This window comes from Oncorhynchus mykiss, chromosome 30 (genome assembly GCF_057628025.1).
Source record: "Oncorhynchus mykiss isolate SJ-2025 chromosome 30, ASM5762802v1, whole genome shotgun sequence".
NCBI classification, from domain to species: Eukaryota; Metazoa; Chordata; class Actinopteri; order Salmoniformes; family Salmonidae; genus Oncorhynchus; species Oncorhynchus mykiss.
The window spans coordinates 9,058,450-9,124,781 of NC_143051.1; the positions used below are offsets into that span (position 1 = coordinate 9,058,450).

General features: G+C 44.8%; 3 protein-coding genes and 5 non-coding genes across 9 annotated transcripts; 2 read left to right on the forward strand and 6 right to left on the reverse strand.

Moving 5' to 3' along the window:
- Positions 1-14,763: 14,763 nt before the first annotated feature.
- Positions 14,764-31,982, reverse strand: LOC110487880 (transmembrane protein 200A-like). Its single transcript, XM_021559797.3, has 2 exons — positions 31,575-31,982; positions 14,764-17,087 (listed from the first exon to the last, which is right to left on the reverse strand). Exon 2 carries the CDS (start codon positions 17,053-17,055, stop codon positions 15,706-15,708), a length of 1,350 nt encoding a protein of 449 aa, XP_021415472.2. The 5' UTR covers positions 17,056-17,087; positions 31,575-31,982; the 3' UTR covers positions 14,764-15,705.
- A 2,213-nt stretch (positions 31,983-34,195) lies between these two features.
- On the reverse strand, positions 34,196-42,522 carry LOC110487881 (serine/arginine-rich splicing factor 1). Of its 2 annotated transcripts, none has more exons than XM_036970761.2 (6): positions 42,294-42,522; positions 41,041-41,222; positions 39,091-39,203; positions 36,404-36,621; positions 35,933-35,998; positions 34,196-35,167 (listed from the first exon to the last, which is right to left on the reverse strand). In XM_036970761.2, the coding sequence occupies exons 1-6, from the start codon at positions 42,398-42,400 to the stop codon at positions 34,675-34,677; spliced, it is 1,179 nt and encodes a 392-aa protein (XP_036826656.1). In that variant the 5' UTR covers positions 42,401-42,522; the 3' UTR covers positions 34,196-34,674. The 2 variants fall into 2 exon arrangements, with proteins under 2 accessions (XP_036826656.1, XP_090083592.1); XM_090227466.1 differs by having other exon boundaries at positions 39,685-41,222; positions 42,294-42,452.
- Positions 42,523-46,776: 4,254 nt separating this feature from the next.
- Positions 46,777-46,848, reverse strand: trnap-agg (transfer RNA proline (anticodon AGG)). The gene has a single exon. It is a non-coding gene; the product is annotated as a tRNA-Pro (tRNA).
- A 2,584-nt stretch (positions 46,849-49,432) lies between these two features.
- trnap-agg (transfer RNA proline (anticodon AGG)) lies at positions 49,433-49,504 on the reverse strand. Its single transcript has one exon. It is a non-coding gene; the product is annotated as a tRNA-Pro (tRNA).
- A 2,584-nt stretch (positions 49,505-52,088) lies between these two features.
- Positions 52,089-52,160, reverse strand: trnap-agg (transfer RNA proline (anticodon AGG)). Its single transcript has one exon. It is a non-coding gene; the product is annotated as a tRNA-Pro (tRNA).
- A 2,742-nt stretch (positions 52,161-54,902) lies between these two features.
- trnap-agg (transfer RNA proline (anticodon AGG)) lies at positions 54,903-54,974 on the reverse strand. The gene has a single exon. It is a non-coding gene; the product is annotated as a tRNA-Pro (tRNA).
- A 482-nt stretch (positions 54,975-55,456) lies between these two features.
- Positions 55,457-55,528, forward strand: trnap-agg (transfer RNA proline (anticodon AGG)). The gene has a single exon. It is a non-coding gene; the product is annotated as a tRNA-Pro (tRNA).
- Positions 55,529-59,334: 3,806 nt separating this feature from the next.
- Positions 59,335-63,029, forward strand: LOC110487882 (large ribosomal subunit protein eL14). Its single transcript, XM_021559799.3, has 6 exons — positions 59,335-59,442; positions 61,114-61,215; positions 61,638-61,732; positions 62,127-62,226; positions 62,644-62,697; positions 62,934-63,029. Exons 1-6 carry the CDS (start codon positions 59,440-59,442, stop codon positions 62,994-62,996), a joined length of 417 nt encoding a protein of 138 aa, XP_021415474.2. The 5' UTR covers positions 59,335-59,439; the 3' UTR covers positions 62,997-63,029.
- Positions 63,030-66,332: the final 3,303 nt, after the last annotated feature.

The window sequence follows — 66,332 nt, forward strand, 5'->3', positions numbered from 1 at the left end:
AAATGAGACAAGCTGTAGAGAGAAGAAAGAGGAGCGAGAGAGACAGAAAGCGAGGGGGAGGGAGAGAGACAGAAAGCGAGGGGGAGGGAGAGAGACAGAAAGTGCGGGGGAGGGAGAGAGACAGAAAGCGCGGGGGGGAGGGAAAAAGAGACGAAAATAGAGGGGGACGGAGTAGAGAGAAAGAGAGAGGGGAGTATACCAGCATTTCCCAAACTCAGTTCTCGGGATCCCAAGGGGTGCGCGTTTTGTTCTTTGCCCTAACACTACACAGCTGAATCAAATGATCAAAGCTGGATGATTAGTTGATCATTTGAATCAGCTGTGTAGTGCTAGGGCAAAGAACAACACGTGCATACATTGGGATTGCGTGAACTGAGTTTGGGAAACCCTGGAGTGTACTGTAAGTTATTTCTGCCAGGAAAATCCATCTGTGTAGTCAGAGAGAGAAGTACAACAAGTAAAAGAGGGATAATACTATGATACAGCTGCACAATCCCATCTCATGGAACAGGAAAAACTGCCCCTGCCAGGGGAATGTCTTACTATTGATCTGTAACACTAATCTCAAGCTTCCTTCAAGTGAAGGGCTTGACTGTTGGCATAACCAAAGTTGTAGTCACAATGATGCTGTACTTTTACTAGGATTTATTTTTTTTTCTTCTGTTTTTCATCATGCTATTATCTAAGGAGTCAGGAGTGACTCTCCTCTTTCTGTGAGCCAAGTCATCAGCTTGCAAGGCTCCCTGCATCCCTGTGCGTGGGCATGCATCATCAAAGAGCGCCAGCTGGCTGTCATACAAGCAATGACCTGCATCCCTGTGCGTGGGCACGCATCATCAAAGAGCGCCAGCTGGCTGTCATACAAGCAATGACTTGTATGACAGTTGTGGATTCGCAGACCACCACGGACAAAAGGTAGGGGTGAAAAGATCTCCATTATAGTAAAAGCACTGGATCTATTATTTGCGGTCAGAGGGGAAAAAAAGAAGGCTTTTATAAACCCGTTTCATGCAGTTCTACATCATTTTACACGACTGGAGACGAGCAGAATCTTTTTTTTTATTTTTTTTTTATTTATTTTTTTATTTTACCCCTTTTTCTCCCCAATTTCGTGGTATCCAATTGTCCAATTGTTGTAGTAGCTACTATCTTGTCTCATTGCTACAACTCCCAACTCCCGTACGGGCTCATGCGTCCTCCGATACACAACCCAACCAGCCGTACTGCTTCTTAACACGGCGCGTATCCAACCCGGAAGCCAGCCGCACCAATGTGTCGGAGGCTACACCGTGCACCTGGCAACCTTGGCTGGCGCGCACTGCGCCCGGCCCGCCACAGGAGTCGCTGGTGCGCGACCAATCCCTCCCTAACCCGGACGACGCTAGGCCAATTGTGCGTCGCCCCACGGACCTCCCGGTCGCGGCCGGGCGCGAACCCAGGGACTCTGCAGTACAGCGCCCTTAACCACTGCGCCACCCGGGAGGCCTAGAATCTTTTTTAATAGCACAACAGAGCATGACAACAAATGAGCGCATGCTGCAGCACCGGATACATTTAGATTTCTATACAGGCTGTTGTTAAAAAATAAGATAAGTCTTAAGTTTGAAACACTGCTACGGTTTGGAACACTGCTAAGGTTTGGAACACTGCTAAGGTTTGGAACACTGCTACAGTTTGGAACACTGCTACGGTTTGGAACACTGCTACAGTTTGGAACACTGCTAAGGTTTGGAACACTGCTACAGTTTGGAACACTGCTACGGTTTGGAACACTGCTACAGTTTGGAACACTGCTACAGTTTGGAACACTGCTAAGGTTTGGAACACTGCTAAGGTTTGGAACACTGCTAAGGTTTGGAACACTGCTAAGGTTTGGAACACTGCTAAGGTTTGGAACACTGCTACGGTTTGGAACACTGCTACGGTTTGGAACACTGCTACGGTTTGGAACACTGCTACGGTTTGGAACACTGCTACGGTTTGGAACACTGCTACGGTTTGGAACACTGCTACGGTTTGGAACACTGCTAAGGTTTGGAACACTGCTACAGTTTGGAACACTGCTACGGTTTGGAACACTGCTACGGTTTGGAACACTGCTACGGTTTGGAACACTGCTAAGGTTTGGAACACTGCTACAGTTTGGAACACTGCAAGGTTTTCTATTAACTGTAAAAAAAAAATAAACAAATAAAAAAAGAGGAGGAAAAAAAACACAACAGAACGAGTCACAAATGAAGTATCTGATCATCAATGAATTCAATAAAAATAAATGTGTTGTTTAACACAGCAGCCGTATATCATTAGGGATGTCTATATGCACTTTTCTTTTTTTCCCTTGGGGAAACTATCATTGTCTAATGTATTCTATTTCATTCCATGATATTGTTGTTACAAAATAGATTTGTTTTTACTGTGATCAGGGCATGGGGATATAAGAGCATCTGCTAGGCTAAATTAATGAACTAGGCATGCATAGCTCACCACATGATCCTCAAACCAAAGACTGGCCAAACTCCTGTTTCTAAAAGGGAATTCAAAGGCACAGCAGAATGACTGTCTAGCCTAATAAGACACTGTTGAATGACTGTCTAACCTAATAAGACACTGAAGAATGACTGTCTAGCCTAATAAGACACTGAAGAATGACTGTCTAGCCTAATAAGACACTGTAGAATGACTGTCTAGCATAATAAGACACTGTTGAATGACTGTCTAGCCTAATAAGACACTGAAGAATGACTGTCTAGCCTAATAAGACACTGTTGAATGACTGTCTAGCCTAATAAGACACTGCAGAATGACTGTCTAGCCTAATAAGACACTGCAGAATGACTGTCTAGCCTAATAAGTTTATTATTATTTAACTCTAAGTCATTATTTTTTACATTTAATTTTATACAGCCTAAATGCGATGTATATATGGGCTAAATATTATACAGTCTAATTGTATAGGCATGCTATTGAAGTGCTGTTGTTGATGAAATGCTAGTTGATGTGTTGTTCAAATGCTGAGCGCCCCGTTGCCAACCTGTAGCGTGTCACAATGCCTCACAATTTATTTCTTAAATGGCAGGCTATAGCTTTGAAATAACACTAATAATACAGTCTAGGTAAGGCTACCTGGCCAGCTCCTGATTCATTTAGACTTAGTATGTTGTTTAATAGCCTGTTATGCATGTGGCATTAAAACTTCAGACTTGTAGCGCAGCCTCTGAATGTCATAGAGGCAGACCAAAGATATCCCATATGCATCCGAGTCACGTCTTTCCTCGGAATTGTTTACAGCTTTTTGTTGTCGCATAAATCATTGCAGACTTAAGCGTCGCCATAGACTGTTTTATATAATCAAGTCCATTATATCTTTCCTAAATCTTAAGATAACAAGGGGGTAGGGCTATGCTTTAAGCATCCATACCCTCACATACCCCTTCAATTCGAGCCACGGTTTTAACATAACACACAAAGCCCACTGACATTGAGATATTTAAGGAGTGCATGTTGGAATTGGTTGAGAAAAATCTTTGGATTGTGGACTACAATTTTTCTGTCAAACAGGTAGGCGTACCTCTTTTATTTCTTGAATAGGAAGAAATAGGCACCGACACAAAGCCCTCCTGTTGTTAGAAGCCTCAAATCAAAATGAAGACTGTTAAAATGAATTAGGCTTCTCAAATTAGCCTACTTTCAGCACCCATGTCCACCTCCACAGCAGCCGTGTCATAGTAAGTTATGTAAATGACTAGAATAATGGCTTATGAGGTCAATAACTCTGATACATATCTTCATTTTGGGCAACAAAATATATTGTTTTTATTCAAATCAATTATAGGAGTAGCAAGCTTACCTCTGGTCCTCTTTCTCATCTTCAAGCTCTCCCTCTCAAACTGAACAGGACACCAGTAGCCTAGTCCTCCCTCAAACTGAACAGCCCAGTCCTCCCTCAAACTGAACAGCCCAGTCCTCCCTCAAACTGAACAGGACACCAGTAGCCTAGTCCTCCCTCAAACTGAACAGGACACCAGTAGCCTAGTCCTCCCTCAAACTGAACAGGACACCAGTAGCCTAGTCCTCCCTCAAACTGAACAGGACACCAGTAGCCTAGTCCTCCCTCAAACTGAACAGCCTAGTCCTCCCTCAAACTGAACAGAACACCAGTAGCCTAGTCTGTGCACACAGATATTGCATATTTTTGACACAAAAATAATCATTGTTTTGGATCGCCTGCTGGGATCCCATCCATTGTCCTGGGTGGTGGACCAAACAGAGGATCCGCTTCAGAAAAGTCTTATTCCTGGTCGTAATGTTGGTAAGTTGACGTTGCTCTTATATCCAATAGTTCCTCCCGGCTGTATGTAATAAGACTTCATATTTCCTGGGTTAACCGTGTAAGAAATAATACATAAAAAACAAAATACTGCATAGTTTCCTAAGAACGCGAAGCGAGGCGGCCATCTCTGTCGGCGCCGGAAGTTGTCATCCCAGCAGCGCAAAAAACTTGAAGTACATCTTCTTAGAAATATAACTTTTCCCTGTGCTTCTCCGACTATGCTCTTCACATAGCCATAGGCCTATAACCTATAATATACAGTGCCTTGCGAAAGTATTCGGCCCCCTTGAACTTTGCGACCTTTTGCCACATTACAGGCTTCAAACATAAAGATATAAAACTGTATTTTTTTGTGAAGAATCAACAACAAGTGGGACACAATCATGAAGTAGAACGACATTTATTGGATATTTAAAACTTTTTTAACAAATCAAAAACGGAAAAATTGGGCATGCAAAATTATTCAGCCCCCTTAAGTTAATACTTTGTAGCGCCACCTTTTGCTGCGATTACAGCTGTAAGTCGCTTGGGGTACGTCTCTATCAGTTTTGCACATCGAGAGACTGACATTTTTTCCCATTCCTCCTTGCAAAACAGCTCGAGCTCAGTGAGGTTGGATGGAGAGCATTTGTGAACAGCAGTTTTCAGTTCTTTCCACAGATTCTCGATTGGATTCAAGTCTGGACTTTGACTTGGCCATTCTAACACCTGGATATGTTTATTTTTGAACCATTCCATTGTAGATTTTGCTTTATGTTTTGGATCATTGTCTTGTTGGAAGACAAATCTCCGTCCCAGTCTCAGGTCTTTTGCAGACTCCATCAGGTTTTCTTCCAGAATGGTCCTGTATTTGGCTCCATCCATCTTTCCATCAATTTTAACCATCTTCCCTGTCCCTGCTGAAGAAAAGCAGGCCCAAACCATGATGCTGCCACCACCATGTTTGACAGTTAGGATGGTGTGTTCAGCTGTGTTGCTTTTACGCCAAACATAACGTTTTGCATTGTTGCCAAAAAGTTAAATTTTGGTTTCATCTGACCAGAGCACCTTCTTCCACATGTTTGGTGTGTCTCCCAGGTGGCTTGTGGCAAACTTTAAACAACACTTTTTATGGATATCTTTAAGAAATGTCTTTCTTCTTGCCACTCTTCCATAAAGGCCAGATTTGTGCAATATACGACTGATTGTTGTCCTATGGACAGAGTCTCCCACCTCAGCTGTAGATCTCTGCAGTTCATCCAGAGTGATCATGGGCCTCTTGGCTGCATCTCTGATCAGTCTTCTCCTTGTATGAGCTGAAAGTTTAGAGGGACGGCCAGGTCTTGGTAGATTTGCAGTGGTCTGATACTCCTTCCATTTCAATATTATCGCTTGCACAGTGCTACTTGGTATGTTTAAAGCTTGGAAAACCTTTTTGTATCCAAATCCGGCTTTAAACTTCTTCACAACAGTATCTCGGACCTGCCTGGTGTGTTCCTTGTTCTTCATGATGCTCTCTGCGCTTTTAACGGACCTCTGAGACTATCACAGTGCAGGTGCATTTATACGGATACTTGATTACACACAGGTGGATTGTATTTATCATCATTAGTCATTTAGGTCAACATTGGATCATTCAGAGATCCTCACTGAACTTCTGGAGAGAGTTTGCTGCACTCAAAGTAAAGGGGCTGAATAATTTTGCACGCCCAATTTTTCAGTTTTTGATTTGTTAAAAAAGTTTGAAATATCCAATAAATGTCGTTCCACTTCATGATTTTGTCCCACTTGTTGTTGATACTTCACAAAAAAATACAGTTTTATATCTTTATGTTTGAAGCCTGAAATGTGGCAAAAGGTCGCAAAGTTCAAAGGGGCCGAATACTTTCGCAAGGCTCTGTATGTTATGGATGATTTGATTGAGACCAAACTATGCTTACTTGATATCGAACGCCCAGCAGAGAATCAGGGATGAGGGGCATCATCGGGACATAATAAGTAACTCCTTCTCAAACCCTGAGCAATATGACATTTAATCAATTATAAACCCTTCCTCTAACTGAAATTGAAAAAAACATGACCCTCCCCATTTTCCTCCGGAGTGACAAATGTGTAAATTTCGACCGCTCCCTAATGTCACTGGGAGTGGTTCTTCCATGAACCGAGTGATCCACTGCTACGAATAACAAGGGAAGGTGGAATACTTTGTGTACTGTCATCCATACTAAAACCTTTATTTATCTGACTCATTATTACCAGTAAACCATGATCCATTTGTGAGTGTAAAGAATTGCTCTGGAATCTACAACTCAACCATATATTAACATATAAGTCCTTTACCTCCGTTGCTTCACTGTATGCTGTTGTATAATTGGAAAAAAATCATATTAAAAACACATAACAGAGAATGAACTGCAGCATAAGCTACTGGGATAATGGACCTACTGGGCTACCGTAGAGACTGGGATAATGGACCTACTGGGCTACCGTAGAGACTAGGGATAATGGACCCACTAGGCTACCGTAGAGACTGGGATAATGGACCTACTGGGCTACAGTAGAGACTGGGATAATGGACCTACTGGGCTACAGTAGACACTGGGATAATGGCCCCATTGGGCTACCGTAGAGACTGGGATAATGGACCCACTGGGCTACCGTAGAGACTGGGATAATGGACCTACTGGGCTACTGTAGAGACTGGGATAATGGCCCCACTGGGCTACAGTAGAGACTGGGATAATGGTCCTACTGGGCTACCGTAGAGACTGGGATAATGGCCCCACAGGGCTACCGTAGAGACTGGGATAATGGACCTACTGGGCTACCGTAGAGACTGGGATAATGGCCCCACTGGGCTACCGTAGAGACTGGGATAATGGCCCCACTGGGCTACTGTAAAGACTGGGATAATGGCCCCACAGGGCTACCGTAGAGACTGGGATAATGGCCCCACAGGGCTACCGTAGAGACTGGGATAATGGCCCCCCTGGGCTACCGTAGAGACTGGGATAATGGACCCACTGGGCTACTGTAGAGACTGGGATAATGGACCTACTGAGCTACCGTAGAGACTGGGATAATGGCCCCACTGGGCTACTGTAGAGACTGGGATAATGGCCCCCCTGGGCTACTGTAGAGACTGGGATAATGGCCCCACTGGGCTACAGTAGAGACTGGGATAATGGACCCACAGGGCTACCGTAGAGACTGGGATAATGGACCTACTGAGCTACCGTAGAGACTGGGATAATGGCCCCACTGGGCTACCGTAGAGACTGGGATAATGGCCCTAATAGGCTACCGTAGAGACTGGGATAATTGCCCCCCTGGGCTACTGTAGAGACTGGGATAATGGACCCACTGGGCTACTGTAGAGACTGGGATAATGGACCTACTGAGCTACCGTAGAGACTGGGATAATGGACCTACTGAGCTACCGTAGAGACTGGGATAATGGCCCCACTGGGCTACTGTAGAGACTGGGATAATGGCCCCCCTGGGCTACCGTAGAGACTGGGATAATGGTCCCCCTGGGCTACTGTAGAGACTGGGATAATGGCCCCACTGGGCTACTGTAGAGACTGGGATAATGGCCCCACTGGGCTACCGTAGAGACTGGGATAATGGCCCCACTGGGCTACCGTAGAGACTGGGATAATGGCCCCACTGGGCTACCGTAGAGACTGGGATAATGGCCCCACTGGGCTACCGTAGAGACTGGGATAATGGCCCCACTGGGCTACCGTAGAGACTGGGATAATGGCACCACTGGGCTACCGTAGAGACTGGGATAATGGCCCCACTGGGCTACCGTAGAGACTGGGATAATGGCCCCACTGGGCTACTGTAGAGACTGAGATAATGGCCCCACAGAACATATTGTAATTGAGCATGTTAATCACATGCAGATAATCTCCCACCATGTCTGAATAATGCTGTAATGCCTTTTAGATACTCTGTCTACATCCCAAATTAAACCCTATTCCCTATTTAGTGCACTACTTTTAAAGTAGTGCACTATATAGGGAATAGGGTGCTATTTTGGACATCCACTGAGTCTCTGCAGAGTTTACCTCTATTGCTGGAAGCAAACATTCTCCATAAATCACCACATTGTCGTTAATCCGTCTCTACCTCATTGGAAAGCCTGTAAAATCTCCTGGGTTTCAGTTCAGATTCACTAGAAGTAGCCGGGTGACTTGATGTGCCTGCTGGAGAGGAATAAAGATTTATTTTTTTACAGCAGGAACAGAAACCCCATCAGCTCTCCACTGAAACCCTCAAGCCTGATCTGACGGGCAGATAACCCCATCAGCTCTCCACTGAAACCCTCAAGCCTGATCTGACGGGCAGATAACCCCATCAGTTCTCCACTGAAACCCTCAAGCCTGATCTGACGGGCAGATAACCCCATCAGCTTTCCACTGAAACCCTCAAGCCTGATCTGACGGACAGATAACCCCATCAGCTCTCCACTGAAACCCTCAAGCCTGATCTGACGGGCAGATAACCCCATCAGCTCTCCACTGAAACCCTCAAGCCTGATCTGACGGGCAGATAACCCCATCAGCTCTCCACTGAAACCCTCAAGCCTGATCTGACATGCAGATAACCCCCTCAGCTCTCCACTGAAACCCTCAAGCCTGATCTGACGGGCAGATAACCCCATCAGCTCTCCACTGAAACCCTCAAGCCTGATCTGACGGGCAGATAACCCCATCAGCTCTCCACTGAAACCCTCAAGCCTGATCTGACGGGCAGATAACCCCATCAGCTCTCCACTGAAACCCTCAAGCCTGATCTGACGGGCAGATAACCCCATCAGCTCTCCACTGAAACCCTCAAGCCTGATCTGACGGGCAGAAAACCCCATCAGCTCTCCACTGAAACCCTCAAGCCTGATCTGACGGGCAGATAACCCCATCAGCTCTCCACTGAAACCCTCAAGCCTGATCTGACGGGCAGATAACCCCATCAGCTCTCCACTGAAACCCTCAAGCCTGATCTGACGGGCAGATAACCCCATCAGCTCTCCACTGAAACCCTCAAGCCTGATCTGACGGGCAGATAACCCCATCAGCTCTCCACTGAAACCCTCAAGCCTGATCTGACGGGCAGATAACCCCATCAGCTCTCCACTGAAACCCTCAAGCCTGATCTGACGGGCAGATAACCCCATCAGCTCTCCACTGAAACCCTCAAGCCTGATCTGACGGGCAGATAACCCCATCAGCTCTCCACTGAAACCCTCAAGCCTGATCTGACGGGCAGATAACCCCATCAGCTCTCCACTGAAACCCTCAAGCCTGATCTGACGGGCAGATAACCCCATCAGCTCTCCACTGAAACCCTCAAGCCTGATCTGACGGGCAGATAACCCCATCAGCTCTCCACTGAAACCCTCAAGCCTGATCTGACGGGCAGATAACCCCATCAGCTCTCCACTGAAACCCTCAAGCCTGATCTGACGGGCAGATAACCCCATCAGCTCTCCACTGAAACCCTCAAGCCTGATCTGACGGGCAGATTTGTGTACTTTCGGATAGGTGGAATGGCATGGGCTGAGTCCCAAATGGTACCATATTCCCTATATAGTGCACCAGTTGGTCAAAAGTAGTGCACTACAGTATGTAGGGAACAAGGTGGTTTTTGGGACACACAGCAATGCTCACTGAAAGGTTATTTTTAAATGAATTAGTTCAGGGACACAATGCAATCTGTGTCAAACTTTCCCCCCCCTAAACTCTTCCATTTTCACATTCATTCTCATCCCTTTCTGTTGGTCTCTCCAGTCCTTTGGTAAATTAGTATCGGGGAGGCAGGGTAGCCTAGTGGTTAGAGCGGTGGACTAGTAACCGGAAGGTTGCAAGTTCAAATCCCCGAGCTGACAAGGTACAAATCTGTCGTTCTGTCCCTGAACAGGCAGTTAACCCACTGTTCCTAGGCCGTCATTGAAAATAAGAATTTGTTCTTAACTGAAAAAAAAAAATCCCTTGAAAGCATTGTGTTGCATCCACACCTGGATCCCATTGACTCCTGCATACAGGCCAACAAGTCTGTGCCTCTGGGAGTGACTGCAGTAAAACACAATTAAAACCGTCTTGAAGTCGTTTACTCAACTCCCTCACACACATTACACTAATTGCAAAGTTGTGTTGGGTTGAGTTGGGCGACATGTCCTCCCCACCCACCAGCATTTAATGTCTTAAAGTTAATACCGAGTTATAGCTAAGTTAATACCGAGTTATAGCTAAGTTAATACCGAGTTGACTAAGTTAATACCGAGTTGACTAAGTCTGTACTCGAGTGACTGATTATTCCAACAGAATACAACTCTACAACATTTCAGCCATCTTTCTAAGTACTCCTCCACACATTTCAGCTTTCTTTCTAAATCACAAAACCCTGATCACCCACATAAGTTGCTGTAGTTTGGTCTAACAGGATAACTAGATAATACTAAAGAGAGAAAGACTTTGGAGAGCATTGTAAGTAGCATCGTCTAATCAGCTGAAAAGGTGACCTTTAACCCCTGACATCATGTTGACTGCAGATGGCCAGAGACTTGGGTGTACGTCCCAAATGGCACCCTAATTCCTACATAGTGCACTACTTTTGACCAGAGCCATATGGGCCCTTGTCAAAACAAGTGCACTCTAGCACTATATAGGGAATAGGGCTCTGGTCTAAAGTAGTGTACTATATAGGGCTCTGGTCTAAAGTAGTGCACTATATAGGGAACAGGGCTTTGGTCTAAAGTAGTGCACTATATAGGGAACAGGGCTCTGGTCTAAAGTAGTGTGCTATATAGGGAATAGGGCTCTGGTCTAAAGTAGTGTGCTATATAGGGAATGGGGCTCTGGTATAAAGTAGTGTGCTATATAGGGAATAGGGCTCTGGTCTATAGTAGTGCGCTATATAGGGAATAGGGCTCTGGTCTAAAGTAGTGCGCTATATAGGGAATAGGGTGCCATGTTGGACGCAACATCTCTGCTTGCCAGATGCTAATGCATCAGAGGTAGTAATGGGGCAGCACCTTCTGCCAATGGAAGACAATTTACAGCATCTTCACCGGACAAATCATCTTATGGACGGTTCACAATATTCTCGCTGGCATCGCACCGAACATAAATCCTTCCAACTGGAGTGACAGATAGCTTAGCAGATAAACAGAACGTGGAAAGTGGGCCAACACAATTGCCATTGGCTTTTTGGTGATGTAACTCTCACCCCCATGCCCCCCTACCCCCTCCCACATATGTAATCCTCCACCTCCTTGTGATTTTGGCAGGAGAGGGCCCTGGGTCTTGCCTGCTAGCTTTACGAGCTGATAGAATCTCAGAAGCCATCTTGTAAACAACCAATTAAATGAGAAAAGATCACGAGAGACTGCATACCTGCCCGGAAGGAACCATAAAATCTAATAAATGGGGGGGGGGGGGGGGGGGAGTTGGCCTGGTAGAGGAGTGCTGCTTAGAATAATTACGGCTTGGGAATTTCTCCTTCCTCCCCCCCTCAGGAGGACTGCTCCAACAGGAAGCCATGATGTGAGAGCCGATCTACACAGAGGAGGAACTTGTGGTTTTGTAAATGTAGGTGACTGTTATCTAACTCCGAGGATGTCCTCAGTCAAAGTCTTTAGCATAGATTAAAGTAATAGTAGTGGAGAAAGTCGATTGTGAGACGAGAGATCCCAAAATGTTGTTCGGACTTCCATTTTTTTGTCTCATTTGAATCCGTTGTGTAGTGGTAAATAAAGCGTGCTGATTGGCTGCGGTGTTGTGTGGACCGGCCTGGGGATAGCTAGGAGGCCCGTTGCGTCACATCCCAGGTTTACATCCTCGACCTGGGAGGAACAATGAGACGCATAGCCCCTGTCTGGTGAGGAATAGGGTCATCAGTGTTGAGCACAGAAATAGTGATGCCACATAAATACCCCAAGTTGAACAAACGAAACACAAGGATTTTTTTTCCCATTTTTTTTTTTTTTTTAAATCTTTGCCTTGGTATGTGGGTCTACAGGGCCAGACACAGACAATAATTGTTCTGGCAGACCTACTGATATTGCTTGTTAATACTGTACATTTAGAACACATATTGTCACACTGACATGCCATACAAAACAGGCAACACTGACAAGAGAGAGAAAGAGAGAGACTGTGGCATTGCAAACACAGTGGAGTCTTATCTCCACATCAGCCAGTGTGTGTGTGTGTGTGTGTGGGGGGGTCTTGTTCTCTAGTGAACCAAACATTTCTTAATCACGTAGCCCCACACACCCCAACTGCATGCAAAAACACTGACCATTCCATTAAATCAGAGACAGACAGCGTCGACACTGACTGGTCTGTCCTCCATTCCCTCACCTGTATTGGACGGAGGAAGGCTTGACCCCTCCTCGTAAACACTAAGGTTGCATCCCAAATGGCACCCTATTCCCTATATTGAACACTACTTTTAACCAGAGCCCTATGAGCCCTGGTCAAAAGCAGTACACTACTTCTGTAGGGAGTTTGGTGCCATTTTGGGACAAACACAAGATGCGCTCTGAGATGAATCAGAGAGAAAATCAACAGGGTGGTAGACATGAGGAAGGGAAGGGTTTCCTCACCGTTGATTACCTGGGTTGAGTCTCAAATAGCACCCTATTCCCTGAACCTACAGGAGGGTCTCTCTCCAGGAACAGGGTTGGAGTTTAAACCTACAGCAGGGTATCTCTCCAGGAACAGGGTTGGAGTTAAAACCTACAGGAGGATAGCTCTCTGAGAACAGGGTTGGCGTTTGAACCTACAGGAGGGTCTCTCTCCAGGAACAGGGTTGGAGTTTAAACCTACAGGAGGGTCTCTCTCCAGGAACAGGGTTGGAGTTTAAACCTACAGCAGGGTATCTCTCCAGGAACAGGGTTGGAGTTAAAACCTACAGGAGGATAGCTCTCTGAGAACAGGGTTGGCGTTTGAACCTACAGGAGGGTCTCTCTCCAGGAACAGGGTTGGAGTTTAAACCTACAGGAGGGTCTCTCTCCAGGAACAGGGTTGGAGTTTAAACCTACAGCAGGGTATCCCTCCTAGAACAAGGTTGGAGTTAAAACCTACAGGAGGGTATCTCTCCAAGAATAGGGTTGGAGTGAAAACCTACAGGAGGGTATCTCTACAGGGACAGGGTTGGAGTTTAAACCTACAGGACATTAGCTCTCCGGGAACAGGGTTGGAGTTTAAACCTACAGGACGGTATCTCTCCAGGAACAGGGTTGGAGTTAAAACCTACAGCAGGGTATCTCTCCATGAACAGGGTTGGAGTTAAAACCTACAGCAGGGTCTCTCTCCAGGAACAGGGTTGGAGTTTAAACCTACAGGAGGGTATCTCTCCAGGAACAGGGTTGGAGTTTAAACCTACAGGACGGTATCTCTCCAGGAACAGGGTTGGAGTTTAAACCTACAGGACGGTAACCCTCCAGGAACAGAGTTGGAGTTTAAACCTACAGGAGGGTCTCTCTCCAGGAACAGGGTTGGAGTTTAAACCTACAGCAGGGTATCCCTCCTAGAACAAGGTTGGAGATAAAACCTACAGGAGGGTATCTCTTCAAGAATAGGGTTGGAGTGAAAACCTACAGGAGGATATCTCTACAGGGACAGGGTTGGAGTTTAAACCTACAGGACATTAGCTCTCCGGGAACAGGGTTGGAGTTAAAACCTACAGCAGGGTATCCCTCCTAGAACAAGGTTGGAGTTAAAACCTACAGGATGGTAACTCTCCAGGAACAGGGTTGGAGTTTAAACCTACAGGACGGTATCTCTCCAGGAACAGGGCTGGAGTTAAAACCTACAGCAGGGTCTCTCTCCAGGAACAGGGTTGGAGTTTAAACCTACAGGACGGTAACTCTCCAGGAACAGGGTTGGAGTTTAAACCTACAGGACGGTATCTCTCCAGGAACAGGGATGGAAACCGAGGCCCTATACAGAACACTACTTTAGAGCCCTATGAGTGCTGGTCTAAAGTAGTGTACTAAAGAGGGAACAGGGCTCTGGTCTAAAGTAGTGCACTATATAGGGAATAGGGCTCTGGTCTAAAGTAGTGCACTATATAGGGAATAGGGCTCTGGTCTAAAGTAGTGCACTATATAGGGAATAGGGCTCTGGTCTAAAGTAGTGCACTATATAGGGAATAGGGCTCTGGTCTAAAGTAGAGCACTATATAGGGAATAGGGCCCTCGTCTATAGTAGTGGACTATATAGGGAATAGGGCTCTGGTCTAAAGTAGTGCACTATATAGGGAATAGGGCTCTGGTCTAAAGTAGTGCACTATATAGGGAATATGGCTCTGGTCTAAAGTAGTGCACTATATAGGGAATAGGGCCCTGGTCTATAGTAGTGGACTATATAGGGAGTAGGGTGTCATTTGGTACACAGCCTCAGTAATAACCAATAGAACTACAGTAAACGGACAACATAGTAGTTGAAGGGTACCTACATAAGGGATTTATTACACATTCATAAGCCATACATAATACTTAATAAACGCTTATGTACTGTTTATTCATGTGTTATGAAGTCCTTCTGTACGTACCATTTAAATAAAGTGTTAACCAACCTATTATTGACTCTCTCTTGTTCTGATACACAGCCAATACACAACCATTATTCTGCATAACTATGTAGATTACACATGACATCTCTATCATCATGCACCTGTTTTGGTCTCCTACGGACATATATTTTATTTGACTAGCTGTTGTCATTAGCGCATCTTGCGCTCACCAGGTTACAGTTGTTTGGTTTTTTAAATTGATTGCAAAGTGTAGACTGTCCCTCGCTTAGAATGTGGTTCTACCTCCCACATTCGGGATGTGCTTGCTGTGTCCTGAAAACAAGCAATGCTTTGGCAATGAAAGACACATTGATTCCTCCTACATTACTACCAAGTGCCAAGCCTAACTGCCACCCAGTAAACAGACTGGCAAATCTTTCAAACTCATATTTGACAGTGTGTGTATTGTTCCCCTCTTAAATAATGATGTCTGCCGAGCTGATCCAATTCGTCTGCAGTCCTCCGACACTTGTGTTTATATATCCACGCCATGGGAAGTCCGAGAAACAGGGTCTCTAAAGGTCTGGAAGCCACTCAACACTGTACTGTGTATCCCGAGAGAGAGAGAGAGGAAATCAGCTTCATACATCAACTGGATTTCACTTGAACGGTTTCTGTTATAGCCTCCCTTCTCGGTTTCAGGAGTCAGTGAAAACAGTGCACAGTTATGATCCAATGGAAAAAGCTCCTACTCCTAGTTGTGGATATATCAGCATCCATGAGGATCTTTCTTCATAAGCTGCTTTTTAAAAAACAGACAGAGGACCCTGATATGGGGCCTTATTGAGATATGGGACCTTTACTGGCTCTCACTGGAAAGGCCCTGAGCCGAAACTGTTATCCCACTGAGAACACTGCTGCTCCAACTGGTCTAGTAGTCTGTCCACCGAGTCCTCCTTATTGTCCAGCTTCAGGTACCTGCGGGCACAGCCCAGGTCTAACCGGGGCCAGCTGCGGTGCCTCTGCTCCTCTATGGGGGTGAGCTCCGGGGGCTCCACACCTCCACACCCAACCATGTTCACATACACGTCTGAGCTGGGCTCACTCCGCACTCCCTCTGGGTCTGCCCCAGGTCCCCAGGGTCGTATGGCCCCTTCCTGTTGGTATTTTACAGTCTGGGGCCCATGAGGGCCTGGGTTAGTCCTGTAGCTCAGACTGTGGGAGCGCCTGGGCAGCGTGGCTGTGACCTCCGTCCTCTCCCAGTCGTCCCCTCCCAGAGTGGACAGGGAGCTGGCTGACACCAGACAGTTGTTGAGCTTAAAGAGGTGAGCGGGCTGGGGGTCCGGGCTGAAGCCCCCTACCCTTGGCCCACCACCACCACCGTCCCTCCCCGTGTTGAAGCCCATCTTGCTGGAGTTGCATGAGTTGGAGTGGGAGGAGTGGAGGGAAGGGGTAGAGGCTGAGTCCTGGTGGTGTAGAGCCTCCGTCTGTACGGTGGCCTGCTGGTACATACAGTCAGTTGCCCTCTCCTCCTCCTCTCTGCTGTCTCTGGTCGTCTGCAGCAGGGGCTCTGAGCTGGCCAGCTGCTGCAGATAGAGGATGTTAAGGTGGGTGGCAGGCAGACTGCTCACCCACTGGTAGTGTCTGGCCATGGAGTTGGCTGCTGACATGTCTGAGAGGTCGGCCGAGGGCACGGCCGCCGACACCGAGCAGATGACGCTTCGCATCTGGGCCAGCAGCATCTGGGTCTCCCTGTCGCGGTTCTCGTACAGCACCGTGTTGGCACAGATGAGGATGAACAGCCCCACGCCCATGATGACTGGTCCCAGGAGCTTCATCCGCTCACTGTGGATCAGACTGGCCGTGGTCAGGAGGCTCTTAGCCCCCAGGTTCCAACCGGATGACTGGGGTTCAGAGACACCCCCACCTCTAACACCTCCTGCCCCGTCTACAGAACCAGAGCCTTGTTGTCCAACTCCTAGCAGCTGGGAACGCTGGGTCCGGTAGGGCCAGTACCCAGCCACTGCCAGGGCCGTGCCCACCACCACCACGATGACCCCCAGCACCAGGAAGGCTCCTGGCATGGAGTGGATGCGCAGCTCGCCGCGGATCAGGCCCTCCTTCTTCCGACCCCGCAGGCTGAAACCAGACATCCGTTGGCGTGGGGAAGGAGAGCTTGGTGTCTGGCCCCCGGGGTCCCCGGCCTTCTGGGTCTTCATGGTGCGGCTCGGTCCAGTGCCCTATCGGAACACTGTGGAAGGGGGGGTTCAAGGGTTAGGAAGACACGTTAATTATGGAGTATCCATTTTTTTTCTACTGTTGTTGATATTGTTCACCTTTTTCCCCCACTACCTTTTTTTCTACTTTGTTTTCTTCCTCTCTTTTTAAATCTTCTAAAGTGGGTTGTGAGCACACTTTAAATCAACTTCTTGACTCGACTGATGCGACAACGCATCCTTATCCTGTAAACATTGAACTCTCAGCCTCTTATAATTTAAATGAATTATAAGAGGCTGAGAGTTCAATGTTTACAGGATAAGGATATGGATATGTTCTCGCTTCCCATACTGACAATATTTTTTTGCTCAAAATTGCTTCTGTCTGGTTCTCAGGGATTTGATACGTGACACAACCAAATGTTTCCTTTTTGAAATACTTTGTTAAAAACATTTCAATTTAAGAGAGAGATACTAAAAGGTATTTTGTGAATGTTTTTAGTCCATGCTTTGGAAATGTATTAAAAAAAATCAGTTTATCACATTTTTCGTAATCTTACATTTTTTTTAATGTTGATGTTCACAGAAGACCATTCACGTTATAGCGTACTCCTCTAACAAACTGTTCCAAACCATGTCGGTGGCGAGCTTCTAAATTCAAATGCTACAAACACTCACACGTGGCGTTCTACTTCCCACATGGCCATAAACAGGGTGAGTTCCCACAAGACCATAAACAGGGTGAGTTCCCACATGACCATAAACAGGGTGAGTTCCCACAAGACCATAAACAGGGTGAGTTCCCACATGACCATAAACAGGGTGAGTTCCCACATGACCATAAACAGGGTGAGTTCCCACAAGACCATAAACAGGGTGAGTTCCCACAAGACCATAAACAGGGTGAGTTCCCACAAGACCATAAACAGGGTGAGAGCCCACAAGACCATAAACAGGGTGAGAGCCCACAAGACCATAAACAGGGTGAGTTCCCACAAGACCATAAACAAGGTGAGTTCCCACAAGACCTTAAACAGGGTGAGTTCCCACAAGACCATAAACAGGGTGAGTTCCCACAAGACCATAAACAGGGTGAGTTCCCACATGACCATAAACAGGGTGAGTTCCCACAAGACCATAAACAGGGTGAGTTCCCACAAGACCATAAACAGGGTGAGTTCCCACAAGACCATAAACAGGGTGAGAGCCCACAAGACCATAAACAGGGTGAGAGCCCACAAGACCATAAACAGGGTGAGTTCCCACAAGACCATAAACAAGGTGAGTTCCCACAAGACCTTAAACAGGGTGAGTTCCCACAAGGCCATAAACAGGGTGAGTTCCCACAAGACCATAAACAGGGTGAGTTCCCACAAGGCCATAAACAGGGTGAGTTCCCACAAGGCCATAAACAGGGTGAGTTCCCACAAGACCATAAACAGGGTGAGAGCCCACAAGACCTTAAACAGGGTGAGAGCCCACAAGACCATAAACAGGGTGAGTTCCCACAAGGCCATAAACAGGATGAGTTCCCACAAGACCATAAAAACAGGGTGAGAGCCCACAAGGCCATAAACAGGGTGAGGTGAAATGGAAAAACCGTTACAAACACATGCCTGCAATTAAGCTGCTAAGCAACAATACCCTTAAATCCCTACCCCTAGACCAAACTGATCTGACGACAGCACTTTAACACATAAAAAGTCAAATAAACTATGATTATTTTGGCACACACCATCAATATGTCCCGTCCACTATCAAACGTAGCCTGAAGTCTCGCTCCAAATGACAAAGAGAAAAACAGGAAGACTCACTCCAGATGACACGCAAGAAAGAGAAAAACAGGAAGACTCACTCCAGATGACACACAAGAAAGAGAAAAACAGGAAGACTCACTCCAGATGACACACAAGAAAGAGAAAAACAGGAAGACTCACTCCAGATGACACACAAGAAAGAGAAAAACAGGAAGTAGTATCTTCTTCACTACACAACATCACATATTTAGACAATTAAATGAATGTGAGTTTTTAATCTTCTTCTTCGCTGTTTGGTAAATATGCATACACAGACAGACAGATGGCGGCCACAGCACTCATCGTTTGGCTTGTGTTCATCAAAGCCCTTTAGATAAGGTTTAGAATGAATTATGGAACACGGCCCAACTTCATGGGCTCCACACTGGTCTCCCATAGGACTTCTTTATTCATACAGTATACACTACATGATGTAAGTATATGGACATCTGCTCGTCGAACATCTCATTCCAATATCATGGGCATTAATATGGAGTTGCCCCCCCCCTTGCTGCTGTAACAGCCTCCACTCTTCTGGGAAGGCTTTCCACTTGATGTTGGAACATCGCTTGACTTGCTTCCATTCAGCCACAAGAGCATTAGTGAGTTCGGGCACTGATGTTGAGCAATTAGGCCTTGCTTGCAGTTGGCGTTCCAATTCATCCCAAAGGTGTTTGATGGGGTTGAGGTCAGGGCTCTGTGTAGGCCAGTCAAGTTCTTCTAAACCGATCTCGACAACTCATTTCTGTATGGACCTCGCTTTGTGCGCTTTGGGCCTTCCCCAAACTGTTGCCACAAAGTTGGAAGCACAGAATCAGAACGTCATTGTATGCTGTAGCATTAAGATTTCCCTTCACGGGAACTAAGGGGCCAAGCCTGAACCATGAAATACAGCCCCAGACATTATTCCTCCTCCACCAAACTTTACCGTTGACACTATGCACTCGGGCAAGTAGCGTTTTCCTGGCATCTGCTAACCCAGACGGTAAAGCGTGATTCATCACTCCAGAGAACGCGTTTCGACTGCTCCAGAGTCCAATGGTGGCAAGCTTTACATCCCTCCAGCCAATACTTGGCATTGAGCATGGTGATCTTAGGCTTGTGTGCAGCTGCTCGGCCATGGAAAACCATATCATGAAGCTCCCGACAAACAGTTATTGGCCTGCCGTTGCTTCCAGAGGAAGTTTAGAACTCGGTAGTGAGTGTTGCAACCGAGGACAGACGATTTTTACGCTCTATGCGCTTCAGCACTCGGCGGTCCTGTTATGTGAGCTTGTGTGGCCTACCACTTTGCGGCTGAGCCGTTGTTGCTCTTAGACGTTTCCACTTCACATTAACAGCACTTTGACCGGGGAAGCTCTAGCAGGGCAGAAATTTGACAAACTGAGTTGTTGGAAAGGTGGCATCCTATGACGGTGCCTGGTTGAAAGTCACCGAGCTCTTTAGTAAGGCCAGTTCACTGCCAGTGTTTTTATATGAAGATTGCATGGCTGTGTGCTCGATTTTATACACCAGTCAGCAACGGGTGTGGCTGAAATAGTCAAAACCACTCATTTGAAGGGGTGTTCACATACTTTTGTACATATAGTGTACAGTACCAGTCAAAAGTTTGGACACACCAACTCATTCAAGGGTTTTTCTTTATTTGTACTATTTTCTACATTGTAGAATAATAACAAAGACATCAAAACTATGAAATAACACATGGAATCATGTGGTAACCAAAAAACACTATTAAACAAATACAAATATAATTTATATTTGAGATTCTTCAAAGTTAATTTGTGGAATTTCTTTCCTTCTTAATGCGTTTGAGCCAATCAGTTGTATGTGACAAGCGAGGGGTGGTATAAGACCAAGTCCCTACTATGGCAAGAACAGCTCAAATAAGCAAGAGAAACGACAGTCCATCATTCATTTTAATTTAATTAAAACTTCTTAAGGATCGGACCCTTTTTTAAATGTTCGCCTAAAATGACATACCCAAATCTAACTGCCTGTAGCTCAGGACCTGAAGCAAGAATATATATATTCTTGATAACATTTGAAAGGAAACACTGAAGTTTGTGGAAATGTGAAATTAATGTAGGAGAATATAACACATTAGATGTGGTAATAGATAATACAAAGAAAAAAACATGCATTCTCTTTTTTTCATCATCTATGAGATAGGATTTTAGGTGTAATTTAGATGTTGTCCACAAGATGGCAGCAGTGTGTGTGCAAAGTTTCAGACTGATCCAGTGAAGAATTACATCACTACACAACATTTTGTATCAAGTCTGACAGGAGTTTGCACAAATGTACCAAATTGGTCAATTTAAACATTTTCAAGTACATAACTATAGAGAACATACAAAAATGCTATGGTAATAAAAAATGTAAGTTTACACACTCCCAGGAATGTCATACATGATGGATCATTAGCTTCCCTACAAAAAAGCCACTAACCTTCACACATCTAGATGGCTGGATGACAAATCAGGACGACAAAATCAGAGCAAGATTACTGAATGTAAGTACATTATTTACCTTCAGAGGTGAATGCATAAAACCAGCTGCCGTGATGTGTTTTGTTGTAGTGCACTATCCTCAAACAATAGCATGGTCTTTTTTTTGTTGTAAATGTGACACTGCGGTTAGATTAACAAGAATTTAAGTTTTCTGCCCATATAAGACATGTCTATGTCCCGGAATTGGCTGTTGTATACAACTTCGCAAAAACCATCAATCGCTATGATGAAACTGGCTCTCATGAGGACCGCCACAAGAAAGGAAGAGCTTCCTCTGCTGCAGAGGATAAGTTCATTAGAGTTAACTGCTCCTCAGATTGCAGACCAAATAAATGCTTCACAGAGTTCGAGTAACAGACACATCTCAACCTCAACTGTTCAGAGGAGACTGCATAAATCAGGCCTTCATGGTCGAATTGCTGCAAAGAAACCACTACTAAAGAAAACCAATAAGAAGAAACATCCTGCAGGGATGCGCCATCCCATCTGGTTTGCGCTTAGTGAGACTATCATTTGTTTTTCAACAGGACAAATGACCCAACACACCTCCAAGCTGTGTAAGGGCTATTTGACCAAGAAGGTGAGTGATGGAGTGCGGCATCAGATGACCTGGCCTCCACAATCTCCCGACCTCAACCCAATTGAGATGGTTTGGAACGAGTTGGACTGCAGAGTGAAGGAAAAGCAGCCAACAAGTGCTCAGCATATGTGGGAACTCCTTCAAGACTGTTGGAAAAGCATTCCAGGTGAAGTTGGTTGAGAGAATGCCAAGAGTGTGCAAAGCTGTTATCAAGGTAAAGGGTAACTACTTTGAAGAATTTAAAATATAAAATACATTTTGATTTGTTTAACACTTTTTTTGTTACCACATGATTCCATATGTTATTTCATGGTTGATGGCTTCAATATTACTCTACAATGTAGAAAATAATACAAAATAAAGAAAAACCTTTGAGTAGGTGTGTCCAAACTTTTGACTGGTACTGTATGTGTACAGTTGAAGTCGGAAGTTTACATACACCTTAACCGAAATACATTTAAACTCAGTTTTCACAATTCCTGACATTTAATCCCAGTAACAATGCCCTGTTTTAGGTCAGTTAGGATCACCACTTTATTTGAAGAATGTTAAATGTCAGAATAATAGTAGAGAGAGTGATTTATTTCAGCTTTTATTTCTTTCATCACATTCCCGGTGGGTCAGAAGTTTACATACACTCCATTAGTATTTGGTAGCATTGCCTTTAAATTGGAAGTATGCTTGGGGTCAATGTCCATTTGGAAGACCCATTTGCGACCAAGCTTTAACTTCCTGACTGATGTCTTGAGATGTTGTTTCAATAAATCCAGAATTGTCCTTCCTCATGAAGCATCTATTTTGTGAAGTGCACGAGTCCCTCCTGCAGCAAAGCACCCCCACCACATGATGCTGCCATCCCCGTGCTTCACATTTGGGATGATGTTCTTTGGCTTGCAAGACTCCCCATTTTTCCTCCAAACATAACGATGGTCATTATGGCCAAACAGTTCTATTTTTGTTTCATCAGACCAGAGGATATTTCTCCAAAAAGTATGATCTTTGTCCCCATGTGCAGTTGCAAACCGTAGTCTGGCTTTTTTTTATGGCGGTTTTGGTGCAGTAGCTTCTTCCTTGCTGAGGGGCCTTTCAGGTTATGTCACTATAGGACTTGTTTTACTGTGGATATCGATACTTTTGTACCGGTTTCCAACAGCATCTTCACAAGGTCCTTTGCTGTTGTTCTGGGATTGATTTGCACTTTTTGCACCAAAGTACGTTCATCTCTAGGAGACAGAACGCGTCTCCTCCTGAGCGGTATGACGGCTGCGTGGTCCCATGGTGTTTATACTTGCGTACTATTGTTTGTACAGATTAACGTGGTACCTTCAGACGTTTGGAAATTGCTTCGAAGGATGAACCAGACTTGTGGTGGTCTACAATCTTTTGGCAGATTTTTTGGGGGATTTTCCCTGAGTTTCAAGGTAGGTATTGAAATATATCCACAGGTACACCTCCAATTGACTAAAATGATGTCAATTAGCCTATCAGAAGCTTCTAAAGCTATGACATCATTTTCTGGAATTTTCCAAGCTGTTTAAAAGGCACAGTCAACTTAATGTAACTTCTGACTCACTGGAATTGTGATACAATTAAATAATCTGTCTGTAAACAATTTCTGGAAAAATTACTGTCATGCACAAACCGACTTGCTAAAACTATTGTTTGTTAACAAGAAATTTGTGGAGTGGTTGAAAAACGAGTTTTAATGACTCCAACCTAAGTGTATGTAAACTTCCGACTTCAACTATACATGTGAAAGGGAAACAGTACAGGGCAATAAAGCTATCAGATCAAATGTCAATAGGGTTTTTTTTTCTCACAGAAACTCAGAGTTCATGGTTGTATTTTTGCTCAGAGAGCACCACTGCTGGTTGTTTTCTTTATACTCTAAATGAAGGTGACTTATGCACTGCTTTTAAAGTGTCTCATTGTCTGAACTACGGAACCCCCAGCCTGTCATCACTGACTTTAAGAGAGAGTCAAGCACAGTGGAATACTCGGGATTGGAATGCTCGGGATTGGAATGCTCGGGAGTGGAATGCTCGGGAGTGGAATGCTCGGGATTGGAATGCTCGGGAGTGGAATGCTCGGGAGTGGAATGCTCGGGAGTGGAATGCTCGGGAGTGGAATGCTCGGGAGTGGAATGCTCGGGAGTGGAATGCTCGGGAGTGGAATGCTCGGGAGTGGCATCTGGAATGTAAATGTTTTCATCATTATTCAACTAAACATATGAACGCCTGACCACCATGCCCCTGGCCACACATCATGCCCCTGACCACCATGCCCCTGGCCACACATCATGCCCCTGACCACCATGCCCCTGGCCACCATGCCCCTGACCACCATGCCCCTGACCACCATGCCCCTGGCCACCATGCCCCTGACCACCATGCCCCTGACCACCATGCCCCTGACCACCATGCCCCTGGCCACCATGCCCCTGACCACCATGCCCCTGACCACCATGCCCCTGACCACCATGCCCCTGGCCACACATCATGCCCCTGACCACCATGCCCCTGACCACCATGCCCCTGGCCACCATGCCCCTGGCCAAACATCATGCCCCTGGCCACCATGCCCCTGGCCACACATCATGCCCCTGGCCACACATCATGCCCCTGACCACCATGCCCCTGGCCACCATGCCCCTGGCCACCATGCCCCTGACCACCATGCCCCTGGCCACACATCATGCCCCTGACCACCTTGCCCCTGGCCACCATGCCCCTGGCCACCATGCCCCTGACCACCATGCCCCTGACCACCATGCCCCTGGCCACCATGCCCCTGACCACCATGCCCCTGGCCACCATGCCCCTGGCCACACACCATGCCCCTGACCACCATGCCACTGGCCACACACCATGCCCCTGGCCACACACCATGCCCCTGACCACACACCATGCCCCTGGCCACACAACATGCCCCTGGCCACACACCATGCCCCTGACCACACACCATGCCCCTGACCACACACCATTCCCCTGGCCACACACCATGCCCTGGCCACACACCATGCCACTGACCACACACCATGCCCCTGACCACACACCATGCCCCTGGCCACCATTCCCCTGATCACCATGCCCCTGATCACCATGCCCCTGACCACCATGCCCCTGGCCACCATGCCCCTGACCACACACCATGCCCCTGACCACCATGCCCCTGGCCACACACCATGCCCCTGATCACCATGCCCCTGGCCAACATGCCCCTGACCACCATGCCCCTGGCCACCATGCCCCTGACCACACACCATGCCCCTGGCCACCATGCCCCTGGCCACCATGCCCCTGGCCACCATGCCCCTGGCCACCATGCCCCTGACCACCATGCCCCTGGCCACACACCATGCCCCTGACCACACACCATGCCCCTGGCCACACACCATGCCCCTGACCACAAACCATGCCCCTGACCACCATGCCCCTGGCCACCATGCCCCTGGCCACCATGCCCCTGGCCACCATGCCCCTGACCACCATGCCCCTGGCCACCATGCCCCTGACCACCATGCCCCTGACCACCATGCCCCTGTCCACCATGCCCCTGGCCACCATGCCCCTGACCACCATGCCCCTGGCCACCATGCCCCTGACCACACACCATGCCCCTGACCACACACCATGCCCCTGGCCACACACCATGCCCCTGACCACACACCATGCCCCTGACCACACACCATGCCCCTGGCCACACCCCATACCCCTGGCCACACACCATGCCCCTGGCCACCATGCCCCTGGCCACACCCCATGCCCCTGGCCACCATGCCCCTGGCCACACACCATGCCCCTGGCCACCATGCCCCTGGCCACCATGCCCCTGACCACACACCATGCCCCTGGCCACCATGCCCCTGGCCACACACCATGCCCCTGGCCACCATGCCCCTGGCCACCATGCCCCTGGCCACACACCATGCCCCTGGCCACCATGCCCCTGGCCACACACCATGCCCCTGGCCACCATGCCCTCTGATGTATTCACTGGGTTTGAACAACATTGAGAAGAGAAAAACTAAACAAAACGTCCCCCAGAAGAGGAACGACTAGATGTGGCCAATTCAACTGGTCTGAAATAACAAACTGTACTCTGGCAGGAGTCTCAGAGCGACGGTTCTCTCTACTCTGTGGCATGTAATTTACAACGCTGCTTTGGATCCCGTCCTGATTTTGTTTGGCTTATTTGACCTCGATGGAGATGCAGGGCTGGTTTAGACAGCAACAGCGTCCTGAATGGCACCCTAATCCCTACTAGCTCTGGTCAAAAGTAGTGCACTGTAAAGAGAATAGGGAGTCATTTGGGACGCAGCGAGAGTGATTCAGATCAGTTAGAAAGATGATGATGATCAGATTCAAGTTTTAATGATCCACTAAGGCCCATATACACTCAGGCTGTACAACACACTGATGTACAACACACTGATGTACAACACACTGATGTACAACACACTTGACACAATGGTTGTGATACAACTGTTGCTTTTGTGATAAAACACAAACATTGGGTGTTTATCAAAATGCATCCTACCGTGCTCTTCTCGAATGCGAACTCTGTGTTTGTACATCGTACATATTTTGAAACATGCATCTATGACCGCTTCAACAGAAAGTTTGCACAGAAATATGACGAAACCTCGTAAAAAAAAAAAAAAATTGCAACTAAATTTCTTGAAATAAATAACGGCCATTATTTGAGCTGCAGCGAGAGAAAATACACTCCGACTTCAGAAGTAAATGTTGCCTATTCACATTTCATATGTTGCCGGACTACAATATTTTTTTTTATCTCGCTACGTTAATAAATACATGCTGTGTTAATTTTGGCACGTTAACCTGCCTTCACTATAGACCCACTGTAGTGTGCACAAGGCCATAGTAAGTCAATAGGGCTAACTACTACTGTTAGCTAGCCAGGTAGACACGAAGAATTGACATCTACCCTTTAGTTTTAGGTCTCCTGGTTAGCTACATTATTACGATTCACATATAGCTGGCTGATAGTTATGAAGTAAAATGTTTTCTTTTTGTATATCTTGTTTTATCTCTATTGCCATTGTCCTGTCTGGAAGAAGGTTCAGTGAATGTGTAAGTCCACAGTAATTCAATAGGGCTAACTGGCTAGCTAGCTAACCATGAATAATTGGTAGCTAGCTACCCACGAAACGTTAGTGTTACTAAACATTTTTGACTGTTTAACTAGCTGGCTACCTAGATTATTTCGATTCACATATAGCTAGCTGGTTATCATTAATTAACATTAACATTTGTTTGGTGTATATCTTGTTTCGTCTCTATTGTGGAAGAAGGTTCAGTGAATGGGGAGGTGCAGCGGGAGGTAATACAGTAGGGAGAGTGGGAGGTAATACAGTAGGGGGAGGTGCAGCGTGAGGTAATACAGTAGGGGGAGGAGCAGTGTGAGGTAATACAGTAGGGGGAGGAGCAGTGTGAGGTAATACAGTAGGGGGAGGTGCAGCGTGAGGTAATACAGTAGGGGGAGGAGCAGCGTGAGGTAATACAGTAGGGGGAGGAGCAGCGGGAGGTAATACAGTAGGGAGAGTGGGAGGTAATACAGTAGGGGGAGGTGCAGCATGAGGTAATACAGTAGGGGGAGGAGCAGCATGAGGTAATACAGTAGGGGGAGGAGCAGCGTGAGGTAATACAGTAGGGGGAGGTGCAGCGGGAGGTAATACAGTAGGGGGAGGTGCAGCGGGAGGTAATACAGTAGGGGGAGGAGCAGCGTGAGGTAATACAGTAGGGGGAGGTGCAGCGTGAGGTAATACAGTAGGGGGAGGTGCAGCGTGAGGTAATACAGTAGGGGGAGGAGCAGCGTGAGGTAATACAGTAGGGGGAGCTGCAGCGTGAGGTAATACAGTAGGGGGAGGAGCAGCGTGAGGTAATACAGTAGGGGGAGGAGCAGCGGGAGGTAATACAGTAGGGGGAGGTGCAGCGGGAGGTAATACAGTAGGGGGAGGTGCAGCGTGAGGTAATACAGTAGGGGGAGGTGCAGTGTGAGGTAATACAGTAGGGGGAGGTGCAGCGGGAGGTAATACAGTAGGGGGAGGTGCAGCGTGAGGTAATACAGTAGGGGGAGGTGCAGCGTGAGGTAATACAGTAGGGGGAGGTGCAGTGTGAGGTAATACAGTAGGGGGAGGTGCAGCGTGAGGTAATACAGTAGGGGGAGGTGCAGCGGGAGGTAATACAGTAGGGAGAGTGGGAGGTAATACAGTAGGGGGAGGTGCAGCGTGAGGTAATACAGTAGGGGGAGGAGCAGCATGAGGTAATACAGTAGGGGGAGGAGCAGCGTGAGGTAATACAGTAGGGGGAGGTGCAGCGGGAGGTAATACAGTAGGGGGAGGTGCAGCGTGAGGTAATACAGTAGGGGGAGGAGCAGCATGAGGTAATACAGTAGGGGGAGGAGCAGCGTGAGGTAATACAGTAGGGGGAGGTGCAGCGGGAGGTAATACAGTAGGGGGAGGAGCAGTGTGAGGTAATACAGTAGGGGAAGGAGCAGCGTGCGGTAATACAGTAGGGGGTGCAGCATGAGGTAATACAGTAGGGGGAGGAGCAGCGTGCGGTAATACAGTAGGTGGGGGAGCAGCGTGAGGTAATACAGTAGGGGGAGGTGCAGCATGAGGTAATATAGTAGGGGGAGGAGCAGCGTGAGGTAATACAGTAGGGGGAGGAGCAGCGTGAGGTAATACAGTAGGGGGAGGAGCAGCGTGAGGTAATACAGTAGGGGGAGGAGCAGCGTGAGCTAATACAGTAGGGGGAGGAGCAGCGTGAGGTAATACAGTAGGGGGAGGTGCAGCGTGAGGTAATACAGTAGGGGGAGGAGCAGTGTGAGGTAATATAGTAAGGGGAGGTGCAGCATGAGGTAATACAGTAGGGGAGGGAGCAGCGTGAGGTATAACAGTAGGGGGAGGAGCAGCGTGAGGTAATACAGTAGGGGGAGGTGCAGCGTGAGGTAATACAGTAGGTGGAGGTGCAGCGTGAGGTAATACAGTAGGGGGAGGAGCAGCGTGAGGTAATACAGTAGGGGAGGAGCAGCGTGAGGTAATACATTAGGGGGAGGAGCAGCGTGAGGTAATACAGTAGATGGGGGAGCAGCGTGAGGTAATACAGTAGGTGGGGGAGCAGCATGAGGTAATACAGTAGGGGGAGGAGCAGCGTGAGGTAATACAGTAGGGGGAGGAGCAGCGTGAGGTAATACAGTAGGGGGAGGAGAAGCGTGTGGTAATACAGTAGGGGGTGCAGCATGAGGTAATACAGTAGGGGGAGGAGCAGCGTGAGGTAATACAGTAGGTGGGGGAGCAGCGTGAGGTAATACAGTAGGGGGAGGAGCAGCGTGAGGTAATACAGTAGGGGGAGGAGCAGCGTGAGGTAATACAGTAGGGGGAGGAGCAGCGTGAGGTAATACAGTAGGGGGAGGAGCAGCGTGAGGTAATACAGTAGGGGGAGGAGCAGCGTGAGGTAATACAGTAGGGGGAGGAGCAGCGTGAGGTAATAAAGTAGTGGGAGGAGCAGCGTGAGGTAATACAGTAGGGTGAGGAGCAGCGTGCGGATATACAGTAGGGGGAGTGGAAGGTAATGCAGTAGAGGGGAATGCGAGTGCTTCTCAAATGTAATGTTTAATGCATTCTCCACACTCTCGTCCTCACAAAAACGTACTCAAGTGAACGTTTTCAGAAAATGCACTAGGAGCATAAGAGTGTGGCGCACAGTAGTATGCATAATGAGAAACACCCTTTGTGGGCACAAAAATGTCTACACAACCATTGTTTCCACAATGCTTGTGTAGGGCCTAATCATATATGTGCAGAAAAATTATTGTGTCAAATGTGTTGTACATCAGTTGGACAACCTGACTGTGTACAGGACCAAGGAGTCTACTATGACCAGCGTCAGGGGTTGGATACCAGACTGTGTCCTAACACCAGAGGGTTGTAGGTTTGAATCCCATCTGGGTGATCTGGATAGTTAAAAGCTGCTGATACTGAATTACATTAGCTATAGTCCAAATGAGAGCATTACAGCAGGTACTGCTCCTAAATAGTTTTAAGAATAGTTGTCTGGCTTCCTAGGGCAAGAACATTCCCTCTAGTTGCCTGGCTTCCTAGGGCAAGAACATTCCATCTAGTTGTCTGGCTTCCTGGGGCAAGAACATTCCATCTAGTTGTCTGGCTTCCTGGGGCAAGAACATTCCATCTAGTTGTCTGGCTTCCTGGGGCAAGAACATTCCATCTAGTTGCCTGGCTTCCTATGGCAAGAACATTCCATCTAGTTGTCTGGCTTCCTGGGGCAAGAACATTCCCTCTAGTTGCCTGGCTTCCTGGGGCAAGAACATTCCCTCTAGTTGCCTGGCTTCCTGGGGCAAGAACATTCCCTCTAGTTGCCTGGCTTCCTGGGGCAAGAACATTCCATCTAGTTGCCTGGCTTCCTGGGGCAAGAACATTCCATCTAGTTGCTTGGCTTCCTGGGGCAAGAACATTCCATCTAGTTACCTGGCTTCCTGGGGCAAAATCATTCCCTCGCTCATATGGCCACTGATATGGTATTTTTAATGAGGCAAACCAGACCTCACCTTCCATTAGTCAAACACAAATTGGCCAAACACTGGCATCAAGTCACAAGCAGTACTACATAACATTGGAATAAGATCAATCTATGGGTTTGAATTCTATATGAGATATATTAGGCTATATAATTAGCTAAGTGCCTTCGGGCCCAAGACAGCCACTTACAGCAGGGAGAGAAGGAACCTTTGCATGGGCAATCTGAATTTGACAGTCTACTCTCAAAATTCAAGTCATGTGACAGTTTCTGCGTTTTAATGGTTTTACTTCAGTGTTTTATTTCCCCATGGAAATCGACATACCCTTGAGGCAATGTTATTTTTCTTAATCCTGTTCCTAGACGTGCACGACGCTGGGCAAACAATTATTTTGATGATTGCCAAGATCCTTGGCTATGCAAGAGAGGTCCACATACTATGTAGGAGGAGTAAATGCATGCGTCATGCTTGCAATATATTTTTCCGTTATTATATTTTACCTGCATTGCTTATCCTATCAATAACTTAGCCTACACATATTTCGTGCAAAATGGTATTACACGCACTCCAAATTAACTGCATGGTATTCGACCAATTACCCTGTATAATATCATACCCATATTGGGAAAACGTTACAACCCCCCCCCCCCCCGGCAAATAACGGTTCTATGTCGGTCGCGGCATAGCAGGCTGCAGAAGGGGGGAAGACTATGGAGCGGTGTTGCAATTCCTTCGGCGCTGACTGTTGATACATTGCCTGTATCAATTAACTGATTAAGGTTTCCGCGGGAAAATGTAATCTTGATTTCCTCTAAATATACAATCTCCAAAATAACCCACTGTTGAAATAGGCATTGGAGAGGGGAAACCAGACCGTTGATTGATTTGTCTTGAACTTCAGCAAATACAATCTTTCTCTCTTCAGACCTCTCAGGAAAAAGCTGCTACAACGTTTCAACGTCAAATGTCTGAAGTTGCCGCTCTCATTGTAATAATCATACTTCAACTACCGGCTGGGTGATAGCCTAGGCTACTTTTGAAGGTTACCGGGGAAAGTTATAGTCTACTTGCCTTTGATGCCGTATTCTTCGGTTGTATTCATTGTCCCCCGACACATGTCGATACAGTATCGTTTGGTTTGTTCCCTCATATAGCTTTAAAATATTGTGATATCCGTCAAGCAATTTAATTTGCCTGTAGTTTAAATCCAAAACGAAAGGATCAAGGATGTGCGTGGTTCTGTTGCTCGCAGTCTAATATGTGCTCCGTCTCTTATTCAGTAAGTTTCTATAGCCTATATCGTTGTCGTTTGTTACTGCAGGGAAATAGGCATTTTCAAAACCCTTAGACCAAAATTTACGCTACATGCGACCGCCCCCTCACAAAACGGACCGAATTCCCACTGCTACTTTTCCTTGGCGCCTCCTTTCCTTCACGAACCCTGGTGCGATGCGCACTGCTCCTCCGTAGAAATGGAGCATTTGAGTAGGCTGCTGTTGCTTAATTCATACGCGTGCATTTTGGATCATTCTTTATGCTTTAGAGTAGAGTAGTATTTATTATCCCCGGGGGCAATTCATTTTGCAGCGCGTAATAAGAACACATGACAATAGACACAAACATAATATAAATACAGCAATATATGCACAACTACCAGTACTATAGTATAGCGTATTGAGAAAGCCGATTGCAGCTGGTATGGAAAGTTTAGACTTAATCGTGAACTAGTAGGTGAGATGCGTACTGTTGACTGACTGACCAACCCCATTTTAATAGTACGCTAGCCTGTTAGTGGTCTCAGACATCCTTTAAAATAGGCTACATACCATGGACGAATATGGTAGGCTAAGCTTATCTTAAAATAATTCCGATTTCTACATGCTTTGAGTGACAAACAGAAGAGGCCTAAACCCATACAATTCATATAGGTATTTAAATGTGCCTGGGAAACTGTGATACATATACCAATTATATACGTCCCTACTCATTCAAATGAGCTTTAATGGCAGCAATTAATAATTGTGATAACTAAAACATTGGTTGAACTTGGACATAAATTATATTCCCATAGTTATTCATTATTCTCATTGCTAAGGAATAGTTATTTCATTGACAGCGAGGGCATTTATTTCAACACGGATGGAATACTGTCCAATTAGTACTACGCCATCTTGTGGCTAAACAAGGGCACATAAACACCAAACCTATGGCCCGCAGTGGGTCACCATCCGTTCTTGCTGCCACGATAATTGTGTAGTAACCCGGTTGCCAGTCTGATTCTGCGCTTACCAAATCCGTATCGCTCATTATCACGCCAAACATGTTATTGCATTGCATTTGGCACGACTATGGAGCCCCGAAGTGGAGGTGTGTCATAATACCCATAAAACCTAGCGGTCCACCATTCATTTTCTCGTAGGGAAGTTTGGACTCTTAAAATAAGGGCTGTTTCGTGTTGGCGTACCCTGGCGTGACGTTTTGATAACCATGGAAATCTCTCTTGGACAAGGTGACTGATTAACATATTAGACTCAATTTACTCTGGTTTGAAATTGCTTATTAGCATTTCATTTGCTGGTAAATTGTTGATGGAATTTATAGCTTTAAAGGAATGATTAGAATAGTCCACTCAGAAACCATGTAATTGTAGAAATGGACAAGAACCATAACGTTGAGTTGAGTTTATTTTTATTTACAGGGACAGTGCACATTAATCAACGTTTCAGTAAAAGTGCCTGTTTTAGCCAGCCGGCTAATTTTCAACCGCAGTCCTGGGCAGGTTATTAAAAACAATTACAATATAGACAATAGCAACATAGGACAAGCAAGACATAGCATACAGACAGAGCAACACAGGACAAGCAAGACATAGCATACAGACAGAGCAACATAGTACAAGCAAGACGTAGCATACAGACACAGCAACATAGAACAAAAAGCAGCAAGACAAAATTCATAAAAGCAACAAAGTGTTTCCACACCGCACAAGCTACAGACAACACACAGCTAGGGACATGCGTCTGTGTTTTGCACAAGATTTTCCCAATTTAAGAGCTCATGCTTTCTAAGGATGTAACAGAATCATAGTTATAATTAATGTGTGTAGTCAAACAATGTGTCTATTATAGTGTCTTGAGAGAGAGGACAGGGAGTGATTCTCACGGTGTTTTCACTGCCCCTAATCTTTGTCGGCTGGTTAGCAGGACATTGTGTGAATGTGTGTGCGTAAAATGAATGCAAATGTATTGCTAAACGTCACCTTGACCTACAGAGATTTACACTGTTAACAAAATATCACCACAGGGTAAAATCCCCTATGGTTAAAATGAATGGTGGAAAAACCATTTCCGTTTTGACTGCTAGGTTTTATGGATATGACGACTCATATCATGTGGGACTCAAAAGATACGAGAGGTTGACATGATAGCACACCTGGGACCAAGCTAGTGGTAGTAAGTTCCAACTGCACTAATCTCAGCACCCAGAACTAAATGTCTTCTGTGGAAAAACAAAACCTACAACTTCCAACAATTTAGCCATTTTCCTTCAACTCAAAGATGTCCTCCTAGCCAGTTCTGAAATGTTACTGTTGAAAAGTAATATCCCCAGTATAAATAGAGTAAATTACACACACACACACACAAAGGGTAAAATGTGTATTATTTAAGCGACAAGACAAAAACAACTAAACATTCCAGATCAGGCATTTTTTATTTAAGTAACTGGGTAAAAGGATTTCCCACGAAGTGAAAAGATGCAACAATGAAATAAAACAGCTACCACCCTCGCACAACATTGACAGCACAGTATGCTAGTATTGATACAAAGTTTAAAGACACTTTACTATAGCACATTCCCATTTCAACTTAGAAAAATCTATCCAAGCAAATACCCTCGAACTTCCTTCACATATTTAATATTTTACAAAACACCTTGATTAAAGAGACTACTGGAAAAAAAAGCAGAAGGACCAACAAAACACTGTATATTTAAAAGAAATGGGGAATAGTGAGTGAAAGACACTGAGCATGAGGAGCCTGTTTTTTTTTTTTCTACAACTATTTTATCAAAAAAACGAAAAGGGACAGACGCAGGGGTGGGGGATAGGGGACGAGAACAAACAGGGGAGGGGGAGGGGGGCACGACTGCTGGGTTATGTTGCCATCCCAGCTCAGGACTCTGATAGAGAGCGGGAGCGAGAACGAGACGCAGAGCGAGATTTGGAGCGGGATTCTGAGCGGGAGACGGAGGGGGAACGGGAGCGGGCTTTGGCCGGGGAGGGAGATGGAGATTTGGACTTTGACTTGGGTTTGGATTCGGCAGGGGTGTGGGAGCGAGAGCGGGAACGGGCGGCCCCTTTCTCAGCTGCAGCTCCCTCGTCATCGCTCTTGGCCGGCTCGCGGCTCTTTGAACCCGACTTCCGGGAGCGATCCTTAGCCGCTGATCTGGAGCGGGACCTGGATCTAGACTCCTCCTTCCGGCTCTTCTTCCCTTCTTTCTTGCTGCTCTTTTTGCTCTTGCTGCGGCTCCTGCTGCGGCTTTTGCTGCGGGCCCCGCGCCCCTCCTTGGCCTTGTGGGCACCGTTGGTGCGCTCCTCATCTCTGCTGCCCTTGGTCTTGTCCTTCTTGCTGTGGGAGCGGCTACGGGAGCGGGAGCCAGCACCCCTGCGAAATAGAAAGGAGCAGACAGTTACCTCATATGCACTTGAAATGAGGCGATGTAGAAATAGCCACCACTCCCCTAGCACTAGCTGGTTAAGACATCTGTCAGGACATCTGGGGAGCTACATAAGGTCCATATTGAGGCAAGAGCTCTTGGTAAACAGATTTGAAGAAAACCACAAATTGTAACTTGTTACTGTTGATGTCACTTGAGTGCAACAAGTCTTCAAAAGAAAAGTCTACAAAGAGATCCCCTAGAAAACGGCACCCTCTTCCCTATATAGTTCCAAATGGCACCCTCTTCCCTATATAGTTCCAAACGGCACCCTCTTCCCTATATAGTTCCAAACGGCACCCTCTTCCCTATATAGTTCCAAACGGCACCCTCTTCCCTATATAGTTCCAAACGGCACCCTCTTCCCTATAATAGTTCCAAACGGCACCCTCTTCCCTATATAGTTCCAAACGGCACCCTCTTCCCTATATAGTTCCAAACGGCACCCTCTTCCCTATAATAGTTCCAAACGGCACCCTCTTCCCTATAATAGCTCCAAACGGCACCTTCTTCCCTCTATAGTTCCAAACGGCACCCTATATAGTGCTCTACTTTTGACTGAAGCCCTACAAGCCCTGGTTGCAAGTAGTGCACTACATACGGAATAGGGTGCCATTTGGGACACATATCAGGGGTAACCCTTGGGTATGGGTCAGGGGTCACCCTTGGTTATGGGTCTATGAGTTAAACGTTGCCTGCACTCTGAGCCTCACCTGGAGCGGGAGCGACTGCTGCTGTCACTGCGGCTCTTACGGGACCTACGGCTCCTGGAGCGAGACCTGGAGACAGAGGGGGGAGAACGTAGATTCACGGTAAGCCTTGTACCTTGAGGGGTTAGGGTGATGCGAGTTCATATGTAATTGTTAACTGGTGGGAAAGCAATACATTTGTGTGTGTGTGTGTGTGTGGGGGTGGGGGGGCAACTGAAATCTCCACATCCCCTCTAATACAGAGACCATGTTTAAAAGCAGAAATTCTACTCAGTCGCTGATTAAAGATTGACTGACCTACAAATCATCTTGCATAATTCCATACAACTACTCATTATGGTTTGTAGATAAGCCAGTCTCAGTGTGCATTACAAATGGTAGTCTATTCCCCGCAGAGCCATACGGGCCCTTGGTCAAAAGCAGTGGACTAGAGTGAGCTTTTTGGGACGCAACCCCACATTCTTATTTATTTACCGGGAGCGGCTGCGACTGCGAGAGTAAGAGCGCTTGCTCCGCTTGGCCCCGGGGCGGTCCTCAATCAGACGGATCTTCCTGCCGTTCACCTCTGTGCCGTCCAGCTTCTCCAGGGCTCTCTTCATGTCAGAGTACAGCCTGAACTCTATCACGCCCTCGTTCCTGCGCCCCTTATTGGTGTCAGCATACGTCACCTCACCCGCCTGCCTCATGTAGTCCTGGTGAAGGACAGGAAAGGTGGGTATTAGGTGAGAAAACCAAAGATCCTATTGAATTAATATACAGCATTTAAATGTTGTATATGTTAGACATGTGTCATGATATATACACTGCTCAAAAAAATAAAGGGAACACTAAAATAACACATCCTAGATCTGAATGAATGAAATATTCTTATTAAATACTTTTTTCTTTACATAGTTGAATGTGCTGACAACAAAATCACACAAAAATGATCAATGGAAATCCAATTTATCAACCCACGGAGGTCTGGATTTGGAGTCACACTCAAAATTAAAGTGGAAAACCACACTACAGGCTGATCCAACTTTGATGTAATGTCCTTAAAACAAGTCAAAATGAGGCTCAGTAGTGTGTGTGTGGCCTCCACGTGCCTGTATGACCTCCCTACAACGCCTGGGCATGCTCCTGATGAGGTGGCGGATGGTCTCCTGAGGGATCTCCTCCCAGACCTGGACTAAAGCATCCGCCAACTCCTGGACAGTCTGTGGTGCAACGTGGAGTTGGTGGATGGAGCGAGACATGATGTCCCAGATGTGCTCAATTGGATTCAGGTCTGGGGAACGGGCGGGCCAGTCCATAGCATCAATGCCTTCCTCTTGCAGGAACTGCTGACACACTCCAGCCACATGAGGTCTAGCATTGTCTTGCATTAGGAGGAACCCAGCGCCAACCGCACCAGCATATGGTCTCACAAGGGATCTGAGGATCTCATCTCAGTACCTAATGGCAGTTAGGCTACCTCTGGCGAGCACATGGAGGGCTGTGCGGCCCCCCAAAGAAATGCCACCCCACACCATGACTGACCCACCGCCAAACCGGTCATGCTGGAGGATGTTGCAGGCAGCAGAACGTTCTCCACGGCGTCTCCAGACTCTTGTCACGTCTGTCACATGTGCTCAGTGTGAACCTGCTTTCATCTGTGAAGAGCACAGGGCGCCAGTGGCGAATTTGCCAATCTTGGTGTTCTCTGGCAAATGCCAAACGTCATGCACAGTGTTGGGCTCTGGCAGTGCTCCCCCTGCTCCTCCTTGCACAAAGGCGGAGGTAGCGGTCCTGCTGCTGGGTTGTTGCCCTCCTACGGCCTCCTCCACGTCTCCTGATGTACTGGCCTGTCTCCTGGTAGCGCCTCCATGCTCTGGACACTACGCTGACAGACACAACAAACCTTCTTGCAATTTATTGTCAATCAGTGTTGCTTCCTAAGTGGACAGTTTGATTTCACAGAAGTGTGATTGACTTGGAGTTACATTGTGTTGTTTAAGTGTTCCCTTTTTTGAGCTGTGTGTGTGTGTATATGTGTGTGTGTATGTGTGTGTGTATATATATATATATATATATATATGCAACCTATGTACTTGTATGGGTGGGAAAACGGCAGGAAATCTCAGATTTATGCATAATAGTTTGTCCTATTGTACATTGCTCTCAGTCACTTTGTTTTGGTACCGCCATTAGCAGAGTATACACATGAACCCAACTTTAGCTCCAAGACGGCGGAAATGAAATAACTAATGAGAAAGTAGATTGTGCCGATGGGCACATTGAACCTTACCGCGCACCGTAGTTTAAATAAAAAAAAAACACAGTGGATAGTGCACTGATATCATATGTGAATTCTGCCATCTTTATGCACATTTGTCATTATGGGCATTTATTCAATTGTAAACAATGAATCTTATGCAGTGTTGGAAACGTCACTTTAAAAACGGATTGTTAGTTCCATTATGTTTAACTTTTATTTATTTATTATTTAAACTAAGCCAGTGAGTTGAGAAGAAATGCTTATTTACAATGACAGCCTAGACCGGCCAACCGCGGACGACGCTGGGCCAATTGTGCGCCACCCTATGGGACTCCCCATCACGACCAGGTGCGATACAGCCCGGATACGAACCAGGGTGTCTGTAGTGATACCTCTTAGCACGGAGATGCAGCGACTTAGACCGCTGCACCACTCGGGAGCCCATTAGAGGTAACTGGTTACGTTACAGTGTTACTTACTGTGGAAAGTAACTGGTTACATTACTTTTTGCGTTACCAAAACTAAAAACCCTCTGAAGATGCCTTACGCGCGTTGGGCCTTCTTATGCCCAGTAGATGGCGCACAGTAACTTTGAATCGCTTGCATAGCCTCATCCATAATCTATAACCCTGGCTGTACCAACACGTAATAATGACTGACGCAAAATAAAAAATAGATTTTTTACTTTACCTTCTATAAAAAGTAGCATTACTTAAATTGACAAACTAACGCATTAGGTTACTCGTAACCACAAAAGAGTAAATCAGAGTACTCTAAAAGCATTACCCCAACACAAACATACATGTCATTTTTTGTGTGAAAAGGGCTCAAACGTTCTCCAAAACATTAACGTAGGATGCCGAAATTACAAGGAAGAGAAGAGTATTATCATTAGCGTGGCTGAATTAACGGGTCACCGTACCTTCAGGTCCTGCCAGCTGCAGCGGCTGGACAGGTTCTCGACGATCAGCCGATAGTCTGTCCTTGCCGGTGGGCCATATCGGTCTCTGCCACCACGCCCGTACCCACCCCCGCCTTCAAGGTAACAAGGACAGAGCAGCAGTAATTACGGCAAGGGGACACACTGATGACAGCCTCAATACTAAACCTCAAAAAAGCTACATCCTGTAAACAAAATGGCCACTTATAAAACGGGGAGGGGCGGGTAAAGACAAACACAAACTACCCAAAAGAAAAAGATGAAAGGAAATAAAAACCTGTACACATTACTCTGGTCTAGAAAAAAACTCTGCACATTTTCCATCAAGAACACTGACATATCCCTTCCCTTCAACAAGATCTAAACAAATAAATGACTACCTGATTCAAGTTTGGGTAGAACTGAATACAAAAACTGTACATACAAACTTAAAATCAAAATGAGAAGCTAGATTAAAAAAATAAAAAATTGGCTGAAGACTGTACTTACGGTGACACTAAAGTTAAAGTTTCTAACTAGCACATCTAAATATATATATTCACATTTGTTTCAGGCACCTATAAGAGCTCAACCCACATCTGTTCCTAACCCAATGGCATCCTCACCACCCGGCCTGGGACTAATGGGACAAGCGGTCTTCATTCACATTGGCTCCCCTTTTTTGGTCTGCCCAGGGGCCCAGAATGGTCAAACCACACTCTTGGTTGGAAAGGGGACACCATGGCCAGGCCAGCAATAGGGGCAGGCAGTCAGCAAAGGACTCTTTTAATTAAAACATTGGAGGTTCTTTGTTAAATCTTTACCTTTATTATTCAACATTCATTTTAAATTAAACAAAAATAAAATAATCCTGAATAAAACAAATTACACAAGATTCTCAAATTACTCAAACAAGATTCTCAAATTACTCTATTCAAATCACAATTCATTTATCTAGCAAATATTCTACGGTAGTAAATCTCAAGCTAGTTTCTCTCTCATTTTCCCCCCGACAATTCGAATGAACACAAGTGCATTTGTTTCCGTGTAACAAGTTAAATCAAGCATACCGTCTCCCAAGATAACGGCATGTCATTGGTGGCAGTGGTGCATGTAATTCGAATTCCCTCAACTACTCAAGTGTAAAATGTCTTCTCTACACCCATTAGTCAAACAATTACAGTGGAGTACCATGAAGGGCTTAGTAGTAGGTCTGTAGTAGGAGCTCCCTGAATGCTAGAGAAAAAGGTGGTTCTCTAACCCGGCAACCTGTCCTACACGCCTGTATGCTAAGGAGACGACAAGTGGCCTATTCAAGAGTGGAGTCAGAACGATGGCAACCACTTCTCCCTGAAACTAGCTGAAATTACAGCAAATGGGAGAGATCTTTATGTAGAAATGCCCTCTAAAAAAACAACAGAAAAACAACTTTGTGGTGGAATCATCCTTTTACAGTGTGGTGGGAATGTGGAGTGAGCCGAGCACAACCCAAATTACAGATGGCAGTGCCAGCTGTGACCATGTATACCAGTAGGGTACTGCTTGTGTTTACTTTTACTAAGTTTCCATCACTACTATCCCCAGGGAAGTAACAAGCCTTTGAACAGATGGCACTTAGACACATCTTCAAGACGTAAAACCACTTAGGTAAAGAATGGACGACAACTGATGCTCATGTGGCAGCATTACCTATATTTGAAACATAAAATTGTGCTTTGTGGTTGTCTTAGCTAGCTACCTTAAGTTGAATGCAGTCGGCCTGGATAAGAACGTCTGCTAAATAACCAAAATGTCAATGTAAAAGAATCCAAATTACATGAACTACAACCACCAAGGACAAACTTGAGATGTTACGCAGTAGTGGCCTATCCCACATACTAACCACGGCCATGTTGGCCTCCTCAGTCTCAAATCCCCACTAATGTTAAACCACCACTGCATTGTATAACTTACTTCTTCCACCTCCTCCGCCGCCACCACCACCTCCTCCTCCTCCTCCTGAGCCATAGCTGCCGTCCCTCCGCGGCCCCTTTGTGTGTTCCACAATAACCCTCTCCCCACACAGGTCTTTCCCATTCAGGTCATACACAGCATCATCTGCATCGCGGGGGTCATCAAATTCAACAAACCCATACCTTTACACATAGGAGACAGTATGTTAGGCCAGAGACGAGATGGCACATAGATTTGGGATCAAATGATGTGAGTAGTTAGAAACTACTAACGCCAGACCCAAATGACCATTTCATATATCATAATGCAACATTTTATAATCTTCTCATATGTGCCACTATTACTGCAGGGTGTTAGAGGGGCCACATTAATTCCACTTGTAAGTATGGTCTAGTTCAGAGTACTGTTAGCTAGCTAAGAGAATATTGAGTTTAGTCAACATTGTGTTTTGACCCATGTACCTACAGTAGCTAACACATGATTTGGACTGCCATTCATACTGGTGGTTAGAGTGCTTGTAAATGGCCTTGTAAATGTTTGACCCGTCCACCAGATATATGCCAGTAGACACCAGCATCGTTGGCTGTACAATCATTCCGCTACACTCGCAATAACATCTGCTAACCATGTGTATGTTGTGACCAATACAATTTGATTTGTAACGCAAGCTATCTACTGTAACTATGTTACATAAACAGTATCTACCCGGCGCCAGTTAGGGAGTAAAAAATCATTTTCGTAACGTTATGCGAGTCAATATAGCATTAAATTGTTGTTTGAAGATGCTAGCTAGTTAGCTAACTTAGTTATGAGGAAGTCATACACGTGAAACTAAGGTTACCTCTGACACGTGGCTGCGATTTCATTCAAAGAAAAGAGCGCCTTGTGCGTTTTAGCTGGCTTGCTAATTAACTAACTAACGTGGTATCCTCGGTCTAAACACAAACACGACAATGAGGTGCTCCTAGCAGTTTAGCTAGCTAGCAAAACACGATTGACGCTAGCTACAGTATGTTAACTCCTTAACCCACGCTAGTCAACTTTGCTTTTATAGGAAAAACGCTTCTCAAATTCTTAACTAGCTAAGTATATAATAACTAGGTCTTCAAACTAAAGTAATTGACGTGAATCTTCCAATAAACGCCAATTAAAACATTGATTCAAGAGGCTCGGGCCTGGCAACGAGGACTAGGCCACAAACACAACGCGGCTAGCTATACCACAGAGCGAGACGAGGCGTTCATTTTGTTTACCCGTTTTTCAGGTCAACTTCAAGTATCTTCCCATAGCCTTTGAAGAACTTCTCCACGTCCTTTTCTCTTGCTCGATAGCTCAATCTTCCAATGTAAACTCTCGACATGTCCCCGTGCTGATCTTTGTGTCCCTTCACAATCTCGGGAACACAGTGGCGCGTAGGGAAATGTTCTGCCAATGTCAATGACCACTCAAATCCCGCCCACCAGGCCTGAAAACGAGCCCCTTCTTTTTCCGTCACAGGAGAGGAGTTCCCACATTCATCCAATAGGGGTCTCCATAATGACAATCTAAATGTTCTCTGCGTTTCTCCCTTTGTTATTGCTTCATCATACCAAATTATTATTGAATCTGAAGTGATTGATAGTTAATGGTTAAAACGTATGTTTTTTTTCTCTCTCTTTCTCTTTCTCTCTCTCTCTCTCTCTCTCTCTCTCTCTCTCTCTCTCTCTCTCTCTCTCTCTCTCCAGAAAACAATATTTTTGAAATGTGAAGTCACATTGCATTTTTTTCCCCTTTAAAAAAAAGCCCCAACAGTGCTTTTTGGTTAATTTTATTTCATAAATGTTTTTAATTCATGTGTGTCCTGATGTCCCAGTCATCCATCACTCTAGAGCAGGTATTCACCCAGGGGTACGAGCAATGCCGTCGGGGGTACGCCAAATAAAAATGTGATTCACATAAATAAAAAACAAAAAGTAAATCTCTATTTTCCAAAGGGGCTATACATTTGGGTGAGTTTTTTTCTCGCCTGAGTAGCCTCGTTTCACTGCCAAAAATACAATTTAACCATTTAGTGTCCAGCGAAATAACAACACAATGTCAAATACAGGTAGCCTAATGTAGTCAAATAATGATCATCCAATTACATTAACCGTTACTCTCTCGCGGGAAACCTTCCCTCTTGCGCAGACATTTCGAAACGAAACATGAAATTTGAAAAATAAGCCACATCGTTTTTTGAGCGAGAATAAAGACGACCTTTGAGTAGTAATACATGTATAAAAGCATACAAGCCAGTGAATTATCTGCGTTACAGCTGCACGAGTCAACAGACAGGGCCTGGCACAGCTCCTGATATATTTACGTTTATTGGGGGTCAATTAAGGAGGACATCCTCTTCTGCAAACCACTGGAAACCAGGACAACGTGAAAGGATATTTTTTAAAGTACTGGACAGTTTTGTGACATCAAATTGACTTTGGTGGTCAAGATGTGTTGGTATCTGTACTGATAGCGCAAAAGCCATGACAGGGAGACATAGTGGAGTGGAGCTGTTCCTCCCCAAGCCACTTGGGTACACTTCAGCATCCACTGAGTGGCTCTTGCTGCAAAGGGAATGCCTGACCGCTTGAAAGACGTTTTTGACACTACAGTGAATATGGTTAACTTTGTTAAAGCAAGGCCTCTGAACTCTCCTGTATTTTCTGCATTATGCGATGATATGGGCAGCGACCATGTAACGCTTTTACAACATACAGAAGTGCTGTGGTTATCAAGGGGCAAAGCATTGACAAAAAAATAATAATTTAGAGACAAGCTTAAAGTTTTCTTTACTGACCATCATTTTTACGAGTTTCTCACACGACTGGCCTATCTGGGTGATGTTTTTTCTCGCCTGAATGATCTGAATCTGAAATTACAGGGACTCTCCGCAACTATATTCAATGTCCTGGACAAAACTTAGACTATGATTAAGAAGTTGGAGCTCTTTTCTGTCTGCATTAACAAGGACAACACACAGGTATTTCCATCATTGTATGATTGTTTTGTGTGCATGTAACCGATGTGAAATGGCTAGCTAGTTAGCGGTGGTGCGCGCTAATAGCGTTTCAATCGGTGACATCACTTGCTCTGAGACCTTGAAGAAGTTGCTTTTGTGGAGCGATGGGTAAAGATGCATCAATGGTGGCTGTTGTTGATGTGTGCAGAGGGTCCCTGGTTCGGGGCGAGGAGAGGGACAGAAGCAATACTGTTACATGCACATGAACTCAACCTTACGGACAATGTCAAATGTGATATAGTACGCAGGTACTTTCCTGAAACAGACGACACAAACAACTGGATTCGTTATCCCTTTCATGCCCTGCCTCCAACATGTAAAAGTGTAGCCTAGATTACAGTATTAACTTCAGCCTCTCGTGTCCATACCATTGCTGACCTGAGGGAGGCTGCAGAAAATGTAGCCAAACATTCATTTGACTTTTTAATTACATAAATATAGGCTAAATACCAGTCGTGTTTGACAATTATAATGTAGGATAATTAACATGAACATCTAAAGGCTTGATTCTGTTGACAGACTCAAGGCACAGTTCATTCAGATCAAATGGTCACAAGAGTGGAGAGAAAGGCCTTCTGACCCAACTTCTGTCCCACTGGGAATGTGATGAAAGAAATAAAAGCTGAAATTAATCATTCTCTCTACTATTATTCTGACATTTCACATTCTTAAAATATAGTGGTGATCCTAACTGACCTAAAACAGGGAATATTTACTAGGATTAAATGTCAGGAATTGTGAAAAACTGAGTCTGAATGTATTTGGCTAAGGTGTATATAAACTTCTGACTTTTTCATTTATTTTTTTCTTCTTGGGAGGGGGGGGGCGACTGTTGGAGGGGTCTCGAATGGTTGAGGGACAGCTATTGGGGAACTGTGGGGGGATCTTGGAGGGCTCGAGTTCACTTTCTTGGCCAGGTGGGAGATCTGTCAACGTGCCCTTGAGCAGGACATTGACCCTGGATGCTTCTGTGTGTCGCTCTGAATGGGAGTCTGTTGGATGACTGGTGTGGTGTAGTTGTTGAGAGGCTTCACTGAAAGTATATTGTATGTTTCGGATATTCAATAAAATAACCATTTAAAAAATAAACACTCTGTGTGACCCTTAGTTAGCCCACTGTAGTAAAATGTAAAAAAAATAAAAATTAAATTACATTTAAAAAAATTACCTTAATTTAACTAGGCAAGTCAGTTAAGAACAAATTCTTATTTACAAATTCAGCCTACCGGGGAACAGTGGGTTAACTGCCTTGTTCAGGGGCAGAACAACAGATTTGTACCTTGTCAGCTCAGGGATTTGATCCAGCAACCATTACTGACTCAATGTTCTAACCACTAGGTTATCTTCCACCAATAGTTAATAACAAATGGCTATGTAGCCTAAATGACAACCCGTTAATTGGGTAGCCATGATCTATTTGTTTAAGTAACAAACGGACAACTGAACAAGACAATATGGAGATTGCTTTGATTTAGACATTTATTTTTGACTGCGCCCCAGCCGATGGGCTATGAAGGCCTGAGTGTCGGTGGGAACACTTTTAAATGGCCTATAAGTGAAAAAAAGACTGGGAGAGATCCAATGTCATACAGCTAGGATGCTGAAATTGTAAGCACACGCAACTTTTATTTCCGTGGCACATTTGTCTCTCTGCCCCATGGAAGAAGAACATGTTTTAAAGTGGTGGGGGGGGTGGGGGGGGGGCATGGAAGAAGAACATGTTTTAAAGTGTGTGGGGGGGGGGGGGGGGGGGGGCATGGAAGAAGAACATGTTTTAAAGTGGGGGGGGGGCATGGAAGAATAACATGTTTTAAAGTGGGGGGGGGGCATGGAAGAAGAACATGTTTTAAAGTGGGGGGGGGGGCATGGAAGAAGAACATGTTTTAAAGTGGGGGGGGGGGGGCATGGAAGAAGAACATGTTTTAAAGTGGGGGGGGGGCATGGAAGAAGAACGTGTTTTAAAGTGTGGGGGGGGGCATGGAAGAAGAACATGTTTTAAAGTGGGGGGGGGGGGGGGGGCATGGAAGAAGAACATGTTTTAAAGTGGGGGGGGGGGCCCTGCTTGGACCTTGCAGGGCCCCTTGAAACTGTGCTACACCACTGGGGTAGGTTGATTGCCTTGGTTTCAGTCACAGATTAAGCCCAATCCTGGACTGAAAGGCATTTTCAATGGAGTGTGGAGAATGAAACAGAGCCAGACATCTCTGTCTATGGCTGCCAGTGTCCTGTTGAACACCACTGCTCCTCCTCTCTACTTTCAAGGTGCTGTTCAATCAAAACTGCCTTCCGGATTTTGTGGAGGAGTCAAAACAATCTCCTTCCTCCTATTCACACAAAGTTGACCTGAATTCCACATTTTGTTTTGTTTCATGACTGTAGATATGGTTCTGAGAGCAGGAATTAAAACTTAGACAGCAGAGGAAGAATGCTGTTATTGTGTTTTACTTATCCGGTAACTCAGATTGCTGGGTTTGATTAAATGTGTTCTGTATTGTTCATAGTTTGAAACAAACTATCCTGGCCCCTCTCATTTCAGTATTATAACTGGTATCAATAAAGGATAAATAAATAAATCCAAGAGTTTTACCACCAGTAATATTACAACTCCTTGTGACAATTGTCTAGAAAGGCCCACAGAACAGACAGGCACAGAGTAAGCTTTTCATTTTCTCAATGGAGGTTGGCCTAGTCTAAAAGAAGGGCTCGTCCGGGATTTGAACCCGGGACCTCTCGCACCCTAAGCGAGAATCATACCCCTAGACCAACGAGCCTGTCTGTAAAACGATACTGAGATTTTGAAAATCACTTAAATGCCACGCATGTACTGAAAACCTTGATTCTTCACTGGTACTGCACTGTCTTCTGGTGGTGCTGAGAGGTACTGCTGTCGATTTTGGGGCGTTTGGACAATGGCCACTCAAATCTGTAGATCAGGATTGCACGATAGGGAGACGAGAGCTGGTCGTTAATTTGCAATCAACTGGGGAATTAACAAAAAGGGAAGAGCGCTCTTTCTACAAATCTGATTTTAACCCTAACCTTAACTACACTGCTCACCTTGTGGCTAACCCTAACCTTAAATGAAGACCATAACATACATTTTTACGTCATAGACAATTTGACTTTTGGGCTGTGGTAACTAATGACAATCACGAGAGCATGAGTTCTGCCAACTACGCGTATTCTACCCCAACATCTGTAACACTGGAGTTTAAATGGATGATAACATATGTTATAAAAGAACAGGCATGTGGCTCGTATGATTCTCGCTTAGGGTGCGAGAGGTCCCGGGTTCAAATCCCGGACGAGCCCGTCTTTTAATGTGTCACTGTCACAATGGAAAACGACGTGGAAATTCTGATCAGCAATCATTTGACCAAAGCCTCCCACCACCACCTGAAAAGTTTCTTCCCCTGTGCTGTGGCCCTCACCAACAGGAAATCTGGCCCATAGAGACTGAAGGACTATGCACTCTGTGCTGCACACCACATCAAGCCATCTCTGAACTGCACTATACTGCATTGCACTCTGTCCATCTCTCTGTATTTAGATATATTCATACTGATACTGTAAATATGTACATCTCCTGTATATCAACCGTATACCCACTGTATATCAACCGTATACCGACTATAACTCAACTGTATACCCACTGTATATCAACCGTATACCCACTATAACTCAACTGTATACCCACTGTGTTTCAACCGTTTACCTACTGTGTATACACCGTACGCTCACTGTATCAAGCGTATACCCACTGTACATTTGTATATCTGCTAATTATATTACAGCTCTATGCTCACTCTACCTAGTTGTATATAATGTATGTTAACTTTGATTAAATTCTGCCTATAATTTTTTTTAAATGTAATTTAAACGATGTCTGGCTCCTACTCCTACTGGCTCCTACTAGTCTCCTACTAGCAGCACCATATCCCCTGGTAACGTTCAGAGTATGTTGTCTCGCACTAGCAGCACCATATCCCCTGGTAACGTTCAGAGTATGTTGTCTCGCACTAGCAGCACCATATCCCCAAGTAACACTCTGAGTATGTTATCTAGCAGCACCATATCCCCTGGTAACGTTCAGAGTATGTTGTCTCGCACTAGCAGCACCATATCCCCTGGTAACGTTCAGAGTATGTTGTCTCGCACTAGCAGCACCATATCCCCTGGTAACGTTCAGAGTATGTTGTCTCGCACTAGCAGCACCATATCCCCTGGTAACGTTCAGAGTATGTTGTCTCGCACTAGCAGCACCATATCCCCAAGTAACACTCTGAGTATGTTATCTCACACTAGCAGCACCATATCCACTGGTAAAGTTCAGAGTATGTTGTCTCACACTAGCAGCACCATATCCCCTGGTAATGTTCAGAGTATGTTGACGTTGGATGCAGCTTTTGGTAGAGAAATGAACATTCAAATTCTCTGACAACAGCTCTGGTGGACATTCCTGCAGTCAGAATGCCAGTTGCAAGCTCCCTTAAAACTCGAGACATCTGTAGCATTGGGTTGTGTGACAGAACAGAACATTTTAGAGTGGCCTTTTATTGTCCCCGGCACAAGGTTCACCTGTGTAATGATCATGCTTTTTAATCAGCTTCTTGATATGCCACACCTGTCAGGTGGTACTTCCCGTGGCTATGATAAGATTAGCTTTAATATGGCACATTTGTCTCTCTGCCCCATGGAAGAAGAGCATGTTTTAAAATGGGGGGGGGGGCCCTGCTTGGACCTTGCAGGGCCCTGTGAAACTGTGCTACACCACTGGGGTAGGTTGATTGCCTTGGTTTCGGTCACAGATTAAGCCCAATCCTGGACTGAAAGGCATTTTCAATGGAGTGTGGAGAATGAAACAGAGCCAGACATCTCTGTCTATGGCTGCCAGTGTCCTGTTGAACACCACTGCTCCTCCTCTCTACTTTCAAGGTGCTGTTCAATCAAAACAATCTCCTTCCTCCTATTCAAACAAAGTTGACCTGAATTCCACATTTTGTTTTGTTTCATGACTGTAGATATGGTTCTGAGAGCAGGAATTAAAACTTAGACAGCAGAGGAAGAATGCTGTTATTGTGTTTTACTTATCTGGTAAATCAGATTGCTGGGTTTGATTAAATGTGTTCTGTATTGTTCATAGTTTGAAACAAATGTTTGATTGCTCACTATCCTGGCCCCTCTCATTTCAGTATTATAACTGGTATCAATAAAGGATAAATAAATAAATCCAAGAGTTTTACCACCAGTAATATTACAACTCCTTGTGACAATTGTCTAGAAAGGCCCACAGAACAGACAGGCACAGAGTAAGCTTTTCATTTTCTCAATGGAGGTTGGCCTAGTCTAAAAGAAGGGCTCGTCCGGGATTTGAACCCGGGACCTCTCGCACCCTAAGCGAGAATCATACCCCTAGACCAACGAGCCTGTCTGTAAAACGATACTGAGATTTTGAAAATCACTTAAATGCCACGCATGTACTGAAAACCTTGATTCTTCACTGGTACTGCACTGTCTTCTGGTGGTGCTGAGAGGTACTGCTGTCGATTTTGGGGCGTTTGGACAATGGCCACTCAAATCTGTAGATCAGGATTGCACGATAGGGAGACGAGAGCTGGTCGTTAATTTGCAATCAACTGGGGAATTAACAAAAAGGGAAGAGCGCTCTTTCTACAAATCTGATTTTAACCCTAACCTTAACTACACTGCTCACCTTGTGGCTAACCCTAACCTTAAATGAAGACCATAACATACATTTTTACGTCATAGACAATTTGACTTTTGGGCTGTGGTAACTAATGACAATCACGAGAGCATGAGTTCTGCCAACTACGCGTATTCTACCCCAACATCTGTAACACTGGAGTTTAAATGGATGATAACATATGTTATAAAAGAACAGGCATGTGGCTCGTATGATTCTCGCTTAGGGTGCGAGAGGTCCCGGGTTCAAATCCCGGACGAGCCCGTCTTTTAATGTGTCACTGTCACAATGGAAAACGACGTGGAAATTCTGATCAGCAATCATTTGACCAAAGCCTCCCACCACCACCTGAAAAGTTTCTTCCCCTGTGCTGTGGCCCTCACCAACAGGAAATCTGGCCCATAGAGACTGAAGGACTATGCACTCTGTGCTGCACACCACATCAAGCCATCTCTGAACTGCACTATACTGCATTGCACTCTGTCCATCTCTCTGTATTTAGATATATTCATACTGATACTGTAAATATGTACATCTCCTGTATATCAACCGTATACCCACTGTATATCAACCGTATACCGACTATAACTCAACTGTATACCCACTGTATATCAACCGTATACCCACTATAACTCAACTGTATACCCACTGTGTTTCAACCGTTTACCTACTGTGTATACACCGTACGCTCACTGTATCAAGCGTATACCCACTGTACATTTGTATATCTGCTAATTATATTACAGCTCTATGCTCACTCTACCTAGTTGTATATAATGTATGTTAACTTTGATTAAATTCTGCCTATAATTTTTTTTAAATGTAATTTAAACGATGTCTGGCTCCTACTCCTACTGGCTCCTACTAGTCTCCTACTAGCAGCACCATATCCCCTGGTAACGTTCAGAGTATGTTGTCTCGCACTAGCAGCACCATATCCCCTGGTAACGTTCAGAGTATGTTGTCTCGCACTAGCAGCACCATATCCCCAAGTAACACTCTGAGTATGTTATCTAGCAGCACCATATCCCCTGGTAACGTTCAGAGTATGTTGTCTCGCACTAGCAGCACCATATCCCCTGGTAACGTTCAGAGTATGTTGTCTCGCACTAGCAGCACCATATCCCCTGGTAACGTTCAGAGTATGTTGTCTCGCACTAGCAGCACCATATCCCCTGGTAACGTTCAGAGTATGTTGTCTCGCACTAGCAGCACCATATCCCCAAGTAACACTCTGAGTATGTTATCTCACACTAGCAGCACCATATCCACTGGTAAAGTTCAGAGTATGTTGTCTCACACTAGCAGCACCATATCCCCTGGTAATGTTCAGAGTATGTTGACGTTGGATGCAGCTTTTGGTAGAGAAATGAACATTCAAATTCTCTGACAACAGCTCTGGTGGACATTCCTGCAGTCAGAATGCCAGTTGCAAGCTCCCTTAAAACTCGAGACATCTGTAGCATTGGGTTGTGTGACAGAACAGAACATTTTAGAGTGGCCTTTTATTGTCCCCGGCACAAGGTTCACCTGTGTAATGATCATGCTTTTTAATCAGCTTCTTGATATGCCACACCTGTCAGGTGGTACTTCCCGTGGCTATGATAAGATTAGCTTTAATATGGCACATTTGTCTCTCTGCCCCATGGAAGAAGAGCATGTTTTAAAATGGGGGGGGGGGCCCTGCTTGGACCTTGCAGGGCCCCGTGAAACTGTGCTACACCACTGGGGTAGGTTGATTGCCTTGGTTTCGGTCACAGATTAAGCCCAATCCTGGACTGAAAGGCATTTTCAATGGAGTGTGGAGAATGAAACAGAGCCAGACATTTCTGTCTATGGCTGCCAGTGTCCTGTTGAACACCACTGCTCCTCCTCTCTACTTTCAAGGTGCTGTTCAATCAAAACAATCTCCTTCCTCCTATTCAAACAAAGTTGACCTGAATTCCACATTTTGTTTTGTTTCATGACTGTAGATATGGTTCTGAGAGCAGGAATTAAAACTTAGACAGCAGAGGAAGAATGCTGTTATTGTGTTTTACTTATCTGGTAAATCAGATTGCTGGGTTTGATTAAATGTGTTCTGTATTGTTCATAGTTTGAAACAAATGTTTGATTGCTCACTATCCTGGCCCCTCTCATTTCAGTATTATAACTGGTATCAATAAAGGATAAATAAATAAATCCAAGAGTTTTACCACCAGTAATATTACAACTCCTTGTGACAATTGTCTAGAAAGGCCCACAGAACAGACAGGCACAGAGTAAGCTTTTCATTTTCTCAATGGAGGTTGGCCTAGTCTAAAAGAAGGGCTCGTCCGGGATTTGAACCCGGGACCTCTCGCACCCTAAGCGAGAATCATACCCCTAGACCAACGAGCCTGTCTGTAAAACGATACTGAGATTTTGAAAATCACTTAAATGCCACGCATGTACTGAAAACCTTGATTCTTCACTGGTACTGCACTGTCTTCTGGTGGTGCTGAGAGGTACTGCTGTCGATTTTGGGGCGTTTGGACAATGGCCACTCAAATCTGTAGATCAGGATTGCACGATAGGGAGACGAGAGCTGGTCGTTAATTTGCAATCAACTGGGGAATTAACAAAAAGGGAAGAGCGCTCTTTCTACAAATCTGATTTTAACCCTAACCTTAACTACACTGCTCACCTTGTGGCTAACCCTAACCTTAAATGAAGACCATAACATACATTTTTACGTCATAGACAATTTGACTTTTGGGCTGTGGTAACTAATGACAATCACGAGAGCATGAGTTCTGCCAACTACGCGTATTCTACCCCAACATCTGTAACACTGGAGTTTAAATGGATGATAACATATGTTATAAAAGAACAGGCATGTGGCTCGTATGATTCTCGCTTAGGGTGCGAGAGGTCCCGGGTTCAAATCCCGGACGAGCCCGTCTTTTAATGTGTCACTGTCACAATGGAAAACGACGTGGAAATTCTGATCAGCAATCATTTGACCAAAGCCTCCCACCACCACCTGAAAAGTTTCTTCCCCTGTGCTGTGGCCCTCACCAACAGGAAATCTGGCCCATAGAGACTGAAGGACTATGCACTCTGTGCTGCACACCACATCAAGCCATCTCTGAACTGCACTATACTGCATTGCACTCTGTCCATCTCTCTGTATTTAGATATATTCATACTGATACTGTAAATATGTACATCTCCTGTATATCAACCGTATACCCACTGTATATCAACCGTATACCGACTATAACTCAACTGTATACCCACTGTATATCAACCGTATACCCACTATAACTCAACTGTATACCCACTGTGTTTCAACCGTATACCCACTATATATCAACCGTATACCCACTATAACTCAACTGTATACCCACTGTATATCAACCGTATACCCACTATAACTCAACTGTATACCCACTGTGTTTCAACCGTTTACCTACTGTGTATACACCGTACGCTCACTGTATCAAGCGTATACCCACTGTACATTTGTATATCTGCTAATTATATTACAGCTCTATGCTCACTCTACCTAGTTGTATATAATGTATGTTAACTTTGATTAAATTCTGCCTATAATTTTTTTTAAATGTAATTTAAACGATGTCTGGCTCCTACTCCTACTGGCTCCTACTAGTCTCCTACTAGCAGCACCATATCCCCTGGTAACGTTCAGAGTATGTTGTCTCGCACTAGCAGCACCATATCCCCTGGTAACGTTCAGAGTATGTTGTCTCGCACTAGCAGCACCATATCCCCAAGTAACACTCTGAGTATGTTATCTAGCAGCACCATATCCCCTGGTAACGTTCAGAGTATGTTGTCTCGCACTAGCAGCACCATATCCCCTGGTAACGTTCAGAGTATGTTGTCTCGCACTAGCAGCACCATATCCCCTGGTAACGTTCAGAGTATGTTGTCTCGCACTAGCAGCACCATATCCCCTGGTAACGTTCAGAGTATGTTGTCTCACACTAGCAGCACCATATCCACTGGTAAAGTTCAGAGTATGTTGTCTCACACTAGCAGCACCATATCCCCAAGTAACACTCTGAGTATGTTATCTCACACTAGCAGCACCATATCCACTGGTAAAGTTCAGAGTATGTTGTCTCACACTAGCAGCACCATATCCCCTGGTAATGTTCAGAGTATGTTGACGTTGGATGCAGCTTTTGGTAGAGAAATGAACATTCAAATTCTCTGACAACAGCTCTGGTGGACATTCCTGCAGTCAGAATGCCAGTTGCAAGCTCCCTTAAAACTCGAGACATCTGTAGCATTGGGTTGTGTGACAGAACAGAACATTTTAGAGTGGCCTTTTATTGTCCCCGGCACAAGGTTCACCTGTGTAATGATCATGCTTTTTAATCAGCTTCTTGATATGCCACACCTGTCAGGTGGTACTTCCCGTGGCTATGATAAGATTAGCTTTAATATGGCACATTTGTCTCTCTGCCCCATGGAAGAAGAGCATGTTTTAAAATGGGGGGGGGGGCCCTGCTTGGACCTTGCAGGGCCCCGTGAAACTGTGCTACACCACTGGGGTAGGTTGATTGCCTTGGTTTCGGTCACAGATTAAGCCCAATCCTGGACTGAAAGGCATTTTCAATGGAGTGTGGAGAATGAAACAGAGCCAGACATTTCTGTCTATGGCTGCCAGTGTCCTGTTGAACACCACTGCTCCTCCTCTCTACTTTCAAGGTGCTGTTCAATCAAAACAATCTCCTTCCTCCTATTCAAACAAAGTTGACCTGAATTCCACATTTTGTTTTGTTTCATGACTGTAGATATGGTTCTGAGAGCAGGAATTAAAACTTAGACAGCAGAGGAAGAATGCTGTTATTGTGTTTTACTTATCTGGTAAATCAGATTGCTGGGTTTGATTAAATGTGTTCTGTATTGTTCATAGTTTGAAACAAATGTTTGATTGCTCACTATCCTGGCCCCTCTCATTTCAGTATTATAACTGGTATCAATAAAGGATAAATAAATAAATCCAAGAGTTTTACCACCAGTAATATTACAACTCCTTGTGACAATTGTCTAGAAAGGCCCACAGAACAGACAGGCACAGAGTAAGCTTTTCATTTTCTCAATGGAGGTTGGTCTAGTCTAAAAGAAGGGCTCGTCCGGGATTTGAACCCGGGACCTCTCGCACCCTAAGCGAGAATCATACCCCTAGACCAACGAGCCTGTCTGTAAAACGATACTGAGATTTTGAAAATCACTTAAATGCCACGCATGTACTGAAAACCTTGATTCTTCACTGGTACTGCACTGTCTTCTGGTGGTGCTGAGAGGTACTGCTGTCGATTTTGGGGCGTTTGGACAATGGCCACTCAAATCTGTAGATCAGGATTGCACGATAGGGAGACGAGAGCTGGTCGTTAATTTGCAATCAACTGGGGAATTAACAAAAAGGGAAGAGCGCTCTTTCTACAAATCTGATTTTAACCCTAACCTTAACTACACTGCTCACCTTGTGGCTAACCCTAACCTTAAATGAAGACCATAACATACATTTTTACGTCATAGACAATTTTGACTTTTGGGCTGTGGTAACTAATGACAATCACGAGAGCATGAGTTCTGCCAACTACGCGTATTCTACCCCAACATCTGTAACACTGGAGTTAAAATGGGTGATACGATGTGTTATAAGAGAACAGGCATGTGGCTCGTTGGTCTAGGGGTATGATTCTCGCTTAGGGTGCGAGAGGTCCCGGGTTCAAATCCCGGACGAGCCCGTCTTTTAATGTGTCAATGGAAAACGATGTAGAAATTCTGATCAGCAATCATTTGACCAAAGCCTCCCACCACCACCTGAAAAGTTTCTTCCCCTGGGCTGTGGCCCTCACCAACAGGAAATCTGGCCCATAGAGACTGAAGGACTATGCACTCTGTGCTGCACACCACATCAAGCCATCTCTGAACTGCACACAAAATAACTGCACTATACTGCATTGCACTCTGTCCATCTCTCTGTATTTAGATATATTCATACTGATACTGTAAATATGTACATCTCCTGTATATCAACCGTATACCCACTGTATATCAACCGTATATCCACTATAACTCAACTGTATACCCACTGTGTTTCATCTGGACAAGAGGAATACCTAAGAAGGCTGTTCATTGACTATAACTCAGCATTCAACACCATAGTGTTGGGTGGAAAGTTTTAAGTTCCTCGGCGTACACATCACTGACAAACTGAAATGGTCCACCCACACAGACAATGTGGTGAAGAAGGTGCAACAGCGCCTCTTCAACCTCAGGTAGCTGAAGCAATTTGGCTTGTCATCTAAAACCCTCACAAACTTTTACAGATGTACAATTGAGAGCATCCTGTCGGGCTGTATCACCGCCTGGTATGGCAAGTGTTCCGCCCACAACCGTAAGGCTCTCCAGACGATAGTGAGGTCTGCACAACGCATCACCGGTGGGAAAACTACCTGCCCTCCAGGACACCTACACCACCCGATGTCACAGGAAGGCCAAAAAGATAATCAAGGACAACAACCACCCGAGCCACTGCCTGATCACCCCTGCTACCATCCAGAAGGTGAGGTCAGTACAGGTGCATCAAAGCTGGGACTGAGAGACTGAAAAACAGCTTCTATCTCAAGGCCATCAGACTGCTAAACAGTAATCACTAGCACAGAGAAGCTGCTGCCAACACACAGACTTGAAATCACTGGCCACTTTAATAAATGGAACACTGGCCACTTTAATAAATCTTTTTTTTTTTATAAATTTTTTTTAAATATTTTTTTTATTTTTAATAAATGGAACACTGGTCACTTTAATAAATGGAACACTGGTCACTTTAATAAATGGAACACTGGTCACTTTAATAAATGGAACACTGGTCACGTTAATAAATGGAACACTGGTCACTTTAATAAATGGAACACTGGTCACTTTAATAAATGGAACACTGGTCACGTTAATAAATGGAACACTGGTCACGTTAATAAATGGAACACTGGTCACTTTAATAAATGGAACACTGGTCACTTTAATAAATGGAACACTGGTCACTTTAATAAATGGAACACTGGTCACTTTAATAAATGGAACACTGGTCACTTTAATAAATGGAACACTGGCCACTTTAATAAATGGAACACTGGTCACTTTAATAAATGGAACACTGGTCACTTTAATAAATGGAACACTGGTCACTTTAATAAATGGAACACTGGTCACTTTAATAAATGGAACACTGGTCACTTTAATAAATGGAACACTGGCCACTTTAATAAATGGAACACTGGTCACGTTAATAAATGGAACACTGGTCACTTTAATAAATGGAACACTGGTCACTTTAATAAATGGAACACTGGTCACGTTAATAAATGGAACACTGGTCACTTTAATAAATGGAACACTGGTCACGTTAATAAATGGAACACTGGTCACTTTAATCATGTTTACATATCATTACTCATCTCATATGTATATATTGTATTCTATACTATCTATTGCATCTTGCCTGTGTCGCTCTGTAATTGCTCATCCATGTATTTATATATTCTTATTCCATTCCTTTACTTAGATCTGTGTGTATTATGTAGTTGTTGTGGAATTGTAAGACATTACTTGTTAGATATTGCTGCACATGTCGGAACTAGAAGCACAAGCATTTCGCTACACTCGCAATAACATCTGCTAACATCTGCTATTTGAAGTAACACTCAAGAGTACGTTGTCTCGACACAAACAGCACCATATTACCAAGTAACAAATCAAATCACATTTATTTGTCACATACACATGGTTAGCAGATGTTAATGCGAGTGTAGCGAAATGCTTGTGCTTCTAGTTACGACAATGCAGTAATAACCAACGAGTAATCTAACCTAACAATTCCAAAACTACTACCTTATACACACAAGTGTAAAGGGATAAAGAATATGTACATAAAGATATATGAATGAGTGATGGTACAGAACGGCATAAGCATGATGCAGTAGATGGTATCGAGTACAGTATATACATATGAGATGAGTAATGTAGGGTATGTAAACAAAGTGGCATAGTTTAAAGTGGCTAGTGATACATGTATTACATAAAGATGCAGTAGATGATATTGAGTACAGTATATACATATACATATGAGATGAGTATGTAAACAAAGTGGCATAGTTTAAAGTGGCTAGTGATACATGTATTACATAAAGATGGCAAGATGCAGTAGATGATATAGAGTACAGTATATACATATGAGATGAGTAATGTAGGGTATGTAAACAAAGTGGCATAGTTTAAAGTGGCTAGTGATACATGTATTACATAAATATGCAGTAGATGATATAGAGTACAGTATATACATATGAGATGAGTAATGTAGGGTATGTAAACATGATATTAAGTAGCATTGTTTAAAGTGGCTAGTGATATATTTTACATCAATTTCCATCAATTCCCATTATTAAAGTGGCTGGAGTTGAGTCAGTGTGTTGGCAGCAGCCACTCAATGTTAGTGGTGGCTGTTTAACAGTCTGATGGCCTTGAGATAGAAGCTGTTTTTCAGTCTCTCGGTCCCAGCTTTGATGCACCTGTACTGACCTTGCCTTCTGGATGATAGCGGGGTGAAAAGGCAGTGGCTCGGGTGGTTGTTGTCCTTGATGATCTTTATGGCCTTCCTGTGACATCGGGTGGTGTAGGTGTCCTGGAGGGCAGGTAGTTTGCCCCCGGTGATGCGTTGTGCAGACCTCACTACCCTCTGGAGAGCCTTACGGTTGTGGGCGGAGCAGTTGCCGTACCAGGCGGTGACACAGCCTGACAGGATGCTCTCGATTGTGCATCTGTAAAAGTTTGTGAGTGCTTTTGGTGACAAGCCAAATTTCTTCAGCCTCCTGCGGTTGAAGAGGCGCTGCTGCGCCTTCTTCACAACGCTGTCTGTGTGGGTGGACCAATTCAGTTTGTCCGTGATGTGTACACCGAGGAACTTAAAACGTACTACCCTCTCCACTACTGTCCCATCGATGTGGATAGGGGGGTGCTCCCTCTGTTGTTTCCTGAAGTCCAAAATAATCTCCTTTGTTTTGTTGACGTTGAGTGTGAGGTTATTTTCCTGACACCACACTCCGAGGGCCCTCACCTCCTCCCTGTAGGCCGTCTCGTCGTTGTTGGTAATCAAGCCTACCACTGTAGTGTCGTCCGTAAACTTGATGATTGAGTTGGAGGCGTGCATGGCCACGCAGTCGTGGGTGAACATTTAGAGTATTTGTAAATGTGCTTGGTGAATAAAGATGATTCTGATTTGTACAAGCCTAGTCAAATGGATTCAGATTGTTGTGTGGATTGAAGATTTCACCTTTATTTAACCAGGTGGGCTAGTTGAGAACAAGTTATAATTTGCAGCTGCGAAGATACACTGTTTCTTCATTCACTTCAGGTGTAAAAAAAAAAAATTACCAAAGGAACAATCATATAATTGTGTAAATATACATAAAGCTGTTCATACTGTATTTGACACCAACACACTTCTCTGCAGTAGATGGCGTGATGAGCATTCCGAACTGAAACATTATCCAACCACGCGAATAAGAAATCCCCCACACGCGCGTGCGCATTTACAGACCGGAAAGCGTAATTGCGTCGAGCGGAAACTGGTACGTCCTTTCTGAAGCGGACTGCCATCATGGTGAGTTCGCAATGAAGCTTGTGGAGTTTGAAAAAATGATTAAATAAAAATATTCCTTATTGTTAAGCACCCTCAACTGATTTGTAAATACATAGTGTATCGTTATGTTCGCTTTATTAGCGTTTAAAGTTTTGAAGAAAATAGTTTCGATGGGTTTTGGACATAATAAAAATGTCGGCTGTTCCGCATGCTACAACGTGGTGAAGAACAGGCCGATAATCAGTAGACTAGCGTTAGTCAACTATCGAGTTCAGGCAGCGCCAGCATCAAACTAATTGGAAGAGCGAACTCAGAGTAGTTTCTGTATTTGTTTTCTTAGTTTTTTTTTTTTGTCGTTCCACGGCCATATGTAAACTAGCTAACGGTAGTTGCGTTTTCTGCTAGCGTGCTAGGCTTAGGGATAAGTTACTAGTACCACTCCGGTACAGCTTGTTAGCGTCTATACACTTCTCGGTATTGTTGTTTTCCCACAAACTAATAGCCATGTCCCAAATGTAAATCACAATTTGGAAAACGTGTAGCTAGCTAACCACGATAACCCATCTACGTTTTTGACAGTGTCGAGAGGGTTATAAGAAAGTAGTTAGCTAGTGACCCACGTCTACCGAAGTGTTTTGTCCGTCAGTAGGCTGGACAACAGAGTCAAAATTCACCCAAAGCGTAAAAATAGTCAGAACGTGGCTAAGCTGGAACACTAGCGCGAGCCCATAGCAAATTAATGGTGTCGAATGTTCACAGAGCCTGTTTTGACTGGAGTGACGCTTATAATTCAATTTCACCTAAATGTCACCAACATGTATCCCCCTCCTTTTTATTTTATTTGACCACTACAATCTTAGGACCAAAATGAAAAGTAACTAGTGTAGAAAGTAAACATCCGCACATCTGTGGTGCCAGGTGTGCATAACGAGGAAGTAGGGTAAAAAATGTTTGCAACTTTTGGTTATTTCTGATCTAGCGATCGATGACAGCTGAGCACGCTGCCCAACCTTGTGTAATTACAAAGAGGAGATTATCCTGATTTTTAAAATGGTGTCCGGCTAGAAAAAATATATATACACGATGCGAGATATTTGGCGAAATATACCAGCATGCCTCTCCAAAACAGTGGGGGAGCTTAGCGTTCCAAGGCTAAAGGGTATTTCGGGGCTGGCGTTGGATGAGTACTGAGTAAACTGCCCAGCCTTACATAATTAGAGAGAGAGATTATCAAATTTAAAAAATGGTGTCCAATTGAAGAAAAAATGTACACATTGCGAGATATTTGGCAAAATAGAAATACATACCTATATTTCCCTATAGTAAACAATTGGGACGACTACCACATTTCCATGAGTGATTTGTTAACATTTTAACTACAAGCAACGTGGGCAGATCTCATTGCCAACAATAGCAAAGCAGGTGTTGTAACGTAGAATAAACAGGGAAATATAACATTCAGAAGGTGAGTTGGTGCTCATTAGAACTAATGGGAGCTGGCAGGGTGAAAAAATGCCCCGAAATAAGGCCTTTTTCGTGATTCAATTAAGCAACTGGGACATATGGTAATATTATGAAACTGGGTTCCACAGCAACAACAAAAAAAGCATTGTTAAAAGTGTCCAGGCTATCATAATTCTCTTTTCTGGATCTTTGTCTACCAAGCTAGTTAACAACACTTATTTGTTGCAGGTGTTCAAGCGCTACGTTGAGATTGGCCGCGTTGCTTACATCTCTTTCGGGCCCCACGCAGGCAGCCTGGTGGCCATCGTTGATGTCATCGACCAAAACAGAGTAAGCATAGCATTGATGATATCCTGACTTTATGCCAGAGGTCTCCAACTCTCTTCCTTTTAAGTTACTGGTTGTTCAGGCTTGTTCCAACACTGCAGTAACATATCAGATTCACATGATCAACTAGTCAAGTCTTCTTTCTGGCCTGGAATTGCTTGACTGTTGTTGCTGCAGGGCTGGAGCATGAGCCCGGCTCCAAACCGGTACCTGAAACACCTAGTCTGGTAGCGGTTGTTTGTCTGTCTTTTATCCACCAACACTTTCCCAGAGTCCTGCTTCAAAGTGTCCAATGAGTTAACCAAAAACTCCCCACGGTGTGAGTGGTAGAGCCATGTTGTTGGCGTAAGCTAACACATTTTAAGAACGGTTCAACTCAGCATAGACATGTTTTAATTAAACTGGCTGTGGTGTGTTTGTCTCAGGCATTGGTGGATGGTCCCTGCACAGGGGTGAAGAGACAATCAATGCCTTTCAAGTGCATGCAGCTCACTGACTACGTCATCAAAGTTCCACACAGGTGAGTGAGAGAACCTCGAGAATTGTATTTACTAGGAACCAAGCAGAAGCAAACTGAATGAAACAGGGAAGGTACCTACTGAACTCTGTCCAATATAAACTTATTTGCGTTGCAAAATGTTTCGCTACGGGTTGCACATGAATATTTTCCCGTCCTCAAGACCTTGATTGGTTCAGTCAGTTTTATTACAGCTGAGTGGGTACCAAAACACATCCTCTCGCGCACACACACACACACACACGCTTCAATTAATTGAGTTAGGCTTTTGTTTTCCCTGTGGTGGATTTTGAGTCGATAGTTACAGACCTACTGCAATAGCCTCACAGAACACAATACCTTTGGTTCTTCTCTGCCCATTTCGATCCTCTGAGCCATAACCCTTCCTGTGTTGCAGCGCTCGTCAGAAGTTTGTGAGACGCGCCTGGGAAAAGGCCCAAGTCACTGAGAAGTGGGCAGAAAGCAACTGGGCCAAGAAGATCGAAGCCAGGCAAAAGGTACAGTGTGTTTTTAGAATACTTTTAAGCTGCTAATCAATAAGCAACTCCTTATGGGGTCTGCATGTTTCTGACAGTCTCTGGACTAGTCCTTCTGTCTCCTTAATAGCCCTGGAGCTATTAAATGGGGGGGGGGGGGGGGGGGGGGTTGGTCTGCTTGTGGCTAACAGTTGGTTCCTTAAGGGTTGTGGCTAAACATTTTGTCAAATTGGACATATGATAGTTCAGTAGGCTTTAGGTGAATCACTGCCCACAAACATTTTTGTCTTGCTTATGCTACTGCAATGTTTCTGCAACTCCAGGGTGGTATTCACAAAGAACCAAATGTGCTAAAAAAGGGGGAAGGACCTACCTGAATCCGTCCAATAAGCCAATATTTTGATGTAACTGTTGTGTAACTGTTGTGTGTCTCTGCAGAGGGCCCAGATGTCCGACTTTGATCGCTTTAAGGTGATGAAAGCCAAAAAGATGGTGAGTGGAGAAAACGCTCAGATTATTCATTATTGTATTGAATATTTTGGGTTTCACATTACGTGTAAAACAACAAGATGTTGTATTTGAATCCCCAAACACATGAAGGGTTTTAATGTATGTGACAATACAACCTAACGGGGCAAAGGAAATTATTATTTGCATATAGTGGTAAGTGATAAAATACATTTCCTGAATGATTTGACTGGTCACTGATTTGCTGTTTGTGTCCACAGAGGAACAAGGTCATCAAGCATGAGGTGAAAAGGCTGCAGAAAGAGGCAGCGAAGAAGGCGTGATCTGTCATTAATAAATCCTCTGGTTGAATTGTTCTCCTTTCTCTGGTCCTTACTACTGCTGCACACCTGTCAATCACAGCATAGGGCTAGCTATCGCTTCGATCGCACAGACAGCATCCTTGCGTAAAATAATACGCAGGGTCATCGGGATACGTGTGCAACAACAGTTCAACATTCACCTTCTGCTACCATTTCTGTCAAGTCGTCTACACATACAGTCTGATGCGTACGTTCCATAAATCCAACACCACAAAGAACCCATTGCAATGTAATGCTGCAAGGCAAACGCAACGTTTCATTGGAAACGAATGGTAATTCTGGTGTACCCAAAAAAAATGCAATGATGCTGTCGGTGTGATGTACGAGTAAAGACACATTTCTAGATCACACTTAGAAACGTTGCAACTTAAAAAAAAAAAAAAATGTAAACCAGGTGTGCCTATATCATTACACACGGCGACGAGGAACATTAGAGCAGCGGGTAGCCGTCCGATCCCACCCGACTTTATAATCGAATGTAATTTTGAATTTTTTGTCTACATGTTGAGTCGCTACTGTTCGTTTCAACCCAGAAGGTGAATGCTACGTTTACTGCAGTCGTCTGCTGCTTTGAGACGTGTACATTTTGCGTTGTCTGTTGAAGGCACAACCAACTCGTGTTTCTCAAGGTGAAATGTTACAGAATATAAAACAAAACATGATAAGAGCAAGTGAATTAAATCAAATTTGATTTGTCACATGCGCCGAATACAACACGCTTAACACCTTACAGTGAAATGCTTACTTACGAGCCCCTAACCAACAATGCCGTTTCGAAAAATACAGATGTGAAGAGACTATACAGGGGGGGTACCGGTACAGCGTCAATATGCGGGGGGCACCGGTTAGTTGAGGTAGTATGTACCACTGATATTATGATTGTATAATCTGCATTGCAGACCAGCAGTTTGTTCTCCTGAAACGCCTTGACAACTAGTGCAGGTCACAATCTAACTGGCTGGGGGAGATGTAAGAGCCGACTCTTTTTTTTTTTTAAATTTAAAGGGCTCACTTGAATAACAACACATTAACAAATCACTACTTGTATATGGTCACAACGGGTACATGTTCAGTTTTAAGTAATTAAATTGAGCGCATCCGTTTGAAATGGTAACTGTTGGAAACTGACACCCTGTATCAGATAATGGAATATGACGCCTGTTATGTTTGTTCCTTATATAATGACAGGTTTAACTACTTTTAATGAACATATACTTCAGCTAGAAAACTCAATGTTTAGCCATGCAAGGCGTTCTTTAACCATCCGCATAGCCTGCGGATAACGTAGTCTAAATGTTATTAACGCAATACACAACGCCGTTGCTATGCTATTCTCCTTTAATGCAGTAGGTGGTGGTGAAAGATTGAGAAACTGGCAAATAAACTCAAATGTGCTTTTTTGTTGTGGGGGATGCTTTTCTTAAGCCTAGTTCATATTGACAGTTAAGTGACTCAAACGTTTATTTTTTATGATTCAAATCAGTGTTTCTTTCCTGCAGTCTGAACAACTATAAAAGCACATGGAATCAGATATTTCGCGCACACCCGTCGTTTCTAGGTCAACTCTCGTAGCCATGTCAGTGGATGACTGCTTTCTGAATAAACGCATCTGATTTTGGCCACTTGAAACGTGCTGTTTGGACAATCATTATTCCAAAACGGATTTGCGCATAAGTGCTTGTTGTGTGAACAAGGCTTTTAGTGATCGAATAATGTGTGAACAGCAAAGGAGGGGTAGATGCGCCTCATCAAACGTTTGATAAATAAACTAGATTTGTGTTCGCAATTCTAAATGAATGCGCTATGGGGGTAATATATCGTCAGTAGCACTTCCCTACTGTGTGTGGCTGATTCAAGTCTGTTTGTGCCACCTTCAACACCCTCCACCCTCAACAGGCATGTCTAGATAAGAAGAGTGGTGTTGTCGGGTTGGTGTTGAGTGGGGGAGGGAATGTAGGTTGGTATTGTGTTCGGGCGCTTCTCTCTCACACTGTGGTCAGGGTGAGAGAGAGGGGAGGGGGAAGGGGGGGGGGGACCAAAAATAGCACAATCTGAGATACTGCCAGACTCAGGATAATAAGAGATGGGAGTGAGAACAACTCTGTTTCTATCTAACAGAAGATGAGATTTGGCGCTTTATGACACTCAAAGGAGGGATCCGTTGGCATTGTCTCGCTACAATGTTAAACATCTGCGGTACACTGTTCTATCACCCAGTGTCTTCAAATGACCCGTTTTTAATGTCGAAATTTATGGTAGAAAAACCAACTGACGTTGGATGTATTTATTAGGGATGGGCGTTTGGACTGTTCTAATACTCCCGTTCTTTATTTTTTGTTGAGTACTTGTCTGGGGAAAGAAAGTGCTTATTTATCTATATGCCAACAGATAGCAACAATGCTTTATTATAACCATTACAGATAACAAATCCTAATTGCTAATTTGCCCCATAAACACTGTAAAAAAAAGCATTAGGAACACCTGCTCTTTCCGTGTCATAGACTGACTAGGTGACAGCTATGGTTGTGTATGTGTGCCATTCGGAGGGTGAATGGGCAAGACAAAATATTTAAGTGCCCTTTGAACGGGTATGGTAGTAGGTGTAACGGATGTGAAACGGATAGCTTAGTTAGCAGTGTACGCTAAATAGCGTTTCAATCGGTGACGTCACTTGCTCTGAGACCTTGAAGTAGTAGTTCCCCGCGGCTTTTGTGGAGCGATGGGTAACGATGCTTCGTGGGTGACTGTTCTTGATGTGTGGTCTAAACTTATACTGTTCCCCTTGTTACATTGCAAGGGGAACTACTACTTCAAGGTCTCAGAGCAAGTGACGTCACCGATTGAAACGCTATTTAGCGCACACTGCTAACTAAGCTAGCTGTTTCACATCAGTTACATAGGCAGGGGCACAACTTTGATTTTAGAAGTGGGGGGGGAGCGTAACTTTTTATTTTATTTTTTATATCCAGTGATAAACACTCCAAACAGCCTACCTGACCGCACGGAGGCGTCCACATCGTCCTAAAACAAACCATTGCCTTGTTTCGAATCACATTCCAATTATAAAACTGTGGGGGGACAAAAAATGCAATTTCAGAATGTGGGGGGTGTCCCCAGTGAAAGTTGCGCTCCTGGTAGTGGGTGCCAAGAGCACCGGTTTGTGTCAAGAAATGGAACGCTGCTGGGTTTTTCCAACTCGACCGTTTCCCGTGTTTATCAAGAATAGTCCACCACCCAAAGGACATCCAGCCAACTTGACACAACTGTGGGATGCATTGGAGTCAAATGGGCCGGTAT

Coding starts and splice junctions, on each gene's coding strand:
- LOC110487881 (XM_036970761.2), bottom strand. CDS start 42,400: ATGTCGAGAGTTTACATTGGAAGATTGAGCTATCGAGCAAGAGAAAAG. Junction 36,622..39,090: donor GCAGCTGGCAGGACCTGAAG/GTACGGTGACCC, acceptor GTCCTTCACCAG/GACTACATGAGGCAGGCGGG. Junction 35,168..35,932: donor AGCAGTCGCTCCCGCTCCAG/GTGAGGCTCAGA, acceptor TCTATTTCGCAG/GGGTGCTGGCTCCCGCTCCC.
- LOC110487880 (XM_021559797.3), bottom strand. CDS start 17,055: ATGAAGACCCAGAAGGCCGGGGACCCCGGGGGCCAGACACCAAGCTCT.
- LOC110487882 (XM_021559799.3), top strand. Junction 61,216..61,637: donor ATGTCATCGACCAAAACAGA/GTAAGCATAGCA, acceptor TGTTTGTCTCAG/GCATTGGTGGATGGTCCCTG. Junction 61,733..62,126: donor GTCATCAAAGTTCCACACAG/GTGAGTGAGAGA, acceptor CCTGTGTTGCAG/CGCTCGTCAGAAGTTTGTGA.